The sequence below is a fragment of the Muscardinus avellanarius genome (assembly GCF_963383645.1).
Source record: "Muscardinus avellanarius genome assembly, chromosome: 2".
In the NCBI taxonomy this organism is placed as follows: domain Eukaryota; kingdom Metazoa; phylum Chordata; class Mammalia; order Rodentia; family Gliridae; genus Muscardinus; species Muscardinus avellanarius.
The window spans coordinates 124,564,093-124,636,181 of record NC_137787.1 but is presented as its reverse complement, the minus strand read 5'-3'; the positions used below and the strand labels follow the sequence as shown (position 1 = coordinate 124,636,181).

Here is a 72,089-nt window from a genome sequence, read left to right as displayed (position 1 = left end):
CACTCCTAGGCCAAGGTCAAGCCCCACACCTCCCCTCCCCAGGCAACAGAGTGGAAGGGTGTTTCTAAACCATCTCCTTCTGCACTGCTGCGACATAGATGTATCCCCCAAAGAGCTCATATTGGACTGGGGTGGGGAGGTGGGACCCAGTGAGAGGACTCAGTGGAGAGGAGGGGCGGGGGTCACCAGGGAGGTGGGGGGCACAGGCTCCTTATCATAGGAGTGGGTTTGGTCCAAAAGGAGGAGCTTGGGATCCTTTCAAATCTCTCTCCCTTCCACCTGCCACTATGAGATGTGCAGAAGGAAGTGGTTATGAATTTGTGTTTGAGTGGCCTGGGGAGGCTGAAATCCCAGTACTTGTGAGGCTCTCAGTAACTTAGTGAGACCCTGTTTCAAAATATGTAAGGCTGGGCCGGGCATGGTGGCACATGCTTGTAATCCCAGCATTTGGGAGGCTGAGACAGGAGGATTGTGGTTCAAAGACAGCCTCAGCTACTCAGTGGGGCCCTTTGCAACTCAGTGGGACCCTGTCTCAAAATAAAGAATAAAAAATAGGGCTGGGGTATAGCTCAGAGGTAGAATGCCCCTGGGTTCCATCCCCGGTACTGCAAAAATAAATAAATAAATAAATTAATTAAATTTAAAAAATAGGGCTGGGATGTCACTCAGTGGTAAAGCACTTGCTTTGTATGTGCAATAATGCCCTGGGTTTGATCCCCCAGCACCCAATATGAAAAGGGGGAGGAGCAAAAATATAAGCTTAAAATGAAGAATAAAATGGGGCTAGCTGTATAGCTCAGAAGTACAATGCTCCTGGGTTTAATTCTGAGCACTGCAACAAACAAACAAACAAACAAACAAACAAACAAACATCAAATGTGTTGAGCTGAGATGCTACAGAACACTAGTGAAGGAGTCAGATGAGAAGTCCCCTCCACGGTTTTAAACTGAGACTGAGTTTCCTTCAAGGGTGGTTCCCGGATTTGGCACTTGACATTGACTTCCCAGCCCCCGAATCTGAGCTGATACATTCCTGCTCATGATAAACTACCCGGTCTGCCTGGCGTGGTGGCACACACTTGTAATCCCCATGCTTGGGAGGCCGAGAAAGGAGGATCACGCAGGTTCAAAGCCAGCCTCAGCTACTTAGTGAGGCTCTCAGCAATTTAGTGAGACCCTGTTTCTAAATAAAATATACAATAGGGCCGGGAGAATAGCCTGGAGGTAGAAAGCCCCTGGGTTCCATCCCCAGTACCACAAAAACAAACAAACAAACAAACAAACAACCCGGTCTCAGGCATTCTGTGATAGCACACAAAACAGACCAAGACAAGGACCATAAACTCTCCTGTGTGCTTGCTTTGTGCAGCCAAAATCTGTTCAAAATAATAATAATAAAAAACAACAAATGAGAATCTTGGGAGGCAGATCGGCAGCGGGTGGGAAAGGGAGAGCTGCTTTGAAAGGGACACATGGGACCAAGCCACCAGATGTGACCTTCCCTTTGCATGACAACTCTTTATCCTGCACCTGGGCTCCAAAACAGATAAGCACGAGGCTCTGCCACCAGGCACCAGGGTGCTGGACACCCCGACCTCAAGTCCACACGGCACCTGATCAATGGCCCAGGTCACCATGGGTGGTGTCTTTGGGCTCCTGCCAACCCCACCAGGTCATAGGTTCTTGAACCTCACAGCACCTGGGATATCAGTCTCTCCAGGTGTTGGGTAGAGTGGATACCATGGTTCCATGTTCAAATTTTTTATTAGGAGGTTGAGATAGGGCCCAGAAACTTGCATTTTAACCTGTATCCCAGGTAATTCTGATGCAGGTGATGGGAGAACCACCCTTGGAGGAATCTCAGACATAGCTTAGAAAGTATGAAAAGGGATGTCTTATCTGGCTCCTTCCCTGGCATTCAGCAGTATCTCAGCTCAGACACATCATATATATATATAGCTTTTGTGTGTGGATTGCTGGTAAATTGAACCCAGGGGTGCTCTAGCTCTAAGCTACACTCTCAGCCCCCTTTTAAATTTAAGACAGGGTCACACTATGTTGCTGAACCTGACCACAAACTTGTGATCTTCCTATCTCAGCCTCCCAAGAAGGAGGATTACAGACCTGTATGATGGCGCCCAGCTCTATTCCCAGTACTATTAATGGCAAATTGTCTACTGCTGTTCTCCACTTTAGACCTCTCAGTGCACAGCTCGTTCAAACAAATTTGAACCAAAGGAAGGCACAGGTTTTTGAAATACAGAAAGACATTTTAGAGAAGCTTCAAGTTGACACCCTAACTTAATGGCCAAGATCCTGCTGTCTGCATTTCCAAAGGGTCCAGGGTACTTTTAAAGCCACTTTTATCACACACACACACACACGCGCGCGTGCGCGCGCACGCATGCACGCACACACGCACACACGCGCGCACACATACACGTGCACACGAACGCACGCACACACACGCACACGCACGCACACACACGCGCACACGTGCACGCACACACGCGCGCACACACGCGCGCGCACACACACACGCACGCATGAAAAAGGCAGTTTCTCAGAATATAAATGCTAAGGACACTCACACCTTCAGGAGGTGCAGGCTACATATTCTCAAATTGTTTGACTTCTATTTAAACTAGTTTTAGGCCAAAGCAACTGAAGTGCATCTTCAAATATTAAATGTTTTTTTTAACAATTTTTTATTGAACATAAATAGTGTACATTTAAACTATATTTGGTGCCTTTAAATGTCACTTCATGGTAAGTACCACCTGGCAGGTTTTAAAATTACTTTCAACTGGTGTATTTTCTTAAAATTTTCCTCATAGCAAACCATCTACCAACTCACCACTCCTAACATGATGGTGCATTTGAACCTAATTATTCAAATCACAAAGGCGCAGGGTGAATGCTGTAGGGAATTTTAAAAGGCTACATGTGCAGATATGCACAGGACAGAAATATTGTGTTTTGGCAAATAAATGTTCCAGGTGCCAGCTCTATGAAGAAAGTATACTTTGAAGGCAAATCTCTTTATCACTGAAGTCTCTTTTGGGATCCCTCTTCAAACTACCAACCCCTCTGCAATACATACATACATACATACATACATACATACATACATACAAAAATAGACATTTCTTTTCAAGCTGTGACATAACCCTGCATTAGCAATGTCTTTATAGAATACAAAATTAGAGTACAGTACCAGGTTTTGTCACTGGTCTAAAGCTAAGAACCATGTACTGACGACATCAAGTGTTGCCTTTTGAACTTCTAGGTAGTAGAACCTTTTTTCAAATTAATCCAATAATAAAGGTAAGTATTTTAGGTCTGGGGGCGATGTAGCTCAATGATAGAGCGCTTGCCTAGCATGCATAAAAGCCTGGGCTCAATCCTCAGCACTGCAAAAAGAAAAAAATGTGTATTTTATTTTTATAGTATATCTTATTTGTACAGATTCTATTCCTAAATCTAAATTTTCAGCATTCAGTGAAAACACTAAGGTTATTTGGTGAACATAAAATGTGAGACTGGGGTGAAGGCTGACACTTTAAAAAGTCATCTTGACTTTCCAATTACATACTTCATTTTGCTTGCACCTGTTAGAGAACATTCTAGTTCACAGAATGAGAAGCAAATAGCAAAGGCTTCATAGCACACCATGGAATCCTTGGATGCCACTTAATTAGATAAAGATTTCACAAGTTTTATTCAATGGTGCTTGCAAAAACAAGTTGTCATGGCATAAAAATTAAAATTCTGGTCACTGATTATGATTAGGTGTTCAACACCAGCCTACATTTAAGAACTGTATATTTTTTTGAACAAACATTGCATCAAATATTTAAAGAATGAGGTTTCTGGGACTGAAGACCAACCTATTCCAAACCAGCTCCCTACAGACAATAATCATAAATTAGACAAAATAACACTTCACAACTATTGGAGGTACTAGACAGAAACAAACAAAAAAAACACAAAAAGTCATTGGAGGAGAATTGATGCTTGAAAGAAAAACTTGGGGTATGTTTCCTGATTTTTAATTCCTTTTTGACTGAGAGCAGGCCTCATCCTGCCAAGCAGGATAGCTAAGCTTGAACAGACTGGCTTCAAACAAAACAGAGGACCAGGCTCAGAGTGACAAGCAGATGGAAGCAAGGGAGCATCCTCGGATGGAGAAGCTGAGAGCGGGAGCCGAAGGTTCTTTGTAGAACGACTTCAAGGCCAACTCCAGGAATTATGGCTAAAATAACTTGACAGATTTCTGCTGTTATCCATTGCAGGGAGTGTGAAAACAAAACGCTGGGAGCTTATTCTGGTCATGGTAACTGATTTCCTTAAAGGAAAAATGAGTACTTCATGAAGGAATACAACAAAGTCCAGAGCACCATGTGGTACAATGTACCACACAAAGTTCTGGGTACAATCTAAAACTACTGGTGCCCAAAGAGAAAAAGCAACAAATAGAATTTGATCCTGAAAAGATCCAGATGTTAGAATTAGTATTCAAGAATTTTTAATTTTTTAATTTTCTGGTACTGAGTATTGAACACAGGGGTGATCTAACACTGAAATACAACCCCAGCCCTAGTTTTTTACATTTAGAAACAGCATCTAAGTCACTATGTGTAACCTTACGCTTGAGATCCTCCTGTTTCAGCCTCCTACACACTTTAAGTACATGACACCAACCCAGCTGTAGGAAGGATTTCTTAGAGTGAGTCTAGGCACTGCTCAAGGATGTAAAGGAAAATAGGTCTGTGATAAGTGATAATGCAAGAAACCTCTGCAGAGAAACAAAACTATAAAAAATCAACAAGAAATTCTAGAGAAACAGTCTGGATGAAGTGACAACTTTACTATATGGGCTTAAGAGCAAATTGTAGATGATGGAATTGTCAGTGAACCTGAAAACTGATTAATGAGGATTATTAAATCTGCAGAGTGAAGAGGAAAAAATATGTTAAATTGAAAGGGTCTCAATGACTTGGGTCAATATGTGAAAAGGTTTAACACTGTGTGTGTGTGTGTGTGTGTGTGTGTGTGTATTTATATATGTGGTATAAAAATAGGTATATGTATGTATATACACATAAACACACACATACTTATTATGCACACACACATAGTATAAGAAATGGACAAAAATAATGGGGCATATATGTGAAAAAATAATGTCCAGATATTTCTCAAATTTTGTGAAAGATTCAAATTTATAGATTGAAGCTCAGTGAACCCCAAGCAGGAGCAATACATGAAAAAAGTCACATATAAGGATATGGAACTGCATTGCTAGCACATGGTCACTTTGTAAAAAAAAAGATGAATAAAGTCTCCTTTTTTCTTATGAAACTCAACATACCTACCATGGCAGCAACTGGGAATTTATTTGAGATAAATGAATGCATATATCCTGAGAAGACTTGTATAAATCTTACTCAAGATAAGCCCATTGTATTCCTACAATGGAACACTACCTAGTAAGAAAGAGGAATACACTACTTACTTATATATGCAAGGACGTGAATGGATTTCAAGAGCATTATGTTGGAAGCAACCAAATGTAAAGCAGCACATGCTACCTTTCCCCCCATTACTTGAAGTTCTAGGACAGACTACACTAAATTATTGTGAAAAAAATCAGGACAGTGGCACCAGATGGAGAACTGGCTCTGAAAGGGCACGAGGGAGCATCTTGATGGGATTTGCATTACAGGGCTCACCAAATAGTATAAGGAGGTGTGTACTTTACTCCTAAGTACATTTTACCATAAAGTATTAAGTGCAAATATCTAAGCCAGCTATGGTGGTACCTATCTGTAATCCTAGTACAGGATGCAGGTTCGAGGCCAGTCTCAGCAACTTAGTAAGATCCTCCACAACATAGTGAGACCCTATTTCAAAATAAAAAATAAAATAGGGCTGGGGGTGCAGCTTAGAGGTAGAATGCCCTTGAGTTCAATCTCCACTACCAAAAAAGAAAAAATGCTAATCCTATTTAATGATATGTATACTAAACTACCAATGGGTAAACTGCAAGTTACTCTCAAATGCATAAAAAATGAGACGGACAGAAACGGATACCTGAAACTTACTTAACACATTTCTTGTAGGTTTCAGTTTTTTCACAATAAATTTTTTTAAATTAATTAATTTATTTTTTAAATTGGTGCATTGTAGTCATATATCAATCACATTGGAGTACAAGTCTTGAGAGGATATACAAGCACACATCATCCAATTAGCCCTCCTCCAGCCCCCATCCCATTCCCTCCCCCTCCCTCCATCCCACACTTCTTTGGTGATTTACTTTGATACATTTGTTTATGTACCTCCTGCGTTTTAAAGAGGCTCCGTCCTCCACTATTACATACCCTCTGATTGGTCACATTAGTTGCTTCACTATAGGGCCCTTTCTATAGCTCAGCCTCTTCCTGTTGCCCCTTTCCTCCTAGTTATTGCTGATTAAGAGAAGCGTCTGATTTATATTTTCTGCGATATTTCTCTGTGCATGCTGCGTTGCAAGTACCGATCCCACTCTTAAAGGCCCCAGTAGTGGCCTGTCTACTCAGTGGACTGATCCAGACCTCGCTGGCTCAAGCAGCGGCCTTGCCTCATGGGAGGCCCCAGTTCTGGTCTCGCTGGCCCCTACATCGGCCTAACCCCTCAGCTGGCTTTGGTCCCGGCCTTGGAGGCTGCAGGAGTGGCCTTGCCTCACGGCAGGCTCCGATGCTGGCCATTGGCCCCCGCACTGGCCTAACCCCTTGGCAGGATTCCAATCCCGGCCTCAGAGGCCCCAGCACTGGCCTAGCCTCACGGCAGACTCCAATGCCAGCTTCGTTGGCCCCAGCACCAGCCTAACCCCTCGGCAGGTTCTGCTCCCGGCCTAGGAGGCCCCAGCACTGGCCATGCATCACGGCAGGCTCCGATGCTGGCCTCGCCTCACGGCAGGCTCCGATGCTGGCCTCGCCTCACGGCAGGCTCCGATGCTGGCCTCGCTGGCCTCGCTGGCCTCAGCACTGGTCTAACCCTTCGGCAGGCTGTTATCCTGGCCTCGCTGGCCCCAGCACCGGCCTAACCCCTCGGCAAGCTCTTATCCCGGCCTCGGAGGTCCCAGTACCGGATTTGCCTCACAGCAGGCTCCGATGCCGGCCTCACTGGCCCCAGCACCGGCCTAAACCCTTGGCAGGCTCTTATCCTGGCCTCAGAGGCCCCAGTACCAGCCTTGCTTCAAGGTAGACTCCGATCCCGGCCTTGGAAGCCTCAGCACTGGCCTTGCCTCATGGCAGGCTCTGATGCCGGCCTCACTGGCCCCAGCTCCAGCCTAACCCCTAGGCAGGCTCCAATCCCGGCCTCGGAGGCCCCAGTACCGGCCTTGCCTCATGGTAGGCTCCAATGCCGGCCTCGCTGGCCCCAGCACCGGCCTAACCCCTCGGCAGGCTATGATCCCAGCCTCGGAGGCCACAGCACTGGCCTTGCCTCATGGCAGGCTCCGATGTCAGCCTCGCTGGCTTCAGCACCGGGCTAACCCCTCGGCAGGCTCTTATCCCGACCTCGGAGGCCCCAGTACCGGCCTTGCCTCATGGCAGGCTCCGATGCCGGCCTCACTGGCCCCAGCACCAGCCTAACCCCTCAGCAGGCTCCGGTCCCATCCTCGGAGGCCCCAGTACCGGCCTTGCCTCACGGCAGGCTCCGGTGCCAGCCTCGCTGGACCCAGCACCGGCCTAACCCCTCGGCAGGCTCCGATCCCAGCCTTGGAGGCTCCAGCACTGGCCATGCCTCATGGCAGGCTCCGATGCCAGCCTCGCTGACCCCAGCACTGGCCTAACCCCTCGGCAGGCTCTTATCCTGGCCTCGGAGGCCCCAGTACCGGCCTTGCCTCAAGGCAGGCTCCCATCCCGGCCTCGGAGGCCCCAACACTGGCCTTGCCTCACGGCAGGCTCCTATGCCGGCCTCCATGGCTCCAGCTCTGGTCTAACCCCTCGGCAGGCTCCAATCCTGGCCTCAGAGGCCCCAGTACCGGCCTTGCCTCATGGCAGGTTCTGGTGCTGGCCTCGCTGGCCCCAGCACCAGCCTAACCCCTTAGCAGGCTCTTATCCTGGCCTCGGAGGCCCCAGTACCGGCCTTGCCTCAAGGCAGGCTCCGATCCCGGCCTCGGAGGCCCCAACACCGGCCTTGCCTCACGGCAGGCTCCTATGCCGGCCTCCATGGCTCCAGCTCCTGTCTAACCCATCGACAGGCTCTGATCCTGGCATCGGGGGCCCCAGTACCGGCCTTGCCTCATGGCAGGCTCCAATGCCGGCCTCGATGGCCCCAGCACTGGCCAAATCCCTCAGCAGGCTCTTATCCCGTACTCGGAGGCCCCAGTACCGGCCTTGCCTCATGGCAGGCTCCGATGCCGGCCTCGCTTGCCCCAGCACTGGCCTAACCCCTCGGCAGGCTCCGATCCTGGCCTTGGAGGCCCCAGCCCTGGCCATGCCTCATGGCAGGCTCCAATGCCGGCCTCGATGGCCCCGGCACCGGCCTAACCCCTCAATAGGCTCTTATCCCAACCTCGGAGGCCCCAGCACCGGCCTTGCCTCACAGCAGGCTCCGATGCTGGCCTCGCTGGCCCAGCACCGGCCTAACCCCTCGGCAGGCTATGATCCCGGCCTCGGGGGCCCCAGTACCGGCCTTGCCTAATAGCAGGCTCTGATGCCAGCCTCGCTGGCCCCAGCACCGGCCAAATCCCTCAGCAGGCTCCGGTCCCGTCCTCGGAGGCCCCAGTACCGGCCTTGCCTCACGGCAGGCTCCGATGCCGACCTCGCTGGACCCAGCATCGGCCTAACCCCTCGGCAGGCTCTTATCCCAGCCTCGGAGGCCCCAGTACCGGCCTTGCCTCAAGGCAGGCTCCGATCCCGGCCTCGGAGGCCCCAACACTGGCCTTGCCTCACGGCAGGCTCCTATGCCGGCCTCCATGGCTCCAGCTCTGGTCTAACCCCTCGGCAGGCTCCAATCCTGGCCTCGGAGGCCCCAGTACCGGCCTTGCCTCATGGCAGGCTCCGATGCCGGCCTCGCTGGCCCCAGCACCAGCCTAACCCCTCAGCAGGCTCCGGTCCCGTCCTCGGAGGCCCAGTACTGGCCTTGCCTCACGGCAGGCTCCGGTGCCGGCCTCGCTGGACCCAGCACCGGCCTAACCCCTCGGCAGGCTCCGATCCAGGCCTTGGAGGCCCCAGCACTGGCCTTGCCTAATGGCAGGCTCCGATGCCAGCCTCGCTGACCCCAGCACGGGCCTAACCCCTCGGCAGGCTCTTATCCTGGCCTCGGAGGCCCCAGTACCGGCCTTGCCTCAAGGCAGGCTCTGATCCCGGCCTCGGAGGCCCCAGCACCGGCCTTGCCTCACAGCAGGCTCCGATGCTTGCCTTGCTGGCCCCAGCACCGGCCTAACCCCTTGGCAGGCTCTTATCCTGGCCTCGGAGGCCCCAGTACCGGCCTTGCCTCAAGGCAGGCTCCGATCCCGGCCTCGGAGGCCCCAACACTGGCCTTGCCTCACGGCAGGCTCCTATGCCGGCCTCCATGGCTCCAACTCCGGTCTAGCCCCTTGGCAGGCTCCAATCCTGGCCTCGGAGGCCCCAGTACTGGCCTTGCCTCAAGGCAGGCTCCGATCCCAGCCTCAGAGGCCCAGCACTGGCCTTGCCTCACGGCAGGCTCCGATGCCGGCCTTGCTGGACCCAGCATCGGCCTAACCCCTCGGCAGGCTCTTATCCCGGCCTCGGAGGCCCCAGTACCGGCCTTGCCTCAAGGCAGGCTCCGATCCCAGCCTCGGAGGCCCCAACACCGGCCTTGCCTCACGGCAGGCTCCTATGCCGGCCTCCATGGCTCCAGCTCCGGTCTAACCCCTTGGCAGGCTCTGATCTCGGCCTCGGGGGCCCCAGTACTGGCGTTGCCTAATGTCAGGCTCCGATGCCGGCCTTGATGGCCCCAGCACCGGCCTAACCCCTCAGCAGGCTCTTATCCTGGCCTCGGAGGCCCCAGTACCGGCCTTGACTCATGGCAGGCTCCGATGCCGGCCTCACTGCCCCCAGCACCGGCCCAACCCCTCAGCAGGTTCAGTCCCGTCCTCGGAGGCCCCAGTACCGGCCTTGCCTCACGGCAGGCTCCGATGCCGGCCTCGCTGACCCCAGCACCGGCCTAACCCCTCAGGAGGTTTCGATCACTGTCTCTGTGGTTATTGTTTCAAAGGTTCCAGGTGCAATGTATCAGATGTCTACCTCCCCTGAGTACTGGCCACTGCCATTGCCACTGCCTCCACCATTTCAAATCCTTCCCAGGCTCTTTTTCCACTCTGAATGTTTTCCAGTGTTCCTAAGCATGCGTGATGGTAGCATTCGACATTTGGTGTAATTTCTCCAAAAAAATAAGGTTGGTAGGATCCGGTTTCTGCTTCTCCTGAATACAAGTCTCCACCACCATCGCGGAGATCTCTTTCAACACCGCCTTTCTCCTTGGTCTCCGCTAAACTCTCTCCTTACAGGTGATGTCCGTGATTCTTAACAATATAGAGAAATAGCAGTCCTCCTTCACGGGGAATTTTTCCATAAGTTCCAGTGCATTTAGATAAATTTTGTCTGCATCTCCAGTGTCCTGGCATCCATAACATCTTTCTTACCTCCTCTCCGATATTTTTCTTTTTCTTTTTCTGTTCCTTTTTTTTTTTTTTTTTTTTTTTTTTAATAAGAGAAGACAGTATATGTGGTTTGAGGAGTTAGTGGGATCAGGCACTCACTCAGTAGCACTGTAACCGGGTCGGTTTCCCCATGGGTCCAGAGTGATCCGCACTACTCCGCCTGGGGCCCAGGGTCCCGCGACCCAGCCGGCTGGCGTGTTCCGCGCGACCCCTGCCCGGAACCCAGGGTACTGAGCCCGGTTTCTCCAGGGGTCTGGCGTGTTAAGTGAATTTTGGCCCAGGGCCCAGAGTCCCGCGACCTGGGCCCCGGCTGGCGTGCCCCGCGTGCGACCCCGCCCGGAACCCAATGTCTTACTGGGCCCGGTTTCTCCAGGGGTCTGGCGTGCTACGCACAGTTCGGCCCCGGGCCCAGAGTCCCGCGACCCGGGCCCGGCTGGCGTGCCCCGCGCGCGACCCCCGCCTGGAACCCAGCGTCTTACTGGGCCGGGTTTCTCCAGGGGTCTGGCGTGTTAAGCACATTTTGGTCCAGGGCCCAGAGTCCCGCGACCTGGGCCCCGGCTGGCATGCCCCGCCCACAATAAAATTTTGAGTTGAGAGAATTTTAAGTAACTCTTGAAGGTCCGCTAAGGAGCAGGACCAGAGTTTGAAAATCCAAGACAAAGCTTTGAGGACCCAGCAATGCAGGCAATGGCCTTTCCCATCTTTAGTGGGAGACAGCTAGGCTTGTACTAAGATGCCTTCTGAACATGGATCAATACATAAATAAAGGAGACTAAGATCTCTTTTATGAGTATTGTTGAAGGCATCAGGCTATCAAGACCAGTGGAAAGCCAAAGCATTAACAGGTTGCACACATAGATTTTGACAGACACATCACTGTGGTGACATTTATTGCCTCAAAAAGCTCTTTCAACCAAGGGGCATGGGAGTGTGTGCTATCTTGTTTGTATCCAGTTTTGTGACACTTCTTCCTCTGGTTCCTTCCATTTTGCTAACATGCTAACCATTTCTGGTTCCACGACTACTCCAAATTGTCCTCCTTACTTTGGAGAATGTGGGTGTAGCCCCTCTTTGGAGAAATTTCTTTCTATTCCCTTTGCCCAACACTGACTTCTGCTACATCTCAGCTTCCCTTGGTTCACAGACTAGATTGGGCAGTTTGTACCTTGCTCCAAATAAAAGCAGATATAGAAAGATCTCAATTATTTATCTGACTGTATCAATGGTCCCTGACTTCATGAAGTTTGACATGGGAATTTTTTGGTTTTATGATTGTGTGAAAACAACCTGTATTTTGTAGAGACTATCCTTTAAAATTTGAATTTTGAGCCAGGCATGGTGGTGCACACTTGTAATTCCAGCATTTGGGAGGCTGAGACAGGAGGATCACAGTTCGAGGACAGCCTCAGCTACTACTTAGTGAGGCCTTTTGCAACTCAGTGAGATCCTGTTTCAAAATAAAGAATAAAAAATAGGGCTGGGAGTGTAGCTTGGAAGTAGAATGCCCCTGAGTTCTCTCCCCACTACTGCCAAAAAAATAAAAACAAAAATAAAAAATAAAAAAATTGAATTTTTTCCCCCCAGGTTAGTGATACATGGTCTGATTTATGCTCATCCCCCACCTTCCCCCCCCCCCACTCCTGACTCCTCTCTTCTGATCAGCTGGGCAGTGACATTAACTGCTGTCTCCAGCCAGCCCTGCTGAAAAACATAACTATAGTGTGCTATGTTCCTAGGCTAGGATGTGTGGTAGATGTATGAAATGCATTTTGACTTAAAGTATTTTTAATTTATGATGAGTTTATTGGGATATAACCCAATTGCTGGAAAACCAGGGGAAAACATAATTATAGTGTTCTATGTTCCTAGGCTAGGATGTGTGGTAGATGTATGAAATGCATTTTGACTTAAAGTATTTTTAATTTATGATGAGTTTATTGGGATATAACCCAATTGTAACTCAAGGAGCATCCTACTTAATGACTACTTTTCTCATTAGAGAATAAGTTCCATGAGGGCAGAGCCTGGTCTGCTCGCTCTTCCGCAAGTGACCTGAAGACAGTAATGGTCGTACCCACTGAGAGCACACTAGGCCTTAGTCACTCTTCTGAGTGCCTTACACATACTCACTGAAACCCTGTTAGCCTCTCAAATACTTATTGACAATCACTCAAAAAATGTTTATTGACACTAAGTGCCAGGCATTGAACTTGTAAAGGAGACAGAGCAGTACACAGGAGCCCATGCCTGCCTTACTGAGCTCTGTCTGGTGAGGAATAAACCCAAATAAAGAAGCTGCCATGTGTCTAAGAACAGTATTAACAGGGAAGATACAAGATGCACAGCAAAGGGCTCCATATTCTAAAAGTCGGACATGATTTACTTTTTGTTTAATAAGTAACATGGAAACCCATGTGCTTCATTTAAGCATTTAACCTGCACTTGCTCACTGTCCAGCAGAGTGGCACAGTGCTGAGGCTCTTGGATGCAAAGATGGGCAGGTCTACACAGAGTGCAGTCTGGCATGACATCACATGCGAGGACAGAGGTATACACCACGTGTGTGGTGCTCAGGGACAGCTGTCATAGGAGACCCACATTCCAGCCTGGTCATACCTGCCTACCCACTCTGGACTCTGATACTTCCCGCATAAAACTCTGCCCAATGAGACAGGAGGATCATGGTTTGCCGACAGCCTCAGCTACTTAGTGAGGCCCTTTGCAACTCAGTGAGACCCTGTTTCAAAATAAAGAATAAAAAATAGGGCTGGGGCATAGCTTGGAGGTAGAATGCCCTGGGTTCCAACCCCAGTACACACACACACACACACACACACACACACACACACACACACACACACACACACACTTACTTCTGCCCAAGGCTGAGCTTTATATCTACATGGTCCCGCAGTGAGCAACTTACTTTACCCTGATTTGCTTACAGGTGAAATAAAATGCCCATTCAGACTACCCTAAGGAGTAATGAAAACACCTCCAAAGCCATGAGTGCAGCAGAACATTTGTCACTGTTAGTACTAGACCACATGTGGCTAGACCTGAACGCAGCCTCTGAGCATCTTCTCCCTGAACCCTGGGGCTTTACTTACCTACCAGTGCTTCCCTGAGACACTTGCAGAATTCAGTCTGGACTCATGATCATGCAAAAGTTAAGTCAACATTCAAGTGGAAAGTATGTTAGAATCTTCTGCTACCTAATGAGGAAAACGCCAAATAAAAAATTCCCATACAACTCCCAACTTCTCCCCCCAAAAAAACCAAATGTATGATACTATTATAAACAACCAAAATCTTTTAGGGTTAAAAGTGTAATTTTATTTATTTAGATGTTACTTGTACATAGTCTATAATAAGATATACAAACAGATAAAAATTGTTTGACAGATTTCTTTTTTTAATAACACTTTAAATCTGATTTATAACAGCATTGGTAATACTGCAAGATAACAGATACTTTGCTTCATAAAACAAAAATTACTTGCTACTCTGGCTGATACATTCCCACCAGTTTATAATGGATTAAAATGTATCATGTATTTCAGTTGCAAATTATTACAAAACTTTCACAACCTAGCCACTTGGTGCTCATAAAAGATTTTGATGTGCTAAAAATTTACAGAAATGAAAATATTAATTTTTCTAATAGCATTCCTAGTGAAGAAAAACATAAGTATATCAAATCCTATGATTTGGAACAAACAATACAAAATCACTTGCCTCCCGCTCAGCCCTATCGCACCTGTGTGGGGATGTGCAGACTCAGGCGTCCTTCCATCCCATCTGCCTGAGCCAGCGTTGTGAGGGGGAAACTCGCAAGATATTCAACTAAGATATGCATGGAGTGGTGAAACTAGAGACAGTCTAAAATAATCTTAAAATTATAACTGTAACTTAAAAGGTAAAATTTATAGAAATGAAATACGCTGTTAAATGATTTTCCCCATTTGTTTTGGTAAATATTCTTTGAAAATAGAAAATGAAAACTCAAACTATTCACTTTCTTCTTCTATGGAAAATCAGATTAGAAGAGATCTAGATTTAAATTTTACCCTAAACCAAATTTGTTAAAAAATACTCTAAAAATAGTCTAAACTGGATTTTAGTCATTTTCCATTCTTTTAAAGGTTATAGAAGACAATACAGCAAAAACTTTCTCACTAGTCATAAAATCAAATTAAAAATACCTTGTTGATGAAACTGCAGGAAGACAACTAATAATGAATAGGCTTATGAATATGTATGAATAAAGTGCCACTAATCTTATTGTAGTAAGATATAGATAGAAGAAATCCTGACATGGATAGTAGCTTAAAGCGTTCCCTCCAGCCTCAGAACAGAAGGCCCGTAGGACACGAAGAAGCACTGACAAGTAAAAGTTCTAAGGTCATAGAGGGCACTCCTAGCTCCAACATAACAACCAGGCCAACTACTGTTACCAGGACAAAAGAAGAGTAAAAATGGTCAAAGTTCCAAGAATAATGCCAACATAGTAGGTCTCCACCTTGGAAAAAAGAGAGAGGAATTAAAAAGAGCAATTTAAAGTTCTGATAGTCAAGTTGGTTCTCATGGCAGCTGGGTGAGGACAGGCTCCAGGAGAGGTGCCAGGAGGCTCATCATCAAGCAGCTGTGTGCAGAGGGCTCAGGTGCCCGGCACGGCAAGGCCTCACAAAGTCGGTGAGACACTGGGCTTTTCAATTTCAAAGTCTACACAACTAAAATCCAGGGTGCAGGTGGGCATGATCGACAGCCACCCAAGTCAATAGCTGTCCGTGCAGAGACACAAGGGTGACATGGCGGCAGGCTGATTTCCAGCCAGACCCCACAGACAAAAGCCATTTGTCCCCTGTCGACACTCTCCTATCAACCCACAGGACTCTGCTAGGGCTCAAGGTTCATCCCTTCATCAGAGCCAAGAGGCCCCAGCACCTGCAACCTTTCTGAATACTGCAGAGGCAAGCACTCCTCAGCCGGCTAAGGGCCTTGGTGTGTGTGGAACAGTCCTCCCATAATCCAAGCTGGGACAACAGTTTATTCTAAGGGAGCAGTTCTCCTTCCTCCACCATTACAAAGCAGCAGCAGTCATTCCTGAGTCCCCAGCCATCTGTCCACCTGAGTCAGGTCTGTGGGATCTGCACACAGGAAGAGAAAGGGCAGGAAGCGAGAGCAGGGTGCTCTGCCATGGCAATGGGTCGGATCAAGGTAATTGTGTGAGGTACTTTTTAAAGTTCAATGTGCTAACAGTGTGAGAGAAGGGAACTGTGTGCTTCTAGGACAGGGCAAAGGCCCTGCTTGTGGGGCTCACCCCGAATCTGGCCGCAGCACCATGAGAAGTGAACAGATCTCAGTGTCTTTCACCTCAAGCTAAGAGTTTAAAGTTTAGATCAAATGGAGCAGGTCTCCTTTGTACCTGGGGCTGCACTGACAGCTCTGTTCAGCTGCGTGCCCTACCTCCTGGGGGTCTGCAGCTGTTCAGGCTGACTGGTGCCCAAGCTGGTGGGCTGGCCAATTTTTAAGTGTCATCTCAATCTCCCTAAAAGGGAAGGGGGCTTGTTCTTGTTTGCATTACTACTGAGCTGCTGCAGAAATCTCCAGCAAGCATTCACTGAGGAAATGGCCACAAGGAGCCCTGCCTGAGAAGGGCCCTTCCAATCTCACATCTGACCAGCGTGTGCAAAAGCATAAAACTATGCAACAGAGCATTCAAGTTCTCAGTGGTTACCAAGCCAAGAAAGTGAATGCAGAAACAGTAGATTCTCCTGATTTGCTAGATTTTCCCCTCTAGGATCAACATCTTCTGAAAAAGAAACAAAGAAATGGTGAAACAGTATCACTGACTGAGTGGAAGACATCACTCTGACACACAGTCATTAATCTTGCAAACACCTGACACCAGGCAGCTTCACAGACAGGCTGCAAGTCTACAGAGTCATAATGATCAGTAAGAGTAAAGTAAATACTTTCATGGCCAAGAGGGAAGCAAGACACTGTCTTCAGGATAACGCGATAGTTACAGCATATTTTCCTCGTGTGCAGCATGATGTGCTATGTTTAGTGGCACTTAAGAATTACACAGTAAATACTGAAAAAACCCAGATTTTTTGGATGTGCAGAAGCAATATCACATTATTAATACAAAAAGTGCTAAGCTACAGGTTTTTAATACCACTATCTGGGTGCACTTGCATACAGTGTCCTGGCGGTCCACCTGCCACTTGCCCACATGGCCTCAGTCAGACCAATCGTTCTCGTCAAACTCAGAGTCGTCGTCGGAGTCGCTGTACTCCACGGCGATGCGCCGGGACAGGATTGTGGCCACATCGTTCCCCACGGGCTCCCGCTTGGCCTCTTGCTCACGCTGCTCTTGTACCTTCTTCAGCTGAATTCCTAGACACATAATGAGTGGATGAGAATCACAACCTCTGCTGCTCAAAAGTAAAGAACAGTAACAGGTCCACTGGGCTTGCTTTCCTACTGAGCCTAACAATAAGAGTTTTAAAAATCTGAGGGACTATTGAGTGTGCAGAGTCTATTTTAAGAAGGTTGGGTTTGACTGCAGTGCACATGAACACATCAAAGTTCTAGAGCCACAACATCCCTTGTAGTAGTCATGAGGCAGCTCTAGCCACAGACAGCTCTGAACCAGAAGGGCTGTGTGCAGAGCCCACCACACAGCTCGTGCGATGCAGAATGTTTCTGTTGTCACTGAACACCTACTGACACTGCTGCACCCCACAAAGGCGTGGAAACGGGTACTGCACTGACCAGCTCAGCTGCCCAGTTCTTGTTGGAAAAGTATACAGAATACAACCGTATACTTGGTTAGAAACAAAATAAGGTTTCTGGCAATTTTGTGATCATTACCTTTTAACATTTTTTAAAACAATTTAAGAAATGTTCCCCAAGCGATAACACTTCACCAGTTTTCTCTAGTCAATTTTCACACATATACAGGCACACTTTCCTCTGGACTATTTGAAAGTATGTGGTATCTAATGTTTTTTTTTTTTTTTTTTACTCCTAAAATATTTCATTTATTATTTCCAAAAAGGTCAAAGTTGAAAAATTAGCAGAGATACAATAATATTATTCTATTTATTTTACAAATATCCAATTTTGCCAATTATCTCAATCTAATTGCAAATACAGAATATATAATGTCCAATAATGTCTTACTATGTCCATCCTTTACCTAATTAATAGGATCATATAATGTGTTTACTTCACACTTGTAAAAGAATGCCTATTGTTTACAAAAAAAGTCAAACAAGGCATCTTTAACTCTATTCTAAAAAATAATTCAGAGCCACCGTTTGAAGGCAGCGAGGCTGTAGCTTGCTGGATACCTAAAGAAATCTTTTTCTGAAAGTATGGCGTATGTCTAGAATGCTCCACTTACCCATCCGGATGGCAGCAAGGAGGTCACTTCGAGCATCACTTATGGGTGGCTGTGTAGGCTCTGACCGCTTCCCCTCAGCCACAGGGGGACCATGCATTGGGGAGGAGGAAAGCGAAGAACCAGGGCCTGGTGGGCCTGGCGGGGGAGGTGGGGGCCCTGGAGGTGGTGGTGCTGTGGCCATGAGCCCAGTGGCGGAGGGTGGGTGGGGAGGAGCTGAGTAAGTGGGGCCAGCTGATGCAGGGAAGGGGGGCTGCATGGGAATCTGGAGAGGGCTGACAAAAGCAGTTTGTGCTGAAGGAATCATGGGTGGAGGTGGAGGAGGCGGTGGTCCTGCAGGGTTGTAATATTCAATTATCTGTGCCGGAAGCATCCTAATAAACAGATAAAACACAGAGAGTCACCAAAGTTACAAGAGAGGATGGTATCCTCGAGTTCTAACCAGCCTGATGATGGGGAAGCTCCCCTAGGTCTGACACATTCTGCTAGCTGGGTAGCTATGTTGCTGTGGGGTGCAAATGCCCACTCTGTGGGGCTGTCACCTCTCAGTCCTACATCATATATCATGACACAGCAAGGCCTACTGAAATGCACCGAAGGTGACTCTCATAGGAAAGCAGTCTTCTGTGGACACTAGGATGACCTTGCTGGCCAGAGGCCAGGACAGCAGCAGTACTTCTCCTTCGCTCTGGGCATCTCAAAGGTGTGTGGCTCACAATGCTGTCTCATAAGGAGTCTGTGGATGACCAGATTAGGACAATTCCACATTCCCCAGACCAGACCATCCCCATGTAAAGCCCCAGGCCTCACAGCATCAAAAGCTTTGAAAAGCCCACAGCCAAAGAACTGGCTGACCACAGACCATCTCTGCACCTCAGGCCACAGTCTGGGCAGACAGATGGGACATCCAGGCTGCTGTCTCCTCTGAAGGAACAGGGTCATACAAGTAGATATGACACCAATGCTCTGAGTAAAAATATACATCCACCAGAGGCATGTATTCAGTCTTTCTGGGTGCCAACTCCTTTAAAGTTTTGGGTTAAGATAAGAAGGAAGGAAGGAAGGAAGGAAGGAAGGAAGGAAGGAAGGAAGGAAAGAAAAAAAGAAAGAAAGAAAGAAAGAGAGAGAGATGGGTGTTGAACTGATGTACATGTGGACAGGAAGGTCTTTTGTGGGAGGTGTTGAGACCTGAGGGCAAAATAATCTGGGGCCTTAGGTCAAGGAAGGTGATACTAGAGCTAAACTGTGAGATGTGACCGGATGGCCTCTGTCGTCTGTGATAAGTCTTCTCTGTGGCCTACCTATGACAGGTGGAGAGGCCTGAGAAGTGGGACAGGTTCACAAAGCAGTATGTCGCTCTTTATCAGTATGTTGGTACACGTGTGCAAAGGGGATGCGTGTGCATGAACACAGTGTCAACTTGAGACAGCTATCATCAGACAGGGCCCGGCGGCCTGACACTGCACCCACATATTTAACACGGGGATGCTGAAACTGGTAGTGTCCATGTCCAATCACTCCTGACTATATTCTCTTCTCTAACATAGCAAGATTAAAATTCTTCCGCAACAGAGCAAGATCTTGCCCAAGAGCAAGTCATAGCTAGGGAACGAGGGGTGTGGGTTTACCCATATTCGGCTGGAGCCATCGGGGCAGTGGCCTGGGAGCCCTCGGGGGCCTGCGGAGGAGGCGGGGGTGGCGGCTGCTGGGGCCTGTTGAGGGCCATGTGCCTCGCTGAGGCGGACGTGGGCCGGTACTCGTGTTCAGGCGCCTGGTTTGCGGCCCCATGGGGTGGGGTCTCCACAGCAGCAGCAGCATAGGAAGGGGTCACCGGTGGGGGGTGCAGAGAATGGTTGGGGGTGGCCGGGTAAGAGTAATCCGTAACATCTGAGGCATGGGACCTGATGATGGAGAACAAGGGTGGGAGATGGTTAAATTTGGTTTACAAAATTTCCCCTAATAGGCCAAAGCGTATATACATACAAATAACACTGCCAAGGTACAGGGATTGGAGGTTTATCTCCTTTACTATCAATGAGGTCTAGCCCCTGGGGAGCTTTTGAGCAACAGCATGGTGGCCGTCTTAGCAGCAAGCCCCAGTGTTACATGGACTCAGATTCACAGCTTTGAAGTGAGTAAGTCACAGACGGGTGAGTGGGAAGCAGCAGAGCCTCATGTTCACAGCACGTCATGGACTTCTTTGTAAGAGACAAGGCTACAAGAAAAAAACCATTTCATACAGAAACAGCGTGGTAGACAGAGAACTTCAGTGACAATGACGCTGACAGCATGTAATTAGGAAGTATGAAATGGCAGGTGAACAGGACAAACACTGACAGAACAGAGAGAGATTCAGAATGCATTTTTGTTGTTGTTTTTAAACAGGAGAAACGTATTTAACCCAAAAAGAGAGAAGCAAAATGGTTCCCTACGGAAAGGCCTGTTTTCTCTGAACACAGTTGGGTGTGAAACTCTGAAAGGAGTGGAGACGCCATTATTAGTGAGCAGAGTTCAGAAGCTGGCTGGCGGTGCCGGGAGGCAGCCAGCCCCAGAGGACAGGGAGGACAGGCCTGTGTGACAGCTGCTGGGCCACAGGAGTTAGTAGTCACTCGCTCTGGCCGGTTACAGGACACATGTGGGCGGGGCTGCACATCCTTGCATGATGCTGAAGCAGGGCAGCCTGGGAATCAAAAGAAAGCAAAACAACAAACCCTGTGGGCAGCCTGTCCTCTTTCGTGCGCCCTGCCTGCTCCAGTTTCCTGGCGTCACTCATAAATTCAATGCCCATTTTCCTTCTCTCCCATTCTTCTCTTCTTGTTCTGACTTTTCTCACATGCACTTGCTGGTTCCTGTTAGGATTCAGCTTGTGTTTCTCTCTCTGAAGGAAACAGGCAAACATACATTGGGGACATACAGGGAGCAAAGAAGACACAGGCTGATTCCATCTCTCGGGTTTCAGACACCGGCTTTCTCTCACTGGAGCACTGTGTGGCATAGAAAAGCTTGCTAAATCAAAAAGCCTGCCTTCCCCTTCCTTCTCCAATTGCATTATAATAAAAAAACCAATATGTCAGATTTTCTCTCCTATTGCCCTAAGAATTCTAGATTATAGTGTGCATGTGAGGATGTCTTTTGAACTCTGAAAATTGCTAATAAATGGGGCAAAAGTATGTATTTTGGTGATGAAGATGAAGACCAGGTGTATTCCATCTCTAAGCTACACTCACAGCTTTTTTCTGAAACAGGATCTCACTAAGTTGCTGTGGGTCTCAGTGGCTGAGGCAGGCCTCAAACTCATGACCCTCCTGCCTCAACCACTCAAGTACAGGAATCACAGGAGTACACCACCACATCTGGCTGAGGCAAACATATTTTTAATAGAAGAATTTGTATTTATACTTAGTCCATTTTAAAAACAAAGAGCTAATATTCTGGGGTCAAGCATGTACACTATTTTCTACAACAAATGGGGCCATCCAGCAAAACATGAAATGCTTCTGATGCAAGGCAGAGCAAGGAACTACATGTGAAATAACTAAGAGTGTCATCCTTGTAAAAGTAGCTTTGTGGCAAAGGGCCCAAAGAACCAAGAACAAAGGGCTACTACCCACATGGAGGCAGAAGAAAGGCAGAGGCAACAAACATTTGAAGGAGGAACAAGACTTTTACAGGGCAGGATTCTGGGAAAGGGTGTGGCAACAAGGACGGGCAGGAGGAGCAGAGAGGACCAGTCAGCTGAAGAGTGAGGGACCAGGGAACAGGGGCAGGATGCACCCTCAGGCAGGAGGAATGGCACGGCAGAGCAGCTGACGGGGGCTGTTTCAGGCAGGATGTGGAGGTGAGTGGGGTGGTCCTGAGGCTCCTGATGGCCAGGAACCATCTACTGCAGGAAAGAGACCAGGCAAGTGAAGGTGATATTGAAAGAGGAAGTCAGAGCTAGCAGTGAAGCCTTAGTGGGAGAATCCAACAAACCCCCGGGGTTTCTTAGGTGCACAGGCAAGGCTGGAACCCCGCAACAGGCCCAGAATCACACCAGAGGAAACAAGATGGGTGGGCATGGAGGTACAACACTTCCTGAGAAGGCTGGAAGAGAGGTGAGTGGCTCATCAATTTGCATCTTAAGCTAAATTCATGCTTCGAAACAAGCCAACTCTGACACTCTGCAAAGGGAGGGAAGGTTTTCCAATTAGTGCACTGGGCTAAGATATATCACTTATCTAACTGGCTTATATACATGTCAAGGAACTTGATATTAAATTTCCCTCAGTATCTTGAATACATTCAGGAGAGATACAATCACTAAAAACACATCTTTAGAATGCTTAAAACAGAAAACATCATTTTTTAAAAAGTAATCATATGTCATGATTTCACTTTTAAAAAATGCACAGGTATACAGAAAAAGACTAAAGAGAGATACACTAAAATGAAAACAGTGGTTTCCCTGGCTGAAAGAATTACGGATATTTAATTTTAATTTATTTTGGTCATTTCCTGATATAAGGTCCTATTTCACAATAAAGGCTGAATATTTTAGTATAAAAAAACTTCTAAATTAATTTAAGGTATATAATCTAAGTACAATATGATTAATTTAAGGGATATAATCCAAGTATTTATCTGCTAGTAAACAATATGTGAGAATAGTAAGAGGCCAGGGAAATATTAAGCAAAAGGAAACTCAAGAAATAAAACATAATTCTATTTGCTTTCTGAAAAATAAGAGAAATTAAAACATATAGTTACAAAGGTCATTTAATCCAAATGACCATCAGCTTTATGCCCAACATGGAACAATCCTATCTAAGACACTAGAATGAGTGTCAATCATTCAACTGAGATATATATATATATATATATATATATATATATATATATATATTTTTTTTTTTTTACAAATCCATTGCTTTTCCATTTGCATCCTGTATGAACATATATGGGATAAAAATAAAGTATATACTTTGCATGGGTAAATGATCACAACTAAGTAATTTGAGAAACCAAAAGAGTAAACTGACATTAATAGGAGCTATTTATTCAGTCCACGTATTCTTCCCTACCAAAGAACTAGGAACGGAGCTGTATTGTCATTTTTACTTTCTACAAAAATAAACTGACATTAAAATTTAAATGCGTTGTTAGAACTCAGTTATAGCTCCAATCATTCTCTAGTATTTAAAAGACAATAACTGTACAAAAAAATCCAAAACTTTCCCCACATCCTACTAATGACTTACAGGCCTACTTGGGTAAGAATATTTAAGGCACTAGCACTGTCAAGTAAGCTCCTCAGCAAATATTCAACCAGTACCTACTACACACTAAGAGTGTGTGCTGAAGACTGAGATTACAGAGGTGAAAGGAAGAACAAAACGGAAACAGATAAAACACAAAGTTCTGTCCTTTCTTGCTGTTTTTGAATCACATAAGAATTCTCTATTCGTTTTTTTTTTTTTTTTGTGTGTGTGTGTGTGTGTGTGTGTGGTACTGGGGATTGAACCCAGGGAAATTCTACCTCTGAGCTACACCCCAGTCCTATTTTTTATTCTTCATTTTTGAAACAGGGTCTCTCTAAGTTGAAGGAACCTGTGATCTTCCTGTCTCAGCCTCCCAAGTACTGGTATCACAAACATGTGCCACTATGCCTGGCTATTCAGGATTTTAAATGCTGAAGACTGAGAGTTTATATAAATGGAACACTACAACTTCACGAACGCAGAAACAGACATTTCTAATCAAAAGTTAAAATTGATTAGTCAGTTCCTGCCACCCAATGAATCCCTTTTGTGACAAATGTAGAGACCCCATCATTTATACCTGCAAGAAATGTCTTAATTACTAACAATTTATTAAAGTAAGCACCATCAGCATTTTCTTCCTGAAATTAGAATACATAAGATTAGTTTTCTGAAGTCAGAAATCAATCTTTTGTTTATCGCTTTTTAAAAGGTTATTAAAACACACATTGAAGTATTCCTGAGTCACAATAATCACTACCTATCAATTGGTTTTAGATAACAAGTAGCAAAGAAAATTCAAAACACCAATTCAAACTAAAGAAAAAGGATTAAATGATTAAGTTCAAAACATAAAGCTAAAAGCTGGGCATGGTGGCAAAGGCTTGTAATCCCTGAGGCCTGGGAGGTGGAGACAGGAGGATCATGCAAGTTTGAAGCCAGCCGCGCTGGCTTAAGAGACCCTGTTTCCAAATAAAAATATAAAATAGGTCTTGGAGTGTAGCCCGGAGGTAGAAGGATTTCCAGGAACCCCAGTACCACCAATAAATAAATAAATAAATAAATAAATAAATAAATAAATAAAGCAAGCTAAAGAGAAAGAGTAATGATTACTAAAGTAAAAATTGAATTAGCGGTTACCCTCAATCCAGAATTCATGTTAAAACACTATCTCTATGTTAACTGAATAGTAAAGTTAAATCAGAGAGAGAAAAGCGTCAGACAAAGTAACCCAATTTGCAATAACACTGTCTTAAAATGTTATTCCCAAATCAACATACACATGTGTATTTTGAAACAGGTTGTAGTCTACATAAACCCAAAGCTGCGGGTACATTTGCAGTTCACAGTACATCCAGGCAGTACACAGTGGCCCCCAGCATGGGAGAAGAGTGGCGACACACACACACACCTAGTGTCTGGGGACAGGGATCCCTCGGAAGACGCTCCGTGGTGCACACTCTGAGACAACCTGTTGTCGGGTCTAAGCTCTTTGTCATATGCCATCATATTCCATTCCTGGCGCCTGTTTCTGGCTTTTCTAACCTTTTTCACCTCACGGGTGGTGCCATCTATACGTTTTTGCTCCTGATGTCCAGGAAAAGAAAGAAGGCATGCCAAGACAGAAGGGAAAGGAAAACAGCAGGTTAAATGCAGTTATAATACACGGGACACAAGCCTGATGCACATGAGACACATCCACATTTGATTACCCAATTGTTAGGAAAATTCTAAAGCAGCATACTTCTCAACAGATCCTGCAGAAACTCACAGGATAGCTCTTTCATCTAAAAGCTATCGTGCTACGTCTATGAGAGGCATTTACCATCATCTACGGTAAAGAACGTTCACTTTACTAGGCATGTGTCCTCTTTTAAATGTACCACACCTTTTAGATCTATATAATGCACGTGAAGTATCCAGCAACACCATTCAGAGATCGTTTCCCACAACTATACAATTTTTCTGACTTGTTAACATGCAATTATCTTTCAAAGAAAACAATTCAGAATGTCTACTCCCAATTTCTAAAAGATTATAGAATATCTAAACTAACCCTGAAAACTGCTTAACATAAAACAAGTTAGAAACTTACCTGCCCACACACAGAGCCATTCTTGTTCCAGCCCTATTTGCCAGGCAAACACTGAATGAACACTTCAGTCCTCCACAGGTATGTATTTGGAGGTGTGGACACGCCTATGTGCATGTCTAAGTTCTTCCTGCTTTCTCTATAAGACTGTAAGATCGTCAGGGATGAGAACTCTGTGCCCTTACTTCCTGTGCTTCCCTCTGATGGACTATAACATACTGTTTTACACAGAGCACACACACACACAGCAAAGGCTGGCTAAATGATCTAACTCACAACATGCTGCAGACATGCGTTTCTAGCGCTTACTACATCCCAGGCACCGTGACGGTCACTGATGTCACAAATGGCAAACAGACAGTCACAGCCTCTTCCCTCAAGGAACGTGTGGTATAGCAGGGAGGCTGACAAGGTGGTGAAATGTAAGTGGGTTAATATTTTAAAGTATATTTATACATAAATGTAGAGTACATATTTTTATGTGCATACTTATATTTTTACAGATTTAGGTATTCATCATATATCTAAACACACACACACACACACACACACACACACACACACACACACTTACAAACACACCCCTCAAGTGCCACTCTGGAAGTCAGAGAGGTCTCTTGTAGTGACTAAAGGACCGGGTTTGCATCACGAGTAGCTCTTAATTCTGCAGAAAGCATAGGTTGCTGCATGCCACAAGGATGGGCTTCTAAGCAGGAGGAATTGCATTAGGAGAAATGAAAGAAGATAAATGGTAAATTGGGGGAAATAGCCCAAGATCTGAGAGGTAGGAAAAATCTTGAAGGCCATGGTTAAAAAAGTTGTTTCTCATTCCATAAGCAAGGGGAAATCACTAAAGAATGAGAAGGCAGGGCCTGACCGGAGGAGGCATTAAAAAGATCAATCTGTGCTGTACAGAAGAGATACTATGGAGGGTGAGGTGAGAAGATGGCAGAGGGCTCAGAGTGGAACAAATGAAGCAATGGTTTCATTGGTATTCAAAGGCCTTGGTAACGGATTGCCAAAGAACGCCTGTGTGAAGTTCACAGAAGATAAATGGCTAATCAACATGTGCAATAGTGACACAGAAGATGTATAATACTGGTGAGGGGGGGAAGGGGCGGTCATCCAACAAAATACTACTTGTGGCTGTAGAGGATCAGTCTTTTAAGGGCCAAAGGCAGTAATAGGTAACTATCTTCCAAAATTGAAAACTCACCACAGTCTCTTCTTACTAGCCATTCAACTTCTAGAAATTTATCCTAAAGAAGTATCTGCATGTGAGTAAAGGACACCACTGCAGTACATAAGAGCAACAATTTATAGTCAATCTGTGTTTGTGAATACAGTAATGAGTGAGTAAATGTGAAACATTTCTGTTTCAGAATGCTGCATACCCAAGAAGAGTAAAGCACACCTTTAATAATGCCAGTGTGTACACACATCATATGTAATATGGCTTTGCTAATGTGCACGCATGTGTTAGGCATGCTGGAGGGGTCTGAGAAGATGCACGCCAAGCTGTGAGCAGCAGCTACTCCCTTCTGAGGAGGAGCATGCCCTCACTTCCTCAGTGCTAGCTCAGCATTTTATAACCAGCATATATTGTCTGTCTACTTTATTTTGCACTTGTGACTGAACCCAGGGGCATTGTACCTCTGAGTTACACCCTCAGACCATTTTATTTTTTGTTTTGAAACAGAGTCTCACTAAGTTGCTGAGAGTTTTGCTAAGTTATTGAGGATGGCCTCAAACCTGTGATCTTCCTGTCTCATGGTTTCCAGGTACTTGGATTACAGGCCTGGGCCACATTGCCTGGCTTGTCTGCATACTTTTAAATCTCAAAAGAAAAAAGGAGAGGAGGGAGAATTCAATACACACACTGATTAAGAGCCCTTGTGTTAAAGTAATGATTAACTATTACTCCTACGCTTTAAGAGATATGTGCTGACACATCCAGTGAGTGTGCTACTTTAAGTGTGTTCAGCTTCCAGGTCTACCTAATGGACGCGCACGTACACACACACACACACACACACACACACACACACACACACACCCAATCACTACAAACAATGGATGCTTACTCCAGCTACACTGGCCTACAGTAAGTCCCTAGACTCTGTCACATTGTCCCACCCAAGATGCTCCTAGCTGCTTGTGCACAGGAGGCCCCTTGGTTCTGAAGCCTGTGGCTCATCTGCCTGCTCCCCTCCACACCCTGCCCCACCCGCACCCGGACTCTGCTGGGCTGCATGCTTGGGGCCTCAGCCCTGTGAATCTGCTCTCGCTCCACTGCAAGAACACTGACACTGTGGGTCACCTCAGCTCTCTGTGTGCTTTCTTCACAACACTTTAGAACTTCATATTTATTTATAATTTTTAGGGTTTTAAAGTATCAAATTAAAGGAAACTTGTACTTCAAAAACAATAGAGGTTTTAATCCTCAAGTTTTCTAAACTAAAGTTTCTTCCTTCAGGTTTGTCAAGTGCAAACTGACGGTGGCTTGGTGTCCGAAGCCCTGGGGACTGAAGGCCATTGTGCCTTGCTTTCTTCCCAAGGGCTGCATGACTGTCTAGGCTAGTGTTCCTGACTGGGCTGCAAGCTCTAGGTGGATGATGGCCCTATTCTTTTCATCCTGGTTGATCTAGCATTTAGATTAGAAGGCATTCAACAAAGAGTTATGAAATAAATAAGGAAATCAAAATGTGTGTGTGTGTGTGTGTGTGTGTGTGTGTTAGTGTTACTAGGGAATGGACCCAGGGGGCATTCTACCTCCAAACTATACCCTATCCCTTCTTAGTTTTTTTAAACATGGTCTTGCTAGGTTGCTGAGTCTCACTAAGTTGGTGAAATTGGCTTCAAACCTGCGATCCTTCTGTCTTAGCCTCCCAAGTACTGGGATTACAGGCATGTACAACCATGCCCAACTGAATCAGAAATTCTTATCCAAATCTTATGTGTTTGAGGAATATGGAATAAGACAAAATGGCTAAGGAAATGACAAATGTTTTGAAAACTCAATATTCATACACAAAAGACTGTCTTGGGGGCTGGAGGTATATGCTCAGTAGTAGAGCACTTGCACAACATGTGTGAAGCCCTGGGTTCAATCTCTAGTATGAAAAAAGAAAAAAGATTAACTCTTCAAATGAATGGCAAAAAATAGAAGGCCTTTTAAAAGGACAATCAGACAATTGTAAAGGAAGTTGCTCTCTAAATCCCTGGGATTCTGCTCTGTTACTATGAAAAGGATTGGGGATTATGATAAGCAAGCCTTCAAATATTTATTTCATTTCCATTCATTCTTTGCTTGAATACTTTGCAGAACACAGCAATTCCTCCATGATTTCCCAGTTAAATTTTCCTAAGCCAGGAATACAAGAAGGGAGTATTAACAACCCACATCTTATGACTTTTCTCCCAGAATATAGTGGTGATATCTTATATTTTCTTTTCTTTCTTTGCAATGCTGGGGCTGGACCTCAGGCCCCCTCCCATGCTAGGTAATTGCTCTACTGCTGACCTACATTCCCAGGCCTCTATATTCCCTTTCTTCTACCCCATTTTCAAATCTCAAATCTTTCTCCATCCTAAATTCTTATTCCTACTGAGAATACCTAAATGCTTCAAACTCTTAGAGCCAACCCACAAATGCTAAACATTCCTCCCAACTAATGCACTCTAGCACTTGTCAAGCAAACTAGCGGCATCTTTAAACAGCTTATATCAGTAAATGCCTGCCCTCTGAGCACTGCTCTTCTCAGTTGCTGAAGTTTAACTTTTGGGCCTAAAAGGACAATTTTCAAAGCAGAAGTCCCTTAATATGACCAGAACTGGCCCATCCTTCCAAGACTGCCTGTGAACTCTCCACATTCAGGCTAGTAACTCTCCTGCCTCCAAGACCACCTACAGGGAGGCTCATTCAGCAAACACTATCCCTGAACACAGTAGATCGCACATGCTTCTCTAGCCATCGTGTGACCATCTCACCAAGGTGCCAATTACAGCTCAAAGAATGTTAAAAGGCAAAAGCACACCCTTGTATCTAATATGGAAGGCTGAATGCTTTATGAAAATTTGAGGGAAGAGGAGAGAGTTTGCAAAAAAACCCTGAGATTTTAGCCACAGCTTTTGTTAAAGCCAAGGAAGTGGTGGAGAACAAATCAAAAGTATTTATTGAAACACAGTGTTGCTGTGTTAGACTGAATTTCCAGGATAAAGATACCCTCTAATTCAGCACTAGTCTGATACCCCAACCATTTGAATAAAGAATTTATTGATTTACTTATGTCTAAACAAGAATCTCATCCTTCTGAGAAGCATTTCCCAGAATAGGATTACTTACCTTTTGACGCCGTTTTTCTTTTCTTTTATCTTCTGTGTCCTGTAGCATTTTTTCTTTCCAGAGGTCAAAGAAATAGGAGGGATCAGTATAGAACTTCAGCCCATCCTTCTTATCATCTCTATGTAGGAGTCAGGGGAAAAGACCATTAGATACTTTCACATTGAGTCTAATATTAATTCAGCTTTAACTCTTGAGACTGTAACATCTACATAGGGTATCTTAAATTTCCTTATTTGAAAAAAAACATAGAAATGTGTACAAACAGCAACTTCTTCTAGAATTAGATTAGGATACTCTTGTAAAGTTAGAATTAAGTACAGAAAATTGCTCTGCAAGAATCCCAATATTACTCATAAACAGCAGGAGCTAATAGCTCAATAATTTCAGGAAATATTTTACCTATTTCAACAAAAATTATACATAGAGATGGATGGATTCTTAGTAACAGACACATTCACTTCCATTCTGAGCTTTAATATTATTAGGATTAAAAACTATAAAGTGCGCTGTCCCCTTTCTCAGTTTGTCAACTAGGAAAAGAATCAAAATGTTCATGGGGTATAAATGTGATTAGGGGAAAAAAGCAGTTAGCCATATATTTTCAAAGAAACTTCATTCACTTGTGATTATATCAGGTTAAGGTCCTGCTTCAATTACTGTGGTCTAAAGGAGACTTCAAGGCCTTTATAAATTACTCATTTTATCATACAACCAGTAATATAAAGTGTAATATCAACAAATACTAATGCTCAAAATAAAGTAATATTCTATTCTACTAATGTTTTAAAAAGTATGTGGCCTGAAGACTACCTTTAAAGGGAAGGGCATCTACACTTCACATGAATATTTAATAAGTCATTTAAGGCACACAGGAGAAGCAAAATCAGTCAAATGAGTACAGACAGAAAATAGTTAATGCCTAAATAAAGCTAGCCAGCTCAGGAGTTACGAAAGAAAAGAGGAAAAGGTCTATCCTGAAAATTCCTGCTATGTCATATCACGAAAGCTTTTTGCCATCGAACATTAAAGCAGCTACTCTAGTCACTCTGGAGAACACCAACACACCAATGCGGCTCATGCTAGGCTTTGAACCCTGGATTACATAACGTCCTTCCTTTTTCTGGCTTCCCAATTTGTAAGCAACCTGCATGACTGAGGTTTTATTAGTAAAATTATTGGGAGAAAAAGAATTTGTTTCTCTAAAATATTAAGGCCATGAATATTTGTACAGGCTGGGTTGGGAATTTGATAAAAACTTTGAAATGTATAAAATGCACCTTCTTTCTTTTGAAAATGGAGTAAATACTCTAATGAAGGCAGAAGCACACTGAAGTAAACAGATGTTAATCCTGACACAAGACTTTAAGTCCTATGTTTATGTCACCTAACAACTTAACTTCTTTCCAGTATTGTGACCATGTTTTATTGTCATCTAACAGGTTCTCTTCAGCACTGTGACCATGTCTTATTTAAGTTCAAATGCAAATTTGTTTTGTGTATTTCAATTTTGGTTGTATGAACAGATTTGGGCTGAGACTGTTACTCTTAAAAGTGTTATGAAAAACTCCAAGAAATGCTTTATATACCTTAAGACTAATAGGTACACACAGGTACACACAGGTACACACACCCCTCAAGGTTATGTTTCATACAATTAAAATTTTTAAGTCACCACAAATAAATATTAATCAATAAAAGTGGTCCACTGGGTTTTCTCACAGGACTTTTAGTGAGCTCTCTTAGTAATGTCAGATAGGAGAAGTTTAATGAGCAAGCTTTCCTGCTATAGTATATATACTGAAGCTCCCCATACTAAGCAAAACTGAAATTGCCCAGGAAAAATGCCCATCAAACAAAAGTGGCCACAAGTTAAACTAGGCTTACAACGCTTCCATCCACATACATTATTAATGTTTTAAATGTGTGCTCTATAACCTCCAGAAAACTAGTTGTTCCATTAAAAGGCCAGCACCATGCTCCAGTCCCAGCAGTTTCCATCTTTTTAAAGAACCTTCCTGTTTGTGCAAAAGAAAGAGACATACTTCACATGCCCTTTACTGGAGCACTTTGACAAAGGGCAGCTCCAAGTCTCTGCTGTGGTTCCTGAGAAAGGACTGGAAAATGAGACTAAGAGAACTCTGGGCACTCCCTGAGGAGAGCCAAAGGACTCCTTGGGCAGGAAAGAGGGCAGTCACAGAGGCAAAGAACTCACAGTATTGCCAGCAGCACTGACCCTGGGGCAGCGAGGGTCACTGCCATCAGCCTTTGCTGCAGGAGATGACTCCGCAGTGGGAGCAAAGGTAGCAGAGGAACAAGCCTGGCCACAGACAGGGGACAGTATGAGAAAGGGAGCCAGGGAGGTGGTGGCCACAGGCATGAAAAGAAGTACTGGGTGACAGGGGCAGGAGGGGTGTGTTAGGGCATCTCTTCATACTACTTTATTATACTATTTGTTTTCTATACTTTTTGGGACATTCCATCCTAATAATATATCCTACCATGTTAACAACAGAAGGCTAATTTGGTGACAATTTTTACTCTAAAAACCCCTAGCACTGAAGCACACATATTTTTTCTGAATTAAATAATAATTGTCTGCAGTGTTAAAGTGCTGAGAGATATTTTGCTGCATTATAAATGAATTGTGCTGCTCTTTTCAAACTGACGTTGAATATAGGGAGCAGCAACGTAACTGTACACAAAGTCATTAGGTAAGGTGCCCACTTCCACCTAGACATCCACATCAAAGGGCCAAATAAAAGCTCACACTTCTTAAAATACTAGGACTTCAGAAATCCTGTATAAGTGACTAATTTCATTGTGTACAGTATTTCCAACTGTTGTTTTGAAAGTATTCTTTTTCTAACCTAAATGAGCCATTATGGATACGCCTATCCATCACTAGCCCTGTCTGCCTCCATCTCTGGGGACTTGGAAAGCCATACCTGTAAGGTGTAAGGATGTTGAGAGGTGGTGGCTTATCACTCTGGTTATAAATGTCAGCAACAGGATTAGGAATGCTGTTCTTTGAAACCACCTGCTGGTCTTGGACTGTGGAACTTTTGAAAGCTTTCTTCATGTTGATATCCTGTAGTGACACTGTTTAGAGAAAAGTCCCCCAAATTGAGACACACAGAAATATTTTAACTGTTTAGAAATAAGATTCACAATCATAAACACATCTTGGGATAACCATACAACAATTTTTATTATTCCTTGAAACCATGCTTAAACATTAGTTTAGCTGGGCGTGGTGGCGCACGCTTGTAATCCCCACGCTTGGGAGGCGGAGACAGGAGGATCGCGCAGGTTTGAAGCCAGCTGCGCGCTGGCTTAGGAGACCCTGCTTCCAAAATGAAAATGTAAAAATAGGTCTGGGAGTGTAGTCCGAGGTAGAAGGGCTTCCAGGAACCCCAGTACCACCAAAAAAACCCAAACCAAACCAAAACAAAAAAACATTAGTTTAGATTGTGTAGAAACAATAGTTTTCACCAAGCGTGGTAGCACACGCTTGTAATCCCCGCGCTTGGGAGTTGGAGACAAGAGGATTGCACAGGTTTGAAGCCAGCCTTGCTGGCTTAAGAGACCCTGTTTCCAAATAAAAAAATATAAAGAATAGGTCTGAGAATGTAGCCCGGAGGTAGAAGGGTTTCCAGGAACCCCAGTACCACCAAAAAAAAAAAAAAAAAAAAAGACAAAAAAGAAACAATAGTTTTCCCTATCAAATGCAATCAAATTATGGCTTTTCTTCTTTTGTAGTGACTTAATTATTTCATTAAACTTAACAGTAGAACACCATTCTTTACTTAAATAGAAGTTCTCAAAGGCCATACAGAAATGTTATGAACATAATAGGCATCCAAATACACAAATTTTGGTATTCTAGTGGGAAAACACAAGTTAATACTAACCTAAGTACAATATCTTATACTTACACAAAAATTACACAAATAAAAATAACATAGCAGCTGGGCATGGTGGCACACATTTGTAATCCCAGTAGTTGGGAGGCTGAGACAGGAGGATCACAAGTTTGCAGCCAGCCTCAGCAACTTGTGAGTCCCTCTGCAATTTAGCAAGATTGTGCTTCAAAATAAAGAATAAAATAGGGCTGAAGGTGTAGTTTGAAGGTAGAACGCCCCTAGCCCTCCTGGCCCCAATACTATGCACACACAAACACCAAAGAAAAAAAAAGTTTTTCCAATACTGATATTAGAGAAATATAGCAAAGCTTTTCAGCATACCTAAGTCCTAAAAAAGTCAGTAGCTTGATCTACAAAACAAAACTACACCAAGGAGTCAGGAACTCAGGGCAGGATATACATACCTCTTTCTTAGGTTTGCAAAGCATTTATATTTAAGTTATCTGACATTGGCATACACATTTTATGAAAGGTAAACTGGTCCTATGACCAACCCACTTGGCCTCTGAGGCTGTAATTCTAGAATGCTGAGTGATATTTCCAAGACCTTCCAGCAAAATAGTTATGAGCCCCAAACATTCTAGATTTTTAGCTTTCAGTCAAGTATCTCTTCCACTCTCACATCGATACCAAGGAAAAGAGTAAGGTAAAATCTTAATTGAAAAGGGATTCTAAAGATATGACATGTACTATACAACGTCCTATCATCAAATCTACAGATTAATCCTTTACAGTGTAAAGTTGATAATAATCAATCCAATTCCAAAATCCAACAAAAAATTTAAGAAAGACTAAAAAGCGTTTATGAACCTAGCACTGATGGCAGATGTCTGTAATTCCAGTACTTGGGAGTCAGAGACAGGAGGATCACAGGTTCAAAGACAGCCTCAGCAATGTAATGAGACTTTTAGCAGCTTACTAAAACACTGTTTCAAACATAAACAAAAAAGGGTTGGGAATTGTAGCTCAGAGGTAGAATAGCCCCTCGGTTCAATCCCCAGTAAACACACACACACACACACACACACACACACACACACACACACACACACCAGAAAACAACAAAAATACCAATTGTGATACCAATTTGAAAAGTGAATGATTAATTTAAGATTTAAGATGTTAAGAATTCCTTATCTAGTTAGACCAAGTAGCTTTTTTTGCTTGTTTGTTTGTTTGTTTGTACTGGGGACTGAACCCAGGGGCAGAATCTCCAGGCTATTTTTATTTTTATATTTTTGGAAATAGAGTCTCGACCTGTGATCCTCCTTTCTCAACCTCCCAAGTACTGTGATTACAGGTGTGCTCCACCACACCTGGCTCCTCCAAGAGGCAATTTAAATTTCTATTTCTAATTAGTAAATAAAATTTTAAAATCTGATGAAAATAATTTATCTTTTGCTTCTTGGGTTATTGTTTGAAAAGTCAAAACATTCATAATGAATGTTAACGCTAGTCTAATTTTAACCTCTGAAAAAGACCTGAACATGAGCAAACAAAGCAACAAGAGAAATTCTAACTGACTTATATAAAGGTAAAAATAATTTATACATTGAATATTTTTCTCAAGGTAAATATGAAGTGGTACATCTTAGACATTTTTAGATTTTTTCGAACCTAATCACAGACTTTTATTCAAAAGACACCATGAGTAAAATTTTAAAATATGGAATTGTTGATGGTTCAAATTTTGTTGAAACTGCCACAATTTCAGGAATTATAATAAGAATGATCATCAGTTAATTTACATATAGTGCTTGTCAATAATAACATTATTTTAAAACCTGGAGCACAAAGGCCTTCAGTAAAAGCTGTTTCTGAGAGGGTTAATAAAACGTTCAATTTGGCAGAATCACCACAGTTATTCCCAGGCATCAGGCCCCCAAGAGCATCAGGTTGAAGCCTTTGCTTCAGGTGAGATGTTTGTGTGATCTCCCTGCCCTTCCCCATATTAGACTATCTTTTTGCAGTGGTTCTTTGACTTTTAGGCAAGAAGGTCTTTTTAAAATAACTACCAGTAACTTATATTAGGACTTCTAATACTGAATCTATTCAGAGGCCTTTAAGACAAATACAGTAATGCTATACCTTTTTTCTTTTAGACAAAAGCCTGGTGTATGAGGTAGACAAGATATGAATCTTTTCATAAGTAACTAACCCAATGTTGCAGGGTTCACCCTCACTATTCTTGTAGAAAAAGAGATGAAATGTCAGCACACTACCCCAAGGAAAAAGCAGTAATTACGTGCAGTTAATTACCACAGACTTGTTGACATCTCTTCTAGCTCACTGCCTTCATGCAGTTACCTACCCTCTTCCACTGTGGAATCCAACTGCGTAACTTTGACGGCAAGGCGATCGATTCTGTCTTGAAGAGAATTTGCTCTGATGTAGAAGTTGTTAGCCTCATTAAACAACTCACCAAATATGTCTTCAGCATGTTTGCCTGCAAAAGAGAAGGAAGGGAGACAGCCATCTGCTGAGGCTGCCCCACACAGCCACCCCCGAGCTCACCACTGCCAACACCCCAGGGCTTGTGCAAATGGGTGTAAAAATGAAGTGTCATGGTCCAAGGCCTTCAGAACTTCTGAAATTTATCAGAGATATTCAAACAACTCTGATATTGACTCAAAGTAGTAGAATTCTAAAATAATCCACACAGCACAAAAATCTCCATTGGTACACAGCCTTCACTCAAGCTGTTTCCTGCTAAAGGCAACCTCCATGGAAGCAAAAAGAGCTCATTTTATATACTTTCAGTATAAATACAATCTTAGAAATTAAACTTTCCTTTTACTCCTCAAGATAATTCAGTAAGTCATAATGACCCCTAAATTTACCTCATTTGCAATCAGAAATATTAGATCTTTTACCTTGTGCTTCCGATGGTATTAAATTATTCAAATTAATATTTGGGAATCTAGAGACACAGTGTCAATTATTGTGCCCACCAAAAATCAATACTTTGAATTTTGAGTTAAATTTTCCTGTCTGGGTACTCTATATTTGCGGGTACAGAGCACTGGTGATGAGCCCAGAGGTACTCTATCTCTGAGCTACATCCTCAGTCCTTTTTATCTTGAAACATGGTCTTGTTAGTTATAATTCCCACTTTTTTTTTTTTTGTGGTACTGGGGTTCCTGGAAGCCCTTCTACCTCCGGGCTACACTCCCAGACCTATTTTTACATTTTTATTTGGAAACAGGGTCTCCTAAACCAGCGCGTGTGGCTGGCTTCGAACCTGCGCGACCCTCCTGTCTCTGCCTCCCAAGTGCGGGGATTACAAGCGCACATCACCACGCCCGGCCCACTTTTCTTTTTTTGAGGGTCTGGTGATAGAACCCAGGGGCATTCAACCTCCAAGCCACAACTCCTGCCCTTTTTTTTTTTAATTTATTTTGAAACTGGGCCTCACTAAGTAGCTGAGGTTCTCCGTGAACCACGATCCTCCGGTCTCGGCCTCCCAAATGTTGGGATTACAAGCGTGCGCCACCATGCCTGGCTTAATTCCCACTTTTTAAAAAATGTGCTTTGTGTACCTGAATATTTAACAATCAAGACATGAGTTAGTATGTGCTTACTCTGAAACTCCAAATCCCAAACACTATTCCTTTATTCAGTCAACTGGTATTTAATAACTGCCTGCTCTTCAGTGTGTAAGGACCTTCTATGACAGAGACACTTAACACTTCTTTCTGTTTTCATTTTCTGTCAGTTTACTGCTCAAATGAGAAAGAAACCCTGAATGTGCCTGGAGGAAAAGTTTACTGGGCAAGAACACCACGAATGTTTTGCAGCGATTCATATTTACAGGGTGCTCTCCCGGCGGTTATCTGTCCTCGTTGCTAGAATCCAGGAGACTGTGTGTCCTTGATCACAGGAGCCATGTCTGCTTGCTTCGTGTTGCAGCCCAATTCTAGAGAGTGCCTCCTGCACAACGCACAACCCTGTTCAAGGAAGGAATGAGCAGGACCAGGAGGCCAACAGGGAGTTACTGTTTTTATTGTCCAGATAATTAAACTGAGGATCAGAAAGATAATCTATCCAAATCCCTTGGCTAGTAAGTGGCAAAAATAGGTAAAACAAAAACTTGGTCTTCTAATGTTTAGTTCTCTGCTTTCTTCACCAAATCTTACACATAGTATACAGAATCAGAATGTAGGGCAGTTCCTTTATGATCCAGCAATTCTACTTCAGGGTCAAAACAGGGACTTGAAGAAATGAGGATTACTCACTCATCTAGAGGTGGAAACAATCCTCATGACCATGGATGGATAAACAAATGAAATATAACTCAGCCCTCAAAAGGCAAAAATTCTGAAACATGCTACAACATGGATGAGCCTTGAAGACTTTATGCTAAATAAAACATCACACACACACACACACACACACACACACACACACACACCCCAAATACTGTCTGATTTTATTCCTATGAAGTACCTACAGCAGCCGAATTCAGACACAAGGCACAAGGCAGAAAGGTGGCTGCCAGGGGTTGGGGAGAGAAGGGAATAGGGAGTTGCTTAACGAGTATAGAGTTTCAGTTCTGCAAGGAGAAAAAGTTATGCAAAACTGTTGTGTGACAATGTGAATAAACCTAACACTGCTGAACTGAGTACATAAAAATGTTTACAATGGTCAATTTTATGTTATGTATATTTTGCAATTAAAAATGCATAAGGAAAATCACAAAAATCTATGATTCCCCACTAAAATAAACTCCTGCTTTCTTTACCCTTCATCTTGATGACCTCCTTCTCTCTTCCCTGTGCAACAAGTGTCCCCAGAGTCACTTCCTTTGTTTTTTATCATAGTCATCCCAATAGTACAAGGTGGGGAGAGGGATCTCAGTCACTCTTAAGATGACTGAGACCACAGAGGATTTGTCAGAAAAGCAAGCAGGCAAAGGGCTCAGGCTTGGGCTTGCCAGTGAGAGCACAGCAAGTCAGCGGTTTCTCTAAGAAAGATGGTGAAGGCCTCACAGAGGGGACACAGCAGCCAGCACAGATGTGGCAGGAGAAGGCAGATGGGTTGAGGACTGTGGAGAGTTCATTCTGGCTGGAGCACAAACAGCAGGCAGAGACGGGTCACCAGACTTGCCACATATGCTGAGGGGCTTCCTAGGTTCTTCCCAAGGCCCTGTCCCCACTCCAAGGACGTTTCTATCACATGTGGACCAGCTGTCCCAGCTCGGCAGGTGAGCTTTCCACTAAGCTAAAGGCTGGCTCTGGGGTCTGACTCCTGGGGCCAGGTCTGCTCACTGGCAGACCCGTCTTTCTACTCCCCCAGCTCCTCTGCTGCTTCCTCCCTCCCCAGACTGGGGACTGCCTTGCAGAAGCCCAGGGCTCAAGGTCTTGGGCTTTTTCTTTTATTTAACAAAGGTTATTTCTGCTACTTGGGGAAAACAAATCTGAGTATTTGTGTTTCTAAGGCTAGTGCTCAATATTCCCAAGAACTTTGCTTTTAAAAACTATGGATAAAAATAAGTCTCTGTTAAATATTCCAATGCCTTCGCTTTCCTGTCCACATTCATGTGAGCGTCACATCCAACCTAATGGCTTATAACTCTCGCTCTGTGTCATCAGCCTCATCCTGAAACTCACACTTCTGTGCCTCACCCACTGAGCGGCATCGTCTGGGTGTCTGATGAGCAACTCAACCTCCTAAGCCAGCTCCTCTTCACTCTGGGAAGTGGAAGCTGCCTGCTTCTGTGGTCATGCCATAGCCTCAGGGCCAGCTTGACTTGACTCCGCCTGTGCCTCCCATCCCTCAGTGGATCTCCAGCAAACCCTGCCCAAGTGCACCTGTGCAGATCATTCCCCTCTGCCTGAGGTCCCTAACTGCCAAAGCGGGGTCTACCAGCGTCCACCTGGACACATGCTCCCCAGAGCAGCACAGCCATCTGGGCAACCCTTGATCAGATCCTGACTCTCCTCTGCATTCTTAGGTCCCTTTCATGCCTGGTGCCTCATTTAGAATAAAAGCCAAAGGCCATGTGAGCTCTCCTTGAGCTAGGCCACTTGCCTTCCTTGCCTAATCCCTGTAATCCTCCTCACCCACCCACAGCCACACCCACACACTGGCTCCCATGGATTCTCAGACTCGCCAAGTACACTCCTTCTCCCCAGGCCTTGGGTTTCCCTCCTTCTTCCTGGGCCATTTCTGCCTCAGAGCCTCACAAGGCTGGTTCTCTCACTCCTGCCGGCTCTAAACCCAAACTCTACCTTCTAAGTGAGACTTTCCCTAGCAGCCCTAGCTACATCATATCACCTCACTATGAGATGATCATACATCCTCCTCCATCCCCAGGCTGCTGCGTTTTTCTCTTTAGCACTTACCAGAATGTCACAAAGTATGGACTTGCATGTATTCACCTTGTTTCTCCTCTGTCCCCCTTCACTAGAACCTATAACCCATGGAGTCACTTTCCTTGATTCTGTTCACTGCTCCATCAGTCTCCAATGTCTCAGGGCTCCTGGCTTGTAGCAGGTGCTCAGAAAAGATATTGGAATGATGTAATTAAGGCATATTAGCTAAGTGGTCACATTGTTAACTTAAAACCAGCTCTCTAGGATGCAGGCTGAGGTCTGCAAGCACAGATACCCCCCCCGCCCCCGTGCTTCCACAATACCCTAAGCTCACCTTGAATCCAAGATACTCACAACTCTAACATTGTCTTTATTCCCCCAAGCTCTCTGAGGGCTCAAGTGAAGCCTTTTATTTCTATACTTCTGGTGCTGGGCTAGTGCTTAACAAAACCACACGATCTACACTAGTATTTATGGTTGACATGTACATCATGGCAAATGTTCTCTGCTCAAGGAAGTTTGGAAGACGTTGAATTAAACGAATTAAACATGTTTCTATGCTTTGAGGTATCTCAAAATATGTACCAGGCTGATGTTTGTGGGGAATCTGCAGGAAGAGTATCTAGCTTACCATGCTTTCAGAACATGGGGACTAAAAACATCCAATAATATCCTTTACAACTGCTGTTTTAGATTAGAAAATGCTGCCTGGTTTGCTGGTGAGCAGTGTTCCAAATGTTTCATATCCAAGTCTATGAGTTATTTTTAAATGGATAATACAGTCTAATGGAACTAATTTTTGTTTTCCTACTTAACCCTTATTACATGTGTTCATGTAATACACATACACACATATATGCGCGCACACACACACACACACACACACACACACACACATATGCTTGGGTGCAATTTGAAAAACTATGATCTTTTTTGGCTATGCAGAAAAGTAATTTATTGGGACAACATATACCTCCAAGAAGATGGGAATGTCTTTCATTCTGTTTTGCCCTGGACCCTTGATGTCAACTGTATTTGAAAAGCATGCAATTGTACGATAGCTCCACTTGGAAGTTTTCCATTTATAAAGAGACACAGAAATTAAAGACTTGTATAATTAATATTTCCCAGCTGCATAAAGCAGACAAGTGACTAAAAGGAAGGAAATGGAGCTACATTTTCTGATGAACAAGAATAAAGTATTGCAATTAGTCTTCAGTTCTTTAAAGAGCAATAGATTTGAAAACAAAATTTTATTCATTCTTTCAATGGTGAGTCCATTAATAAACTAAAATAATTCTGAGTTGAATTAGTAGTCTCACTATGGGAAGCACAATGTATTCATTGCCTTTTTAACTGGCAAAGGTCCTGCTTCTGAACTTCTTAGTACCATCTGAGGTTTCCAGGTATTGCAGGCTGAGAAGCCTCCAGACTGCCAGGGCATAAACACAATGCATGAAAGTACTAGTACTTGGATCTTGACTTGTCAAGATTTTGACTCTTTTTTTTCTCCACTAAGAGAAATTGGGCTTGGAAAAATGGGCTCCAGTGCTGAAGGGAAAAAAGTATTGGGTGAGCCTACAATATATTACTGTGCTAGTAAAAGTACTGTGTTCAAAGACTGGTGGGGATCAGTCAAAAGGTACACAAGGGCCAGATTCCCATTGGCTAAATCTGGGGAAATAAGTACATCAAAAGAGAAAGTGGATTATAATCTACAGAATAAAATAATAAAATAATCCACTAGTCCAGACTGTTATAAATAAACTAACGAATAAGAGAAAGAAATAAAGGTACTTATGAGGCAGAATGGTGACTCCTTAATATTGAAGAAATTATGAACAACGAAATCACTACTAACCAAGCATGGTGGTAAATATATTTAAGCCCAGTACTTGGGAGGCTAATACAGAAGGATCATAAATTCAAGGCTATCCTCAGTAACTTAGTGAGAATTTTAAAAATATGCATTAATTACAGAGCAGGAAAACATTACACTAGAGAAACTTGTAATAACTGACTGAAGGCAAGGTTGCCAGTGATGGGGTAAGCAGGCATGTGTGCTTCCTGACAATAAGCAGGAGTAGCACATCTATGATATTTCCATCAATGTCCTCCATCTAATCATGGAGAGATTAGAAAATCCAGACCAAGGTACATTCCTCCAAATCACATGGATGATTCCATTTAAAATGTCAAGGTCATACAAGTCAAAGAAAGTCCAAGCCTGGGGAACTATTTCAGAGTAAGGCAGACTGAGAATAGAGAATTCTATACATATAGATGGGGAGAATGGGAGAAAAAGAATCAGAAAAAACATGCAATATCTGGACTGAGTGGACATTTGTACTGTTTCTGACTTATTTGTAGAAGTCTGAAACATTTCAACATAAAGAGTTAAGAAACTTTACTTAAGTATTTATAAAAACACACAGCTGCTGCTACAAATTGCAATTATTTGGCTCTAAATTTTTTCTTTCTCCTTTTTAAAGCTCTATTTTTTCCATTATGTTAGGAGTTTATGATTATTACGAAAAGCACAGAAAATATAGGAAGATAAACAACAGGAAGAATGGCCAGAAGTCTAATAAAAATATCTACTGCTGATACTGATTATAAAAGTTACTACTTTTAGAAAACTCAAAAAGTAAAATGTTAGCCATAATTATCTGCCATGATTTTTGTCAGTGTGTACTTGTGTATGTGTGTGTGTGTGTGTGTGTGTGTGTGTGTGTGTGTGTAGTATCTGAGCTATATTCCCAACCCTATTTTTATTTATTTATTTTTATTTTATTTTATTTTTATTGCAGTACTGGGGAGGATGGAACACAGGGGCATTCTACCTCTGAGCTACACACCCAGCCCTATTTTTTATTCTTTAGTTTGAAACAGGGTCTCACTGAATTGCAAAGGGCCTCGCTAAGTAGCTGAGGCTGTCCATGAACTGCTATCCTCTGGTATCTGCAGAGGGCCTCCCTAAATTGCTTTGTCTGGCCATGAACCTATGTTTCTCTTATCTCAGCCTCTCATGTACTGGGATTACAAGCCCATGCCTGGCTGTGTACTTCTTTACAATATTCTTCCTATGTATTTTGTAAGAACTAAGACAACAGACAGTGACTTTAAGCATATCTGGTTGTTGAGCACACATACACCCAGCACACAGGGAGGCAGATGTGGTCCTGGAATGAGTGTCAGGGTGTGACATCTGGTGCCCACACCAAAATGGTTTTGGGCAGAAGCAGTTCAGTCCATCACTGTAAAGGAGGCTGAGCAGGATACACTGGTATAGGGGACTCACAGCGGTTGATGTGTGGGAAGGGGGATCTACTTCTCCTCTGACTGCTTTTATTTAACCAGTGGAATAGGCAGTACAGTCATCAGTGTGAGAAGTGTGATGGGAAAGAGAAGACAGGAAGTAGGCACTCTATTAAGAACACAAGAACCAGTCAACAAAGAAATGACAGTGCACAGCCGACATGGGCTCAGCTGAGAAACGCGCTCATGATTTAAACCTTTTCTAATAAGAGTATCTGGAGCCACAAACCTCTCTGTAAATATGTGTTCAACTAAATCTTACTAATACTCTGATATTTGATTTTTATTACTGCCAGAAATAATTTCTAATTTCCCTTTTCAAATTCTTCTTGGATCTAAGAAATATTTAAGAAGATACTGTTTGATTTTTCAGTATTTGAGAATTATCTAAAAATAATCACATTAAATAATCATATTAATTATCTAAAAATAATTACTAATTTAATAAATTAAATTTAATAAAGAATCACATTAAATTATCCCATTATCACACAGTGTACTACAATCTTTTCAGACTTAATCTTCTATGACCTAGCATATACCCCATCTTGGTGAAATTTCATTTTTTATTTTTACCTTTTTTTAGTACTAAGGATTAAACCTAGGGTCATTCTACCTTTGAGCTACATCCTAGTCCTTTTTAAAAAATTATTGTCTAGTTTGAAATATGGTCTTGCTAAATTGCTGAGGCCAGCCTCAAACCTGTGATCCTACTATCTCTACCTCCCAACTACGAGGTACAGATATATGACACCACACCCAGCTATAGAAAATTAAAAGACTGTGTATTATACAACTTGGAAATTCAGTATATAAATATCAATTAGGTCAGTCTGATTTATAGTGTTCAAACTATTCTTACAGATTTATTATTATTATTATTATTATTATTATTATTATTATTACTATTTGTCTACGTGTTCTTTCAGTTACTAAGTTGACCATGTTAAAATCTCCAACTACAATTTGGGGTTGGTCTATTTATTCCCTTTGTTTTATTTATTTTTATTCTATGTACTTTTTTATTGGTACACTATAGTCTCACATCATAATGTGGAACATGTTGACAATGGCATATATTCACACAGTACTTGGTACCCTCTCTCATCCCCGCTTTCTCTTTTCCTTTCCTTCCAATACTGAATGTCCATGTTAACTATGTTATATTCACATGTATACACATATATGAATGTAACTTTTCCATTAACCTCAGCCTTCTTCCCCTCCAACCCTTCCTTTCTGGCTTTGCTGAGGTTTCCCATCCATTATCTGGGGTCCCTCTGGTATCCCTAATAGTCCCTAGTTTGGGCATATTAGAGAAAACATATGTCCGTTCTCTTTCTGTGTTTGGATGATCTCACTTAACATAATGTTCTCCAGGTCTTTCCATCTTCTTGCAAATGACATGATTTTGTTCTTCATTGCTGAGTAAAATTCCATTATGTGGAGCCGGGCGTGGTGGTGCACGCTTGTAATCCCAGCGCTTGGGAGGCTAAGACAGGAGGATCGTGCAGGTTCAAAGCCAGCCTCAGCTTAGTGAGGCTCTCAGAAACTTAGTGAGACTCTGTTTCCAAATAAAGTATAAATTAGGTCTGGGAGTATAGCCTGGAGGTAGAAAAGCCCCTGGGTTCCACCCCCAGTACCACCAAAAAAAAAAAAAAAAAAATTCCATTATGTGTATTTCCTATAATTTTGCAATCCAGTTATCTGTTGATGGAGACCTAGGTTGGTTCCATATTTTGGCTATTACAAATTGTGCTGCTATGAACATGGGCATGCATGTTACTGTAGTCTTTGATTTCAACCCCTTGGAATAGCTGGATCATATGGTGGATCCATTCCGAGTTTTCTGAGGAATCTCCACACTGATTTCCATAGTGGCTGAACCAGTTTGCACTCCCACCAACAGTGTAAAAGAGTTCCTATTTCCCCACATCCTTGCCAACATTTGTTATTTGACTTCTTATGCTTGTCACTCTGACTGGGGTTAGATGGAATCTCAGCATAGTTTTGATTTGCATCTCCCTGATTGCTAATGATGTCAAACATTTTTTCATGTATCTATTGGCCATTTGTATCTCTTCTTTCATAAAATGTCTATTCAATTTACTTGCCCATTTCTAATTGGGTTATTTGTTTTGCTAGTGTAGAGTCTTTTGAGCTCTCTGTATATACTTTGGAGCCCTCTTTTTAGACAGACATACACTTAAGACAGTTACATGTCCTTAATTTTATCACAAAAAGTCTTCTCTCTTTTAATTTATCTGATATTAAGGTAACCATACCAGTTTTCTTATATTTTATGTTAGATGGTATATTTCCCCCTAATTTTTTAAAAAATTTGTATCTTCATCCTTAAAGTGCATATATTTTAGTCTCTGTTTTTATTCAGTCTGATGATCTTTGCTTTTTAAGGAGTGTCGAAAATGTTTCCATTTAAAGAAATCTTTGCATGGCTGGGTGTAACTCCATCATGTAGGTGTTATCCATTTGTCCCTTCTACTTCTTTTTCTTCCTTTCCTGCCTTCTTCTTGGATAAACAAATAATTGTTTCAGGGTTCTACTTTAATCTCATCTATTATTCTTAATTGTTACTGGAAACTACATCATGGGTCCTTAATTAATTGCAATCTCCTTTAATTAATACCATATTCTACAAACAATGCAAGCAGCAATGTAATTCCATTTACCCTAGTACCCTTAGAGAGCTTACTGTTACTTAATGTCATGGATGTTTTGAACCCCACGATAAATTCTAAATAGAAAATAGTCTATTATACATGTAACAGACATAATGATCTATTACATTTATTTCCACATATTCTTTTTTGATAATCTTTATTTCTTCTTACATTTCCACCTGGCATCATTCTCTTTTGTCTAAAGAATATTTTTTTTTTTAGCTTTTTTTTGTAGTAAAGGTCTATTGGGAGACTAATTCTTTCACATTTTGTCTGAATAAAATATATCTTTTCACTTTCATCCTTGAAGTGTATTTCACTTGGTCTAGAGTTATAGAAAGCTGGGTGTGGTGGCGCACACTTGTAATCCTAGTGCTTGGGAGGTTGAAACAGGAGGATTGAATAGGTTCAAAGCCAGCCTCGGCTACTTAATGAGGCTCTCATCAACTTAGTGAGACCCTGTTTCCAAATAAAGTATAAAATAGGTCTGGGAGTATAGCCTGGAGATAGAAAACCCCCTGGGTTCCATCCCCAGTACCACACACACACACACACACAAAAATAGAGTTACAGAATTGCATTTTTCCCCATTCAACATTTCATCCATTGTTTTCTGATCTCCACTGTTTCTGATGAGAAGTCAGATGTCATTCTTAATACTGCCCCTCCATATGTAATGTACATTCTTCCTCTTGCTCCTTTCAAGATTTTTCTCTTTATCTTTGCTCATTAAGCAACTTTACTATTATGTGTTTTTCTATAACTTACACAGTTTGGAATCTGCTGAGCTTCTTGTAGTAGGTGGTTGAGTGCTACTGTCAATAGAATAAAAGACTCAGTAACAAATTCACACACTTAAAGCCAACTCATTTTTTACAAAGGAGCCAAAAATATACAGTGGAAAAAAGATAGCCTGTTCAACAAATGGTGTTGGCAGAACTGTTTAACCATATGCAGAAAAGTGGAAATAAATCCCACTTTCTTACCCTGCACAAGAGTCAATTCAAGATGAATCAAAGACTTAGAAATTAGACCAGAGACCTTGAGGCTCCTAGAAGAGGGCATAGGTCCAACACTGGAACACACAGGCACAGATAAAAAACTTTCTCAATAAGACCCCAAATGCAAAAGAAACTAAAAAGTGAATCAATATGTGGGACTGCATTAAACAGAAGAGGTTCTATATGGCAAAGCAAACTATCAAGAACCTTAATTGAGAGCCAACAGAATGGGAGATTTTTGCCAACTACTCCTCCAATAGAGGACGAATATCTAGAATAAACAGAGAACTCAATAAACTCAGCACTAAGAAAACAAATAACCCAATCAAATGGGCAAGTGAACTAACTAGACACTTCATGAAAAAAGAAATTCAAATGGCCAATAAATGCACGAAAAAATGCTCAACATCATTAGCAATCAGAGAGAGGCAAATCAAAACTACCCTGAGGTTCCATCTAACTCTAAGTGGCAATCATTCAAAACACAAACAACAACAAATGCTGGTGAAGATGTGGGGAAGTGGGAACTTTAATACATTGTTGGTGGGATTGCAAATGAGTGCAGCCACTTTGGAAAAGAATATGGAGGATCCTCAGAAGAATGGGAATGAACTTACCATATGATCCAGCAATACCACTTCTGGGTATCTACCCAAAAGAAAGGAAACCAAACTAATGCATGTGTATCTATGTTCTTAGCTGCACAATTCACCATAGCCAAACTATGGAACCAGCCAAGAAGTCCTTCAACAGATGAAAGAATCATAAAACTATGGGATATATACATAATGGAATTTTACTCAGCAATAAAGAAAAGCACAATTACATCATTTACAGGGAAATGGATGAATCTGGAAAACATTATGCTAAGTGAGATTAGTCAGCCACAAGAAATAAGAAATCAGATGCTTTCCTTGATATGCGAAAGCTAGGGAGAAAATGGGTCATAGGAGGAACTCTAGACAAAGAAGGGGATTCTATAGATGAGCAAATAAGGCAACCTAACTGAGGGGGTGGGGGGAGAGAAACTCTCTAATGCACATGATGTATTTTAACAAACATCAATGTCAATCACTAAGCCAAACATGAGAAGGAGGGAGGGGGATATATGAATACAATGCACCAAAAAAATGTAAAAAGAATTATTCATTATTTCTTCTGTTCTATTCTTTCTCTCTGGTCTTCTTCTGGACTCCAGTTGAGTATGTTTTAGACTACCTACTTGATAGTGACCCACACCCTGGATCCTCTAAGTTTTTGTTCTTTCTAATTCCATTTTCTCTTGTGAATCAGTCTGGATAATTTCTATTGACTTGTCTTCAAGTTCACTGATCACTGTCCCATCTACTGTTAGGATTAATTGAATTCTTTCTTTGTGACTGTATTTTTCAATCTAGCCTTTTAAAAATAGTTTCCACTTTTTCTGCTAAAATTCTTTTTCTTTCCATATGAGCTGTCTGCTTATCCTTCCATAGATGTTTGGGGTATAGAATTTCCATCTCTGGTTATACCACCTGTCCTTAACCCTCAGACATGCTGTCTACGTTTTCTTTCAGAGCCCTTATCAGAGTGATCAAAGTTACTTTAAATTCCAAGTCTGACAGTTCTAACATCTTGGCCATATCTAAATGTGGTTTAGATGCTTGTTCTGTCTCTTCAAACTGTGGGTTTTCTGCCTTTTAACATGATTTGTAATTTTATGATGAAAGCCAGACATAGCACACTGAGTAAAAAGAACGGAGGTACACAGGTGATTGTCTACCTGTTGGTAAGGTGTAGGCAAGGGAAGTGTTCTACAGTTCATGCTGAATCAGTACTAATGAGACTGGCCCTGCCTCTCATTCCCCCACCATCTTAGGTGAGATGAGAAGTCTAGAGGGGCTGGAGTTGGGTATTTCCCTCTCTCAAGGTTTGTTAAGTTCTGGTGAGACCTTCGTCATTAGGCTCTATTGAAATACCTTCTTCTGAGGTTAGGTGTGATAAGAAGACAGGAATGTTCTGGACTTTATTAAAAATGGTCACTTTTTTCCTCTCCCTGTTGGACTCTTCATTGTGAGGACCTGGTAGTGCTCCTGAAGTACAACACAAGGTAAGGGAGCCCCAAGTTTCAAACTTGTCTTGGTGGGGCCTTCAGCACTCAGAAACTCTGTCCAGGATTACCAGCCTGGAATGGTTCCCACTGATGTCCACCTGATTCTTATATACCTCTCCAATTTGGAGCAAACAGCTCTCCAATGGGTCTAAGAAAGGGTGGTTTTTGCTTATTCAGTTGTTTTCTTGATTTATAGATGGGAATGACTTCCAAGTTTTTAGCTGGACCAGAAACTGGAAGTCCCTGCAAAATATTATTTTTACCTATTTTAAAATACTTATCAGATAATTCCCAAATTGGGGTCATCTCTGGCTCCTGCTGTTATTTCTTTTTCCTCTTGATATATATGTCACTATTTCTCCTTTAATTTCTATCTTTCATTCTCTTTTGTTGGACAACGTAGGTAAAAGAAGAGTGGACTAAAACTGAAAATGTTTATTCCCATAAAAGGGCATCATTTAAGGAAGAACACTACTTTGGGCTGCTGATAATTATAATCATGTACTTCATATGGGAATGGTTATAGTAAAATTTTAGAAATAAACTTATAGCCTTTAAAATTATTCCTCAATTTTTTAGGTAGCCTGTTTTAATAAAAGTACAAATCAAAAGCAATCAAGGACACATCTATAAATCACTCCAGACATTTTTCCATATGCCCTGAAACTTATGAAATAGAAAGAATGTAGATGATAAAATCAGAGACATTTAACGATCATCATAGAAGATCATCATAAAAGAACAATTTATGTTCTTAAGAATTATGCTGCATTAATTAGACTTGGTGGCACACACCTGTAATTCCAGTACTTGAGAGGCTGAGACAGAAGGATCACAGGTTCCAACCAGCCTCAGTAACTTAGTGAGAGTCTCAGCAACATAATGGGCCAGGAATGTAGTTCAGATGTAGAAGACCCTGGCTTCAATCCCCACTATTACAACAACAAAAAAGAATTGTACTGCATTCAATTTTTCTTGATTTAATTTTTTCTTGATTTAAATCCCTACAGGGAAAGAAAAAATAAAAACCCTAATAATTATTTCTATAGTACTCCAAAGGAAGTATTTCTGATATTATAGATTAATTGGCAAATCAAGAAAATGCCTGACTCTCCTGAAGAACAGGGGAGCCTTCTGTTGGGACAGAAAAGCTCTTCTTACACCAGCCTTCAGCTCCACTGCTGACAGAGCCTTTATCTGATGTAGTCTGGACATCCCTAATCAGAAAACATGAAATGCTCTGAATATTTCTAAATGCTAGCAAGAAGCAGAAGCCACATATAAAAAACCCCACACTTGCCCTCACTGCTGAAGTCCAAGCACAGTAAAATGCTTTATCAAATCACCTCTAGGCCACATGCCTGGGAAATACAGCTGAACTTCATGTGTAGATGTGGTCCCATCCCCACACTATTTCCTATTTATTTCAATTATTTCAAAATCTGGGGAAATCTGAAGCATTCTGGTTCCATGTATTTCAGATAAGGAATACTTAACCTAAATAATACTACTTATCTCTCTTCAAAGACCTTTAAGCTTTGCTCATGAGAAATACAAATACTTGTCCAAGTCTGAAGCATTGACATTTTAAAAATTCATACTGTGCTTCTTGCAGTCAGTTTCTGTTCAGATATATTATTATTTTATCTCAACTTACCTTTAGCTGCAGCCATAACCTGCAGAGAAATACACTTGTGATCAGTTTCCTTTATAAATTGTGTTTTTTACTCCTCCTCTCCTAAAAAAAAAAATCTCAAATGGCTGAAAATATCCAAGAAATCTGGTGCATACCTTCAAAATATTTAATCTTTATTTTGAGTAGTACTGAACTTGGTATAATCAATTAACAGAGGTCCAAATTCAGATCAAATTACATAAAACAAATGCAGTAGATTGTGTGTCCTTAAAGGATTTTCAATACAATTAGCATTCAGCTTGCTATGAATCATATGTACACCTTGATATATGTATATGTATACCTTAAAGAGTATTAATAAAAAGTAACTACTTTTTTTTCAGAACAGGGGATTGAACCCAGGGGCATTCTACCTCCAAGCTATACCCCCAGTCCTATCTTTTTTTTTTTTTTTTTTTTTGCAGTACTAGGATGGAACCCAGGGACATTCTACCCAAGCTACACCCCTAGCCCTATTTTTAATCTTTATTTTGAAACAGGGTCTCACTGAGTTGCAAAAGGCCTAAGTAGCTGAGGCTGTCCACAAATGGTGCTCCTCCTGTCTCAGCCTCCCAAATGCTGGGATTACAAGTGTGTGCCAACATGCCTAGCTCCCAGCCCTATTTTTTATTCTTTATTTTGAATCAGGGTCTCACTAAGTTGCAGAGGGCCTTACTAGGTAGCTGAGGCTAGCCGAGAATCTCTGATTCTCCTGTCTCAGCTTCCCAAGTATTGGGATTACAAGCATGTACCACATGACTGGTTTAAATACTTACTTTTTTAAATCTTCAAGAAGAAAACTGAAAACAGACTTTGTTTCTCATTCATATGATTGCAGCAAAGGTGGAAATTAAGGAGAAATATATTTTGTTTGATAGTTCATAGATATGAGAAATCCTTCAAAAATGCCAAAATAAGCCAGACATGGTTGCTGCACAATGTAATCCCAGTACTTGGGAGGTTGAGATGGGAGAATCACAGGTGAGGCCAGTCTCAGCAATCTAGCAAGACCTTCAACAACTTAGAAAGACCGTTTCCTTTCCTTTCCCTCTCCCTCCCTCCTTCCTTCCTTTCTTCCTTTCTTTTTTTGTGGTGCTGGGGATTGAACCCAATGGTGCTCCACCTCTAAGCCACACCCCCAGCCCTATTTTATTGTTATGCTTAAAATAGGGTCTCACTAAGTTGTGGAGGGCCCATTAAGCTGCTGGAGCATGCCACACACCTGCAATCCTCCTGACTGAGACAGTTTCAAAAAAAAAAAAAAAAATAGGGTTGGGGGTATGGCTTGGAGGCAGAATGACCCCAGGTTTAATCCCTAGTACCAAAAGAAAATTAATTTTTTAAAGTGCTGAAACAAACTGGGCATGGTGGGGTACACCTATAATCCCAGTACTTGGGAGGCTGAGACAGGAGGACTCAGGTTCAAGGATAGCCTCAACAAAGAGTGAGACTCTCATCAACTTTGCAAAACCCTGTTTCAAAATAAAAATAAAATAAAGCTAGGAGTGTATCTTAAAGATAGAATGTTCCTGTGTTAAATCTCCAGTTACAAAAGAAATGCCCAAACAACCAAAGATGTATGTAGTGATTTTGTATAAAAATTTCTAATAATGTCATCCCACAAAGAAACAACTTCTATTTCCAACAGAAGAAAATTTGTTAGATAATTATGCTAAATCAATATAATAATCTCTAGCTATTAAATATGTGCCTTAGAAGATTCAACAAAAAATGATTACTGCATAGTCAGTATGAGCTACAAAGCCATTTGTATAATAAGATGCCATTTTTTATAAGGATACATATAAGCATTATCAATAATTTATTCTGATTAATGGAATTTGTTTTTTCCTTTATTTCTTTGCTAAATTTTCCACACCATCTCATTAGTACCATCAAATAAAACAAAGAACTTGTGAAGAAGCTTTTACTCCTTTCTCTGTGACATCCTTTTAATGGGAGAAGGGAAAAGAGGGCTATTATAAGAACAAAAGGAAGTGGTGACTCCTAACCTGTGGGGTATTAAAGGGAACTGTGTCACCCTCGGCACAGAAGTCCTAGTTCTCATTTCCTTTATAAAACAAGCTATAGTAAAATTGTATTAGAATATCAGTAGGAATTCGATTGCACTAGACTATAATTTTAATTGAGCAGTTAGCTGACAGAAAAGCACTCAGATTATTAATCAAGAAGATGGTGAAAGAGAAACCCTGACGTTAAGGGTAACTGCCACACTAGACTATCATATCTGAAGAAAAACATCAACACTCCCTAGAGGAAACCGAGTGATATCCTATCAGCAAGCCTGGTTTCTGCAAGTGGCTTTCCGTTCCCATGCCATTTCTAACATCTCTCATATTAGAAGTTAGTGATGCTAGAAAAAGAATAATCTGAATGCTAAAAAGGCCTAATATTTATGTTATTGGAAAAAGCTCTAAGCCTATGATCCTTTATAAGATCAAATTTCTTTTCTTTTATTTCTATGACTGTTCCTAAACCATAAAAAGCCTATTAGCAATTTAATGTTGCCCAACAGACTGGCCCTTGAAGTCGGGTGTTTGATTTGGATATACTTAGAACAGGGCCACAGGTAAAAACTCAGTTTTCCCAAAAAGTCTGTGAGTTATAGGAGCTTCAGAGAGTGATGGAGCATCCAAGAGTAGGTTCTTTTCCTCATGATCCTGAGCTGTCCCACAACTATGATGAGAATCAGAATGACCAGGGTTGGGGAGTAAGAGTAGCAATTGGAGACTTCCTTGTTAGGAAAGACCAAAGACACCCTTTCTAAAGTCCTGGTCTGTTTCCCTTCCCACAACTCTCTAAAGAACTGGTCACCCTGGTTTATCAGTGTCCCAAGCAAGCTTCCGCTCTAGCAAGTATGAATGATTTAGGTTCAGGGTGAGTCCTTAAGCTCCCACTAAAACCTATCTCTGGGATGGCATGAGAAGACAAAGTCCAGCTTCTGTTGCAGTGCTTGTAAGATGTCCAGATAACTGTACATCACCTATCCTGATCAACAGCTGAAAATGAGTCTCTAATGTAGGTGTGGAGGTGTTGGGGGTGTGGGAAGGCCTGAGGGAAAGTGGAACAGATTAAGGTAGTCTGTTCTCATCTGGACCAAATGAGTAATGGTCAGTAAGTACCCAATGAACTAAAAGAGATTCTGCTTTGAGTTTATCATAGGAATGAACTCTAGCAAAGAAGACTTTTTTTTCCCCCCAGTACCGGGGATGGAACCCTCTGAGCTATACCCTCAGTCCTACTTTTCAATCTTTTTATTTTTGAAACAGGGTCTTGACAGGTTGGGTCCCTCCCCGCATGGGCGGAACCCTAAAAAAGGAGAAGGAGACTCTTCTGGGCGATATCGCGAGGCAGGCGAGAGGGGCAGAGTTCCTACGTGTAGCCCCACCCACAATTTGTAAACCTTAAAAACAGAGGCATTTTCCTGTCCAGCACTGGAGGGGCTTGCAGGTCTCCAGGGATGGTCCAGCCAGTATCCCCAAGAGAAGACCACATTAAAATTCTTTTCGTGTACCCCATCTCTCTCGCCTTTTTACCGCGCCAACCTAACATCTGGTGCCGACCCTGGGACAAATTTTTTTATTTTAATTTTTTATAATTAAAAAAATTATTTTTAAAAAATTCCCTGCCACCACCACTGCCGCTGTGTGCTCTGGGCAGCCTTGGGTGGAAACCTCTACCTTGATCCGCCAGGGTCTCGGATCCGCTGGGACCGCTCCCACCCTGCCCGCCACTCCAGGACCACCTCCACTCCAGGACTGCCGCCACAGCCCCCTGCCCGCCCAGACTGGAGACCATAAGCCATCTTCCCCCGCCCATGCTCTCTGGGAGAGCCACCGGCCATCTTCCCCAGCCCCGCATTCTCCGGGAGAACTGGCAGCCATCTTCCTCAGTCCTGTGCTCTCTTCCTGAGAGCTGGTGGCCATGTTCCCCAGCCCCATGTTCTCTGGGAGAGCTGGAGCCATCTTCCCAGCCCCAGCCCCATGCAAGGCCATCTTCACTGGCCCCATGCTCTGCCTGAGAGCCGGTGGCCATCTTCTCCAGCTCTGGCTCTACCTGAGAGCCAGAGACCATCTTCCCCAGCCCCAATCCCGTGGTCTCCGGGAGAGCCGGAGGCCATCTTCCCCAGCCCAAGCCCCATGCTCTCTGGGAGAGCCGGAGGCCATCTTCCCAGCCCCAGCCCCGTGCTCTCTGGGAGAGGCGGAGGCCAGGTTCCAAAGTCCCAGCCCTGCGCTTTTCCTGAGAGCCGGTGGCCAGCTTCCCCTGCCGCATGCTTTCCCTGAGAGCCGGAGGCCATCTTCCCCAGCCCCAGCCCTGCGCTCTCCTTGAGAGCTGGTGGCCAGCTTCCCCCACTGCACGCTCTCCCGGAGAGCCGGTGGCCATCTCACCACCCAGCCAAGCCCCGAAGGCCATCTTAAACCTCATCCAGCCCTGATTCCACCCAATACCTCCACAGCGTACCCTTCCATCTCTGCAGCCTCTTAGGGTGTCGGTTTCAGTCAGCACTGGCTGATACCACTACAATGTGGTAAGCTTCCCCTTTCTTGGACAAGAGGGTTCTGGCTTTTAGCCTCTTCTGGAATTGGGCTCACGCTGTTAAATAAACCCAAATATTTGGTGTCCAAGTTCTCTGGGGGGGTAAGCCAGGCTGCCCTACGGTTGTGTAAAATGAACAGAGACGTCCTTCTCTAACACAGCCACGCTGTTTCCGGACTTTAGGCAGGATCTTGGGACACCAAATTTCTGTTTTCGTCCTCACCCGCTGACCAGTCATGGGGGTAAGCCAGCCATCAAAAACAGACACTCAATCCACACTAGGCCATGTCCTGGTTAATCTCCAGACTCTAGGTTTATCCGGGGAACTGTGCTCCGAGACGCTCATATTTATCTGCACAAAAGTCTGGCCCACTTATGAGTTGGGTAATGGTTCTCAGTGGCCTGAAATGGGTACCTTAAATCTTAAAATGTTGACTGACCTCAGTAACTTTTGCAAACAGGCAGGTAAATGGTCAGAGGTTCTGTACGTACAGGCTTTTCTGTTTATGTGTTCTTGGATCTCCATTTCCACCCCTCCTGACTCTACTGCTGGAGCCATGCTGGCTGGGGATTCCCGCCAGCCACAGTTGCCATCTTGGTCGCCACGTGGCAACTCACAGGTGCCACCTGGTGGCCTTTCTGGGTCACAGGCCTGTAATTCTGCTGACTCACGGTCACCATTCTGTGATGACACGTGGTTGCCAGAATCTGACCTGGCCAAGTTACAGGCCTTATTTCCTAATGACCCTGATCTACAAGACCTCTCTTTACCACCATGCTCATCATCTTATTCCGGGGCAGCCACCCTTTCTAGCCTACTCCTTTCTCCCCTGCCTTTCTCCCTTAAGGGACCAACCCTTACCTCCCTCTCCCCTACCCCTGTAGGTCACCTTAACTGTTCCAGAGATCTCCCACCTTCTCTTTTGGCTACACTTCATGAGGTGGCTGGTGCAGAAGGCTGGTCCGGGTCCATGTTCCTTTTTCCCTTCCTGACCTTCCTCAACTTCAAAAGAGACTGGGTTCTTTTTCTGCCAATCCCTCTGGTTTTATTAAGGAATTCCAACATACTGTACAAACATATGATTTAACTTGGTGGGATCTTTATGTCATTTTAACCTCCTCTTTAACTCCAGACGAATGAGATCATTTTCTTAAGGCTGCCAGGGAACGGGCTGATCAGGCTCACCTAAGCAATCCACAGCTCCCTACTGGAATAGCTGCAGTTCCTTCTGAGGATCCCCATTGGGATTATAATGACAGGGGTCAGGGAATAAAAAAGACAAAACACATAATACTATGCCTTCAAGCTGAGCCCAGGGTAACTTTCCAGGTAGTGGGTAAGCCAATCTCCTTCTTGATTGATACGAAAGCTACCTACTCTGTTCTCCCTTCCTTCTCAGGACCTAGTTTCCTTTCCCAAATCGCGGTTCAGGGGATTGACGGCATGCTCTCTTGCCCACTTACTACAGGCCCCCTTTTATATCATTTAGAGACCTTTCTGGTTATCCATCCATTCCTGATTATCCCTTCATGTTTGGAAATTTTTAACCAAAATTGGGGCTGAACTTTCATTTAATTTCCCCACGGCTTCTGTTTCCTCTAATATACTTTTAATGGCTGCAGCTACAGTTGATGACCAGGAAGCCAAACCTCCCCTTCCAATAGATTTGGTTGATCCTATAGTATGGGATACCACCAACAGAGTCCAGATTGTCCTACGTGACCCCACTATTTTTCCTGCCTGCTCCCAGTTTTTCATATCCCTCCTTCACTGACGTGGGCTTAAACCCATTATTTCTCATCTCCTGGCCCAGGGACTGCTTATTCCTACTAATTCCCCTTATAATATCCCCATTCTCCCAGTTTAAAAAGCCTAATGGGACTTATCGTTTAGTCCAGAATCTCCGTTTAATTAATGATGCGGTGGTCCCAATCTACCCAGTTGTCCCTAATCCCTATACCCTCTTATCTCAGATTCCCCCATTACCACCCACTTTTTAGTTCTCGACTTAAAGAATGTGTTTTACACAATTTATCTGCATCCTGAATTGTACCCCCTTTTTGCCTTCACTTGGGAGGACCCCGATACCCAGGTTGCTTAACAACTAACCTGGACTGTCCTCCCCCCGGGGTTTTTAAGATAGCCCACATCTCTCCTCCAGTGCCCCTTGGAGCCTAGTTCTTTGTTAAAATATGTGGATGACCTTTTATTTTATAGTCTCTCCCTAGAAATGTCCAAACAGTACACCTACCTTCTCCTTAATTTCCTTGGAAGCAGGGGTTACAGGGTGGCCCCACATAAAGCCCAGTTATCAGTGCCTGAGGTATGATATTTAGGCCTACATGTCACCCCCAAACACCCGAGGACTAACTGTTGACCAGGTCAAGGCCTTACGAGACTTGCAGCCGCCCACCTCAGGGGAACAGATCCAATCTTTCTTAGGTTTTATAGGATTTTTCTGACACTGGATCCCCAACTTTGCCATTCTAGCTAAGCCATTACATGAGGCAATTAAGAAAACCTTGGTTGGCCCCTCACTTCATCCTCGGCCATTCACCGAGCCTTCCTGGCTCTCCAGGAAACTCTTCTTAAATCCCCCACCCGCTCCGCCCATTGGTACTCCCCAATCCCACTAAGGCCTTCTTGTTATATACTGATGACAGGCAAGGGATAGCTACAGGAGTGCTCACTCAACCCCCAGGAACACCCAGGCACCAGTGGCCTATTTATCTAAACAGCTTGACCCTACCACTTGTAGGTGGCCACCCTGCCTCAGGGCTCTGGTGGCAGCAGCCGTGCTCACAAAAGAGGCTCTTAAAATTTGTCTCTGGATGCCCCTGCATGTTTTTATCCCCACATAGACTCCAGGATTTGCTCTCTCCTTGAGCACTCCCTCTTCTGTCACCTTCTTGCATTCAGGAACATTATTTGTTATTCATGGAAAATCCAGATATTAAACTGTCCCATTCTCCGGCCCTTAACCCGGCCACTCTTTTACCAGTGAGCCAGGGTGCAGGCCCTGAATCATGTTCACCTAACGATGTTCACTAGCTAAACCTTGGGCGGAGCTCCAGGACACCCCCCTTCTTAATCCAGATGTTACTTACTTTGTTGATGGCAGCTCTGTTTCTGACCCCAGAGGTAAGAAAAGGGCAGCCTATGCAGTGGTCACCCTAACTCAAGTCATTGAGGCTGCCAGGTTGCCGGATATGGTACTACCTCTCAAAAGGCTGAACTGATTGTCCTAACTCGAGCTCTACACTTGGCAAAAAAACAAGTGGGTAAACATATATACCAATTCTAAATATTCTTTTTTAATAGCACATTGCCATGCCTCAATTTAAAGAGAGAGGGGATTTCTCTCCACCAATGGTTCACCCACTGTTAATGCCACCTTGATTAAGAAACTCCTAGATTCCCTTTCTTTACTATCTGAGCCTAGCCATCATCCACTGTGGGGGCCACCAGACAGAATCTTCCTTAGTGGCCAAAGGAAACAGTAAAGCTGATTATACAGCAAGACAGCTGACACAACAAGCTCAACCAAGCCCACCAGCTTCTGTACTATTTTTAACCCTCCCCTCAATGGCGCCTAATTACAGCCTGGCTGAACAAAAACATCTGATCAAACTTGGGGCATCCAGCACAGGGGATGGTTGGCTCATGATACAGGATACTATTGCTCTGCCTGAGGCTCAGGCCGAAAAGGTCATCAGCCTAATACACAATTCCCTTCACGTGGGACCTATGGCGCTAAAGGATTTCCTAAGCCCCTCCTTTTATTCTCCTCTCCTGCAGCAGCTGATTAGTAAAGTCAGTGCCTCCTGTTCTACTTGCACTGTTGTGTCTCCCCACGGAGGCCTTCGCCTCTCATTTCCTACCCAGCAAATGAGAGGACACTTGCCAGGACAGGACTGGCAAATTGACTTCACCCATATGCCACTACACAAAAAACTTAAATATCTTCTTACCATGGTCGATACCCTAACAGGTTGGGTAGAGGCTTTTCCCTCAAAGGACGAGACAGTTAACACAGTGGCCAATGTTCTATGCTCGGACATCATCCCTCAGTTTGGACTCCCTAATTCTTTGCAGTCTGATAATGGACCAGATTTTATTTCTAAGGTTACTCAACAGGTGGCACAAGGTCTTGGCATTTCCTGGAAGCTCCACATCCCATATCGACCACAGTCATCAGGAAAGCAGATCCACTTGTTCACATACTACGGTACCCTCCCTCTTCGGATGCCATACTGTCATAACTCCTCATCTGCTAAAGTCTCCTTGAGCACACATCACCAAGCTGTCCAGGGTAACCTCCAACTCACGCTGCAGCCATACTCCCACCTGCCCAGTTCTGGAGGACGCAACCTCTCCTGGCCAAGGGGCCCCCTAACGACGCCCCTTGACAGCAGGAAGTAGTTTAAGATTCAAATCTAGGCCCATTATCACCAAAAGGCCAGGATGACAGGTACGTTCGGTCCCTCCCTGCAGGGGCGGAACCCTAGAAAAGGAGGAGGAGACTCTGCTGGGCGATATCGCGAGGCAGGTGATGTTACCGAAGGGCAGCGTTCCTACGCGTAGCCCCACCCACAATTTGTAAACCTTAAAAACAGAGGCATTTTACTCTCCAGCAGCAGGGGGGCTCACAGGTCTCCAGGGGCAGTCCAGCCAGTATCCCCGAGAGAAGACCATATTAAAGTTCTTTTGGCGTACCCCGGTCTATCTTGCCTTTTTACCACGCCAACCTAACAGGTTTCACTGAGTTGTGAAGGGCCTCGCAAAGTAGCTGTCCGCGAACTATGATTCTCTGATCTTTGCCTCCCGAATACCAGGATTACAAGCATGCACCACCACGCCCGGCCAAAAGAAGACTTGTAATATGGCAGATTTACACATTACTAAGACTTTAAAAATGCCTGAATGAGGCCGGGCGTGGTGGCGCACGCTTGTAATCCCCGCGCTTGGGAAGCAGAAACAGGAGGATCGCGCAGGTTCGTAGCCAGCTGTGCGCGCTGGTTTAGGAGACCCTGTTTCCAAATAAAAATGTAAAAATAGGTCTGGGAGTGTAGCCCGGAGGTAGAAGGGCTTCCAGGAACCCCAGTACCACCAAAAAAAAAAAAAATGCCTAAATGATTATGAAACTATAAACAACATAAAAACATTTTGTTAAATTCTCTTGAGATTCAAAATGGTGACTGCGGGACACAGCACTTCTCAGTAGCTGAAATAAAGTTCAACTACTGAGAAGGCAGTGTCTTAACCAATAAAATAAATATATCTCAGAAACCAAAATAAATCTAGGAACCTTGGCAGAAGGAATCCAGAAACTCTGAGCTGCAAGATCCACTGCAAAAAAAAAAAATGTTCGAGCATCAGATCTGCTGCAGCCACAGCTGGGCTGACAGCGCCAGCACAGGTTGCTGGCCCAAACCGCAATCCCTGGACCTGACTTACACCAACGTGGCAAAATAACTGAAGAGGAAAAGTTTTTCAGGGACCCCGGGAGCCAAGCCACCACCGTGCCAGGCCACCCGCTGCCGGTAAGCCGCCCGGGCCAGAGGAGGCTTGGGTTCCTCTCCGCCCAGCGCCGCCCTGGCCACCGCCACTGCATCTGGCCCCAGCCTTTGCCTTAGCCCGAGCCCCAGCCCAGCCCCAGCCCGTGCAGTCCCACCCAGGCGACCTGAGGCCCAGCCACGAGAGAGCGCGGCCGGACCCAGCTTAGGATCCAAAACAGATTTGGCGACTACAGTGGAAGAAACCAGTAACTCAGACCTGCGAGAGTCACCGCATCATAAACAAAAGGAGCACAGCCACGTTACAGACGCCGCAGCGTCTGTAACCGGTGACATATCAAGCTGCTGGCCCAAAAAAAGGATTTTGGGGCACTGCAATCTTGGCAGTCCTGAGAAATGTCCAAGAGTTTTAAAGTGGCCATAGAGCTCTAACATCTTAAGCTTTGAGTTCACCCAAGCACCTGAGTGGCGCCATTGGCGCACCAGAGGAGGCACACCACAGAGGTGCTGGGAGACCTTCAAGGACCCGGAACCAAACCTGCCATGCTCTCGGAGAGTCTGTGGAATATGGAAGAGCTGCCAGCCCTTCAGAGCCCCTGACTGGGTTGCCAGGTAACAGCGTGAGCTCAGATGAGCTAAGGGAGCTAGCGGTCGCACAGTGAGTGCCACTAGATACAGCGATAACTGAGGGCACCGGTGTGCACCCAGGGGGCACCTTCAACTCCACTGACACAGCAAGGGCGCTTAAGGCATGATACCTGCACAGGGCCACAAGGGGTCGCTCCAAGCAAATACGAGACATTGGCATGTACACCGTATATTAATAAAATAGTAGGACTGTTTCCTTTCCTTTTTTTTAACTTCTTTTTTTTTTTTTTGCTGATTTTTGTTTTACTTTGTTTTATTTTTGGTTTGGATTTTTTGTTTTGTTTTTTTGGTTTTCAGTTTTTTGGGGGGGTTATTTTTTTCCTTCTTTTTTTTACTTTTAGTTGGGCTTCTTGTTTGTTTGGATCTTTCACTTCATATCACATGGTTTTCAGTTCGTTTTATTTTAATTTATGTTTATCCTGTTTATACTCTTAACCGTTTTTGTTCTCCCTTGGTGGTCCATTTTTGTATTGTAGATGTTGATGTTTATATTTGATGTAAAATAGTCTTTCTACCTTATTTTGTTACTTAATCCGTTTGTGTGTGCTCCTTCCCCCCACTCCCTCTACAAAAGTCTACAATTTAGACTATCAACTATCTTCCTTCAAAATTTTCTCTTTGTCCCCTAACTGTATCTCTTTGTTTAACACACAAAGTTTCTCACATCTCCATGCTTAAATATTCTAATAAATAGAAGAGACCTACTATCTAACCTTCTTCCATTCTCAACCTGATTCAACCTTATTATACTTAAATTCTACCACAACCTAATTATATCCTCTAACTTACCTGGCTCCTTCACCCATCACCCTAGTTACTCTACCATCACCCAATCTTCACCACTCGAAAAAGTACTGCTTACCTCTTGACTCTTCTAAATCCCTACTACTAAGACTGGACTACATAATACCCACAAACAATAGGAAGACATCAGAAAAATAGGCCTGAAAACTTTGAAAATAAGAGAACCAGGAATAGTGGAGAAATGACAGAAGTCACAAATACTGACCTACAAGAAATGCAAGAAGGGGAGTTCCGAATCTTGATCTACAATATGATGAAAGGATTTAAAACAAGTCTAGAGGAGATGAAAAATGAATTAGAAACACTAAGAAAGAATCAGAAAGAGGTCTGGAATGAAATGAAAGAGTGAATAAATGAAATGAAGACAGCAATAGAAAGAAATTCTGGAAGAGTAGATGAAATGGAAAGTAGAATATCACTGTTAGAAGACAGTATATCCAAAACTGAAAACATGATCAACAGTATACAGAAGAATTACAGCAGCAAAACTTAAACATGCAGCAAATATGGGATAATATGAAGTGTCGTAACTTACTGATAAAAGGCACTGAAGAAGGGATAGAGGTACAGACCAAGGGCATCTGTAATCTCTTCAAAGAAATAATTTCAGAGAATTTTCCAAACATGGAAAGAGACTTGAATCTTCATGTCCAAGAGACATACACAACACCATTAAGACAAAATCAAAGAAGGACCTCCCCACGCCACATAAGAGTCAAAATGACCAACATAGAGGCCAAGGAAAGAATCGTAAAAGCAGTGAGAACAAAAGGACGGGTGACATATAGAGGCAAAACAATAAGAATCATCCCAGACTATACAACCCAGGTCATGAATGCTAGGAGAGACAGGTATGATGTGTTTCAGAACTGGAAGAAAAAAACTTCCAACCCAAACTACACTATCCAGCAAAACTACTATTCAAAATTGATGGCAAAACGCAAGTGTTTCAACATAAACAGAATCTCAAAAAATTCATGAGTTCAAAGCCAACACTAGAGAAAATTCTTAAAGAAATAAACCACAAAGAAGAAAAAAGAAGCAAGTGGGATGGCATCAAACTAAAAAGTTTCTTCTCATCAAAAGAAACCATCAATAACCTAAAGAGAAAGCCCACAGAATGGGAAAAGATCTTTACCAGCCACCACTCTGATAGGGGGTTATTATGCAGAATATACAAAGAGCTCAAAAGACTCTACACTAGCAAAACAAACAACCCAATCAAGAAATGGGCAAATAAACTGAATAGACACTTCACAAATGAAGAGATACAAAGGGCCAATAGATACATGAAAAGATGTTCTACATCATTAGCCATCAGGGAGATACAAATCAAAACTACACTGAGATTCCATCTAACCCCAGTCAGAGTGGCAAGTATAAAGAAATCAAATAACAACAAATGCTGGCGAGGATGTGGGGAAAGAGGAACTCTTTTACACTGTTGGTGGAAGTGCAAACTAGTTCAACCACTATGGAGATCTGTGTGGAGATTCCTAAGAAAGGTGGGAATAGATCCACCATATGATTCAGCTATACCACTCCTGGGTATTGTTCCAAAGGGGTTGAAATAAGAGAACTTTAGCAACATATGCATACCTATGTTCATAGCAGCACAATTCGTAATAGCCAAAATATGGAACCAAACCAGGTCCCCATCAACAGATGAATGGATTGCAAAATTATGGGAAATACACACAATGGAATTCTTTTTAGCTATAAAGAAGAACAAAATTATGTCATTTTCAAGAAGATGGAAAGTCCTGGAGAGCATTATGTTAAGTGAGATTAGCCAAGCACAGAAGAAGGGACATATGTTTCCTCTAATATGCCCAAACTAGGGAGCATAAGCGATACTAGAGGGACTCCAGATAATGGAAGGGGAATCTCAGCAAAGTTTGAATGGAAAGATAGAAGAGGAAGAAGGCTGAACTTGATTAATGAGGGTCTACATCCAAATATGTGTAAAAGTATGAATATGAAATGGTTACCCTGGACAATCATTGGTGGGAGGAGGGAAAGGAAAAGGGGGGGGGGGGCCAAGTACAGGTTAAATGTATACCATTTATTTAAAATAAAAATATGTATTAAAAATTCTCTTATTCTGGAATTAAGGATGTAGCTCAGTTTTGGGGCATTTGCCTAGCACACATAAGGCCCAGGGTTTGATCCCCAATACTACACAACAAAATAAATAAATTTGCTATTATAAAGAAAAATAAATTCTCTTATTCTTCCTAACAAATATAGATCGTAAAATATTATACATAACTTTCCTCATTGTCTGCAGTGTATTAGTATTCAGTGAGAAATCATAAAAACTAAAGATGCACCCATGCAGCTAGCTCTTAGTCCATACTCCTGCTGTCTTGGAGCAGGTCGTAATAACTCTGTTTCCTAGTCTATAGTCGTGCTGATGTTATTTATAAACTATAAACAAATTAAGATGTGTTTAACTTCTAGGTAAGGAACAATATGGTTTTATTTGCTGTCTGTTGCACCTAGAGGTATACTGAATGAATAAACATTAATAAACTACTGGCAAATCTAATTTGCTATTTTATCACCAATTATGAACGCAGCACATTAGTTGGCCCAGGCTGCTAGAAGAGGACACTGCAGCCTGGGTAGCTTATACCCAACTGTAGAGGCTGGAAAGTCCAAGGTCAGGGCACTGACAGACTCAGTGCCTCCTGAGGGCTGCTCTCTGCGCTTCATTAGAAAACCTTGAGGCTGAGCTCTCTGAGCTCTCATGTGGAGGTTGAGGGCTCTCTCTTAGCCTTTAAATAAAGACATGAGTCTCCTTCAGGAAGACTTCGTCTTCATGACCTGTCACTTTACGAAGGTTCAATCTCCAAATATGATCACACTGGGTTTAGGATTTCAATACACAAATTTTGAGGAGAAATGAACATTCCATCACTTTAAGCATTCAGTTGTCTAAGTTTTCCAGAATTACCTTCCCTGGTGTCTGTATTGTCATGCTCCTCTTTCTGTATGGCTCTTTGGGTTCTGCCTAGATGCAGGGAAGGAGCTTAAAGAAAGGAGTTGATTTAGCATGAGGACACTCAAGCACCAAGCCTTGAGTAGGGCAGAAAGCCACCCTGGGCAGATCTGGGACCAGCCACTGTTTCCATCTTGCAGGCCTCCTGGTTTCTTGCCCACGCAGTTCTCTCTGCATGTCCCTCCTGTCGCCCTTCCACACCACTGCCTTCCTCCACTTTCTCCTGGGTTCCGCTCTGTCCACAGCTCTGGCTTCCAGGTGGTCATCATGGCTTCTCTAGCCCTGGATGACATTTCTGCAGTAGGTCCCGTAATAAACTCATGTATTCACTGTGTTTCTTAGCTCAAATGTCCTTAAAGGATTTCACTGACCCAGATCATGTTCTCAGTCCAGACACTTGGGTACATGATCTGGTAGGTATCTACTCCAGTCACCAAATTTGGGGTGATTCCTAGTGTCTTGTTTCAATGCTCCCCTGTTCTGATAGGCAGGCTGGGGCCACTAAAGGAATCTTGTGAAGGACTCGCTGTCCTTGAGGCAGGTGTCCCTGACTGGCTAAAGGTGTCCCTGAAGCTAAAGGGACCACATGGAACACAATATAGTCAAGGCTAGAATGATGTATGACTTTCCTTTTGCTGCTGTATCCAATTTCCACAAACATAGTGCCTCAAAACAATACAAATTTTACCTTACAGTTCTGGAGTTCTGAAGTGTGAAACAGATTCTCTGCATTAAAACCAAGATAAAGCCATACATGGTGGTGTATGCTTGTAATCCCAGCATTTGGGAGGCTGAGACAGGAGGATTGTGGTTCTCAGACAGCCTCAGCTACTTGGTGAGGCCCTTTGCAACTGAGTGAGACCCTGTTTCAAAATAAAGCATAAAAAATAGAGCTAAGGGTGAAGCTCAAAGTAGAAAGCCCCTGGGTTCCATCCCCAGACCTGCAAAAAACAAACAAACAAACATAAAACCAAGATATTGGCAGAGCTGTGTTCTTTCTGTGAGCCATTTCCTTGCCTTCTCCAGCTTGTAGACTGCCTGCATCTCTGGGCTGGTTCCTCCATCTTCAAGGCCAGCAATCCAGCTGAGTCTTTCTCAGAACGCATCCTCATACTGATTCTATCGTCCCCTTCAACATGTAAAGAGCCCTGTGATAGCTGGGCGTGGTGGCGCACACTTGTAATTGCTGTGCTTGAGAGGCTGAGACAGGAGGATCACAGAGGTTCAAAGCCAGCCTCAGCTACTTAGTGAGACCCTGTTTCCAAATAAAAATATAAAATAGGGCTGAGAGTATAGCCCGGAGGTAGAAAGCCTCTGGGTTCTACCCCCAGTACCACCAAAAAAAAAAAAAAAAAAAAAAAAAGGAGCCCTGTGATTACTCTGGGCCCAACCAGAAAACCCACAGGAAGCTCTTTCTCTTAACGTGAGCTGTTAGCAACTGAATTCTCCCTTGTGTGTCACAAAACATCCACAAGTTCCAAGGCCAAGGACCTGGCCATATCAGAGGGTGAAATGCCGGCCACAAGGGCCACGCATAATATACCAGCTGCTACTCTCCCTCTCAAGAGACTATGGCCAGGCTGACAGCACAAACAGGACCAACACAATGCTATCCTGAATATATCAGCAGAGATACTTGGTGCAGATTACTAAAATTCCTAACAGTGTCAGTCCTTACCACAGGCTCTGTGTCAACACACCTTAGCCATACAAGTAAGAGATTAAGGCATTTCTACAAAAATACAAACATGCCAGGTGGGGTGGCACACACCTATAATCCCAAACTTGGGATTCCCAAACAGAAGGACTGTACATTCGAGGATAGATCCTATATCGAAATAACAAATAAAAGGGCTGGGAATGTAGATAAGAGGTAGGATATTCCCACATTCAATCCCTAGTACCAAAAAATAAAAGGTACAAACAAACATTTTTTACCCTTCAGTAATTTATAAGAAATTTTCCTATAATTATATGAACTTACTTATCAATAACCATTACCCACAGTCAATTGTAATTAGATTCCAGAAGAAATCCATTTTTGTTGTTGTTTGGGGTTTTTCTTTCTTTTTTTTTTTTTTTTTTTTTGCAGTACGGGGGATTGAACCCAGGGGCAATCTACCTCTAAGCTACAACTCCAGTCCTGTATTTTATTCTTTATTTTGAAACAGGGTCTCACTAAGTTGCAGAGGGCCTCACTAAGTAGCTGAGACTGGCCACGAACCTGTGATCCTCCTTTCTCAGACTCCCAAGTGCTGAGATTACAAGTGTGTGCCATCACATCTGGGTAAGAAACCCATTTTAAAAGACATTTTAAGCAATTTCAAAGTTACTTTTTCCTTATGCAATGGTTATAAATCTATTAAAATATACCAGTAACAATATAGCATATTTCTTCTAAAGAAATATTTATCTGCAGTGTTTCTTCTTTAAAACAGATAAAAGGGCTTGGATTTCTAAAAAATACCTTCCTGTGCTTAAGGCTACTCATAGGGGAATTTCATGGTGGATTTTCTAGTTACTAAGAGAGCTGCTAAAGGGCTTAGCTGTGGAAGCTGGTCACCAGAACGCCACCCACACCGTTCTCCCAAAGGAGTGGGATGAAGTGAGCAAGCACGGCCACGGCAAGCATGAGCGCGGGGCAGACAGCATGCTTCAGCAGCTGAGGAGGAGCGCTCTCACGTGAGCCGATCCTCTGCAGAGTATTTCTTGGCATTTAATATGAATATTCAAACATAAAATAACACAAAGTCTTTTTCTCCTTGTGCTTGTATTTGCCATAAATCTATGCATACAAATACATACACCATACATACAATAATAAGCTTCTGTGTTCAATTTGGAAGTCAGTTTCAGTTCTAACTTTTTTTGGTGGTACTGGGGTTCCTGGAAGCCCTTCTACCTCCGGGCTACACTCCCAGACCTATTTTATATTTTTGAAACAGGGTCTCTTACGCCAGCACAGCTGGCTTCGAACCTGCCCGATCCTCCTGTCTCCGCCTCCCAAGTGCGGGGATTACAAGCGTGCGCCACCACGCCCGGCCAGTTCTAACTTTTAATAGGTTAAATTCAGCTGATCTTATTCTTTTTTGTCTTTGTTCTATTATGTGTATGGAATATTATTTGATAAAGATATTGCTAAGGCTAAGAATATTACAGATATTAATTAGTTTTCAATCTATTATATATTTTTAAATCCACTGGCAAGTTATGGCAACACACACCTGTAATCCCAGTACTTGGGAGGCTGAGACATGAGGATCACAGGTTTGAGGAGAGCCTCAGCTACTTCTGAGACTCTCAGAATCCTAGTGACCCTATTTGAAAACAAAAGGAAAAGAGCTGAGGGTGTAGCTAGAGGTAGAATAACCCTAGGCTTAGTCTTCAATTCACCAGAAGAAAAAAAAAAAAAAAAGCAATTGGTCCTATTTAACAAAATAATTTACTAACATTAAAAAAAACTTACCAATTATCTTCATTTTAAAAAGTTTTAAAAGCTAACAGTATTTTAAATCTACATATTTGTAAGCCAGTCATTTTAGTTTTATATCTTCACTGCGTAGAGCTGGGCATCACAAGACCAGGGCAGGTAAAGCATCTGACACTGGGAAGTGTGGAGGGAGCAGGATTCCTTCCTTTAAAGCTGTAATGACATAACTACTGAATCGAAATCAATTTGGAAATGTGAAGCTAGTAAAATGCCATCAGCCACCACGAGAACAAAAGCACAGGCGACTCACTGAGGCTGCTCAGCTGACGAATGATCGCAGCGAGGGTGCTGTTGGTCACGCACTCCAGCTCGCTGGGAATCCCCTCGGGAAGGGCTCCCCGGCACAAGTGCCGGGGCTCGATGTTCCTCTTCACTAACGGCATGGCTCACAATCTGAAAAGTAAACAGATACGTTTTGAAAAGCTCATATTCATACTGACTCTTCCCCAGGAATTTTCATTGTCCTATCATTTCTACATGAGAGAGTCAGCTAAAATGTAACCAGTGTTTAATTACTTCAATGAATGTATAGATTTCAGATACATGTGTAGTATCATCTTCCTTTTATAGAAAAATAACCTATGCTAGATTTCCAGCTAAGCTTGAGAGACTAAATACATGGCATTTTCCCCTCTCTACTAAAATGATGACAGATAAAAAAAAAAAAGCAAAGTTTATAAGTATTGCTATAGTAGGTCCCGAATAGCCCCAAAGGCCTGTGTAAAGTCTTGGTCCAGGGCATGGGAGGCGATAATGGACAGGCTGGAACCTTTAAGTCACTGAGTGGTACCCTGAGGGGGACTGTGGGAACAGACCACTCCCTCTACCTTTGCTTCCTGGTGATGAGGTGAGCAGTTTTGTTCCACCTCGTGCTCCCTCACCAAAAGCCAACATAGTGTGGATTGAAACATCTTGCACTGTGAGCTGGAACAAAGCTTTTTCTGCCTAAGTTGATTATCTCATGTATTTTGCCATAGTGATAGAAAGCTAATAACCCAAGTGCTAAGAGCAGGAGAGAAACAGCCGCAGCACTAAATAGAGCACAGCCAGATCCCGAGACAGGAAAGGCCAAGCCTAGACTGAAAGTGGGGGGTAGCAGGAAAGAAGTTCACCTGTACTCTAGAACCTTCTCCACTCTCCCTACCAAAGGCTCACAAGTAGGTAGCACCAGGAATCTGTGAAACAGAAATGGAGTGAAATGGGGGGAGGGGGAGATGGCTTTTAAAAAAATCTATTCACAAATTCCTTCTTCCTTCCCAGGTTGCCTCTCAAGCCCACCCAGCCTACACTCTCCTCCCTGGGAAAGAAGAGCTAGAGAAACTGGACTTGGGATACTAGACATAGCTATGAGTAGGGGTAGAAAACATACTGAAGACAGGAGCCTTAAATAAAACCTATGCTTACTGGTGGGCTAGACCTCTCCTGTACCCCAGATAAGCTACCTCCTCCAGTTGGCTCCCAGAACAAAGGCAGCCTGGGTTTTAGCCCCTATCTGGGGAGGAGAACCCTCCTCCCTGGAGAATATTTGAAGAGTTTTTTCTACAAATATTGACACTGAAAAAGAGGGCTCTCTCTGTTGTAACCACCAGCCAGCTTACCCTATAGAAACACCTGAAAATCACCCCCTCCACACAAGGTCCCATCAGGTTTTAGTGCTTTGTACTTAAATAAGAAGAGACAATCAGATCAGGAAAGACCTGCTGGCATTACAGGATTCCCTTTCACTTCTCTCCTTGACAAGTACATTATAAATAAAATCTCAACTTTCTGTTTAAGGAGATCTATAGTTTCAAACCCCCTATTCACACAACAAACCTGCTTCTCATATAACACTAGAAGATCCAACTGGGATATAGTTTTATTTGACAAGCTTATCCTACTGCCCTATGGGCAGAAACAGAAACACAAAACTGCCCAGCACCTGGATGACATCTATTAGCAGTTAAACCAGCCCTGAAAATGCCAACCAGAAATTCTCATTATGAAGAAAAATTAATATCCTCTTTGTTTAAGTCATTGCAGTTGGGTTTTCTGTTTTTTAAAGTATAGCTTATTTCCAAGCAGTATGACCACTGAACAATACACTGCACTGAGAGAAGTGAGGATGGGTGTGCATGTAATAGGTCTCTGCTTTCCTTCCTCCTTCCTTCATAACCTTTGGTTCATTCACTCAAGTGAATCACTTAGTGAGCACCTACTACAGACCCAGTGGTATGCAAGGAGACAAGGATGCAACTGTGTGAAGATGGATGAGGTCCTCCCACAATGCAGCTCTGGTAGAGAGGGGAACATGGACCAAATCACACAGGCTGACACACTTTCTGCTGTGATCAGAGCTACCAAGAGGAACTCAGGGGTTCTGAATCCTGTCTCAGGAATCACAGGCGGCCTCTCCATGGATATGACTGTTGAACTGAAACCTGAGGGATATACAAGGGCTAGATCCAGTGGTGGGAATATGGATAATGAAGAGGAAGAGGGCTGTAATGGTAGTCTCATCAAGGCCAAATTCATCAATTCCATAGAAATGGGTCTCCTATGATGGTGGTTAGGCAAACTAGCCATATTTTCCAATTTACATCAATGGGTGTATTGCTGAGGGCTCCTGGCTTCACCTCTCTGTGCCTCAGCTGCCTTAGTGTAAAACAGAGACAGTAACATTTCCTCAATGGAAAATGGGGCCTACCTACCTCCCAGAAGGAGGATTTAATGAGCTACTACATTTAAGACAGGGCGTGGTGTATAATAACACAATTAAAATTGTGATTCTAAGATTCCACCTAACTCCAATTAGGATGATCATCAACAATAAAACAACAGTAAATGCTAGTAAGAATGTGGGGAAAAAGAAAACCTTATACAGTGTGGGACTGTAAATTAGTACACCTATTATGGAGATCAGATCAGTATGGAGATACCCCAAACAACTAGGAATGGAACCACTGTATAACCAAGTCACACCACTCCTTGGTATTTTTCTAAAGATACTGAAGTTAGAATATTGTAGCAATACACACATGCCCATGTTTACAGCAGCACAATTCAGAGAAGCCAAATTATGCAGCCAACTTAGGTGTTTATCAACAGACAAATGAATAATAAAACTTTTATCATAAAATTGGGTTTTAGTACATCACAAAGAACAAAATAATGTCGTTTGCAGCAAAACAAATGGAACTGGAGAATATTATGCTAAGCGATCAGCCAATCTCAGAAAGTCAAAGATCATATATTTTCTTTCATTTGTGGAAGCTAGAGAGAAAATAGGAAACAAGAGTGACTTCAGGTAAGTGAAGAGA

General features: G+C 43.3%; 1 protein-coding gene across 2 annotated transcripts; it reads right to left on the bottom strand.

Moving 5' to 3' along the window:
* Window positions 1-16,925: 16,925 nt before the first annotated feature.
* WASF3 (WASP family member 3) lies at window positions 16,926-69,173 on the bottom strand (the record flags this gene model as incomplete). Of its 2 annotated transcripts, none has more annotated exons than XM_080689654.1 (8): window positions 16,926-17,083; window positions 18,096-18,466; window positions 19,721-19,993; window positions 24,741-24,916; window positions 29,767-29,884; window positions 32,712-32,865; window positions 36,001-36,135; window positions 69,041-69,173. In XM_080689654.1, 8 exons carry the CDS (start codon window positions 69,171-69,173, stop codon window positions 16,926-16,928), a joined length of 1,518 nt encoding a protein of 505 aa, XP_080545780.1. The 2 variants fall into 2 exon arrangements, with proteins under 2 accessions (XP_080545780.1, XP_080545781.1); XM_080689655.1 differs by lacking the exon at window positions 24,741-24,916 and adding an exon at window positions 20,804-20,970.
* Between the last annotated feature and the right edge of the window lie 2,916 nt (window positions 69,174-72,089).